At 37.4% G+C, this 65052-nt stretch overlaps 3 protein-coding genes across 7 annotated transcripts; 2 read left to right on the top strand and 1 right to left on the bottom strand.

The window, feature by feature from the left end:
• Nucleotides 1–7318: 7318 nt before the first annotated feature.
• Nucleotides 7319–12289, bottom strand: LOC129093482 (endophilin-A1-like). Of its 3 annotated transcripts, none has more exons than XM_054601516.1 (8): nucleotides 12224–12289; nucleotides 11797–11869; nucleotides 11573–11716; nucleotides 11302–11435; nucleotides 10983–11141; nucleotides 10178–10281; nucleotides 8102–8259; nucleotides 7319–7515 (listed from the first exon to the last, which is right to left on the bottom strand). In XM_054601516.1, exons 1-8 carry the CDS (start codon nucleotides 12230–12232, stop codon nucleotides 7319–7321), a joined length of 978 nt encoding a protein of 325 aa, XP_054457491.1. In that variant the 5' UTR covers nucleotides 12233–12289. The 3 variants fall into 3 exon arrangements, with proteins under 3 accessions (XP_054457491.1, XP_054457492.1, XP_054457490.1); XM_054601517.1 differs by having other exon boundaries at nucleotides 8129–8259; XM_054601515.1 differs by having other exon boundaries at nucleotides 7319–7601; nucleotides 8137–8259; nucleotides 12224–12283.
• A 19259-nt stretch (nucleotides 12290–31548) lies between these two features.
• On the top strand, nucleotides 31549–35199 carry LOC129093652 (uncharacterized). 2 transcript variants are annotated; one of them, XM_054601733.1, is made up of 4 exons: nucleotides 31549–31614; nucleotides 33255–33310; nucleotides 33456–33815; nucleotides 34042–35199. In XM_054601733.1, exons 1-4 carry the CDS (start codon nucleotides 31589–31591, stop codon nucleotides 34380–34382), a joined length of 783 nt encoding a protein of 260 aa, XP_054457708.1. In that variant the 5' UTR covers nucleotides 31549–31588; the 3' UTR covers nucleotides 34383–35199. The 2 variants fall into 2 exon arrangements, with proteins under 2 accessions (XP_054457708.1, XP_054457707.1); XM_054601732.1 differs by having other exon boundaries at nucleotides 34039–35199.
• Nucleotides 35200–37459: 2260 nt separating this feature from the next.
• LOC129093651 (uncharacterized) lies at nucleotides 37460–42671 on the top strand. Of its 2 annotated transcripts, none has more exons than XM_054601731.1 (4): nucleotides 37460–37543; nucleotides 40248–40303; nucleotides 40449–40808; nucleotides 41008–42671. In XM_054601731.1, the coding sequence occupies exons 1-4, from the start codon at nucleotides 37518–37520 to the stop codon at nucleotides 41331–41333; spliced, it is 768 nt and encodes a 255-aa protein (XP_054457706.1). In that variant the 5' UTR covers nucleotides 37460–37517; the 3' UTR covers nucleotides 41334–42671. The 2 variants fall into 2 exon arrangements, with proteins under 2 accessions (XP_054457706.1, XP_054457705.1); XM_054601730.1 differs by having other exon boundaries at nucleotides 41005–42671.
• Nucleotides 42672–65052: the final 22381 nt, after the last annotated feature.

Below are 65052 nucleotides of genomic sequence, written 5' to 3'. Positions count from 1 at the left end.
ATATATTTATTTTATAATTTATAATATTTGTTATTTCAGATTATTTTAAATAAAATAAAATTGAATATATCATACAATTTCCTTTATAGTTATTTTATAATTTATAATATTTGTTATTTCAGATTTTGGGCTATTTTAAATAAAAATAAAATTGAATATATCATACAATTTCCTTTATAGTTATTTTATAATTTATAATATTTGTTATTTCAGATTTTGGGCTATTTTAAATAAAAATAAAATGTAATATATCATACAATTTCCTTTATAGTTATTTTATAATTTATAATATTTGTTATTTCAGATTATTTTGGGCTATTTTAAATAAAATAAAATGTAATATATCATACAATTTCCTTTATAGTTATTTTATAATTTATAATATTTGTTATTTCTGATTTTGGGCTATTTTAAATAAAATTGTTAAATTTTGAATACATCATACAATTTCCTTTCTAGTTATTTTATAATTTATAATATTTTCATTAAAAGTAATTTATTAATTATATTACTTCAGTGGCTGCATGGTGTAATTACTGATATCCTTATTATAAGGCATGTAAACCAAATTACCATATTCTAGTGAAAGGTGGAAGAAGTATTCAAGTTACCACAGTATAAAGATAATGCATTGCAAGTAAAAGTTTTGCAGTCAAAATATCAGTTAATTAAAAGTATTGAAAGTAAAAGTACTCATAAAGCAGAGTGGCTACTGTCATTGTTTTTTTGTATTATTGGATAATTATTATTGATATAATGCCTAAAATGTAAGTGGTGCATTAACTTTAACTATATTTATTTATATATATAAAGCACCTTTAAAAACAGAATTTACAAAGTGCTTTGACAGACGAAGCAGAAAAAACAAGGCAATAAAACAACAGGAAAGTTAACAAAGCAAGAAAAACAGTTTGAATCCTGATAAAACAGTTCAATATTTTATAGGTAAAAAATGAACTCATAAATATAAATAAAATAAATAAAATAAATAAAATAAATAAAATAAATAAAATAAATAAAATAAATAAAATAATTTAGTAAAATCAATAATAAAATAAAGCATTAAATCGACAACATCACATCAAAGCCAGTCTGTAAAAAATGGGTTTTAAGTACTGATTCAATGTAGTTGTTGGTCGAGCAAATTTGAACTACTTCATATACTTTTTGTAGTTAAAACTGTCGCGTTGGATCATATTTTATGAACTGATCACATGTTTTGTTTGTAAAATCTTAATTTGCAAAGTAACTAATAAATGTGGTGAAGTGAAAAGTACATTTGTATAAATTAGTTTAAATTATCACTTCGGTAAATTTGTCATTATCCACAACTAAGTTTTGCTTTGAAGGAGGCAAACGATGGGGAAACTGTATTTGAAAAAATTGCAAATAACATACTTTTTTATCTACCTGATAGTTGACATTAGACTCTACGTCATCATCAGAGATCTTCTTATATTGAGAGGAAAACAATCTTGTAGATCAAATAAACGATTTTTGAAAGAAAGCAGCACTTTTCATGAAAAAAGAACATTATTTCTAAAGTGTAATTTAATATTGAAGGCCCAAATAAAATTTCAAAATAAAAGTCATTACAGAGAAAGTAGGACATGCATTTTTTAAAAAGATGGTGTCTTTCTAAAAAGCACAGACTGAACTCTTGCCGTTTATCATAGTGTTAATTCTTTATTGTCATTACATTGTAGATCATCTTCACGACAAGCAGTTATACATACAGTGGTCTTAGATTATATCATCGTCCAATACGAGGAGAGCAACAGTTAGTTAGTATCACAGCTAGATTTTTCCATTGACCACCCCCCCCCCCCCCCACCACCAAAAATCCCTCCATCCTCCACATCATACACCGATGTATTGACGGGTGCCGAACCAATAAATAGGACGCAGGAATAAATAAATACATACATACATACATACATACAATACATAAATAAATATCAACAAAGTGTGTATATATTCACATACACACACATAGCTCACCAGAAGACACCAGGTTCTAGAGGCATGGGGGCTATTTTATACGGCCACAAGGCATACAGTATAATGTAACAGAGTTCAGACCACGGCCACGTTATCAAAATGCAGACTGTAGTTTGTTTCATTAAAGCAAAGCAGCCCAGAGAGCAGTGGAAACCATATTGGTTCATTCACAATTTGGTGGGAGGGGCGTAAAAAAGTGCAAAAGTTTGCTAAAATTGGCAAATTCAGATGATTAAAAAGGAACAAAATATGAGCAAAACATAAATGACAATCCCTTGTTTTTTTACGTGTTCATAAACCTGCAAAGTTTCGGGTTCTGTACACATGAAACTAATTATTTTAATCTCTTAAATTAATTTAAATTAAATTAAATAACTATTATTAGTCTTGTAGTCCAGCCAACAGACATAAACTCTCGGCGAGAGAGACTAACTGATGCTAAGCTATGCTAATTGGCTTTGTGGTTTCAATCTTCTCACCTACTTCTCACTAAGAAATCTAACAAGAATGGTAATATTTCCCAAAATGTTGGATTATTCTTTCAACCAGTTAATTTCTTTAAGCTTTAGACAGAGCCAAACTAGCTGAATCCTCCTGTTTACACTCCTTATGCTAAGCTAAGCTAACTGGCTTCATATTAAATACAAGAGTGGTTTCAATCTTCTTCATTGAGAAAGCGAATAACAATAATACTCGAACGGTTGATTCAAGGAGGCAAGAGTAGATAGGAGAGACTTTGTTATGCCTTTTGTGTGCGAATTATTAGTTTATTGATTAATGTGAAATAACTCAATTATTTTAGCAAAATTCTTTAATCCCTCTTCTTAACTGATTGCCTTCAATTTGATTTCATTTAACAGTTAAATCTGTACTTTTTTTAACTTTAAATTAACTTCCTTAAAATGAGAAATATGGAGATTTTCCATCACACCAAACATTTAGAACTTATTCAGCCACCGATGAAAATAAAGTCAGCCGGATAATCGGACTCTTCTGAGGTTTAACAGAACCAATGAGACTCTTATCTGCTACCTCTGAGGATAAACTGGGGAAAGTAAGCTTCAGTCTGCAGGTTTGGTTTTGTAGTGCTCTGCTCAATCTCAAAATAAAAACTGAGGCAGGTAACGTGGCCGAGGTGCGACTCTCATTTAGGTGAACGGAGGAAAAATGGAGCTCAACACTGTACAAGTCCCTCATTGAGGTTAGAATACACGTCGCCATAGAGGGCAAATCAGCACAAAATAAACAAAGAATAAAAGAGCAAGTAAATTCCCACAAGAAGTCTTAAAGCACTTTGTAATTTTGGAGACGAGTGCTATAGAAATATAGCATAAGCATGTCAAAAAAAAAAAAAAAGGGGTTAACATAGGCTCCAGCAGGACAAATATCTCCCCATATTTTATTTTTGAAAATCATCCCAAACAGCAGTGAAGTTGTTCAGTTGCATGCAGCTCACAGACTTTCCACAGGCGGACAAACAGAACAAACAGACAGAACAAAGAAAAATCCAAAGAAAATACAGGACACAGTTTTTCTCCAACGCCCCGGCTTTTACAACAACCTGTTAACGTTTACAGAACGAGCAGTTTTGTAGCAGAAAAAGAGTTAAATAGCTTGCTTCTGATTATAATGTTGCTGTCGGATTAATGTGCTTTGGCAATGAAAGAGATGTCCAAGTTCTACAACTCTTTATATCCACAGTTTTTCCTTCAGAGTCACCTCTTCATTCTACTTTTTATTGTTATATCGTCATTTATTGCCTTTGTATTCAGTGATTATTGACTGTAGATAGATTATACTGAATCTCTTGTTAAAAATGCAGTATTTTTATTGTCATTGTTATTACTACTTGTGCTGAAAACAACATTATAGCTTTCCAAGAAGACATACCTTTTCCTATCTTCTCTTTTATTAAAAAAATGCTATGAACATTGTTGACGGAATACTCAGAATACACAAAAATGAAGTAGAAGTACATTTTTTAAACAACAATACCTTCATGTTAAAAATGCAACAAGCTACTCATGAGCTATTTTCAGAAAATGCAACAAGCTTCTCATGAGCTATTTTCAGTTTGCGCACATTTTGTTCCATAAAGCAGTGGTCGACTTTGGGTCAACATGCTGAATATGAATGAGGGAAGTGGAAAAAAGACAAGACTAAAAACAGTCGTTATCATCCACTTAAGTACACATTTGTGAGATTAGTTAGATTTTGGTTAAAACAAAAAAGTTTGGTCCATTTTACGCCTGTAAAGCCAGTGAAGAGGATGGCATCATCAGTAAAGAAAAGACCAAAAATGGGACCAATTTCTTTTGTATGTAAGCCGTCCTTTAAACCATGTTCCCCCAAATTAATTATGATTATGCACCTTTTCTTTGTATTTTAAAAGATAAATGTTACATTTAAAGATTAGGTATTCACTATTCAGGCACTAAATACTTTTAAGTATTCTGATCAACGCTGCAAGTACGGGAATGTGAAGTTTTTAGTTTTACATACACGTTAAATATCCAATATGATATCCATTCAATTTTGGTTTTATTTCTAAAAATGTTACCATGGTAAATAAGAGCAAGAATCAAGCTGACAGACATCCCATCTTTGACTCTATTCAGTTGTTTTATGTACAATGGAGTCAATATGAACCCAGCACCAGACTGAATGCCCAATCCAATGAATGTAACAACAAGTTCAACACATTTGAACAGATGTTTTGACTTTGTTTCAACATTTCCATGGCTGTTTGTGTCGACTCAAACGGAGTCATCTGTGACAGTCAACAGAACAACATGTACTGGCAGTTATAGATCTGTTTCATCTTAAATCAGTTATAAATAGTTGAATTATTAAAGAGTCTTTAACAATAAATAACATCAACCTTTTTTCATTGTCGGAGTAGACTCTGTAACGCTGCACTCTGTAACACTTCTGATACGTACAAACACAAAACTGTGGTGGAGTAACAGTAATATCCTTTGAACAAATCCCACTTTATACTGTATGTGATGTTTACTCCAATCAACTAGCACGGCTAACAGCTACCACCAATACTGACCGCTAGCTAACCAGATACTTTTTGGAATATTCAAATGTGATTTAATGCAATATCATGATATTTAAAAAAGTTCTGAATCCTGTTTTTCTTCAATGTATGGAGGGTTCTAGAAGGTTCTGATTATGTGAGAACACTACAGGATGTTTATGAGGTCCAGAAAAAAGCTTCGACTCTTCAAAATGTCTCCAAGGTTCTACGATGTTTGAGAGTTTCTCAAATGTTTCCACATCATTCCATCAAGGTTCTAGAATGTTCCAGAAACAGACTCTGGCTTGCTTCTGAATTTCCAAGCTAACGTGCTATTTAGTATTTACTATGTCCGAAATGTTAGTACGCAGATTGCAAACTATTTCCTGTGAAATATTACAGTATTCAAACACTGGACACTGCGCCGGCATCAAAATCCCATAATGCAAGGCGGTAGTGACGACAAAGTTCATAACAGACAATGGTGGACAGCTTTGTAACGTCATTAACGCTTCAGTGTAAGTATACGTACAAGACTTCACTTTGCCAAGTGAAACACATATTTTTCAAATTATTTTAGACCTCACAGATCATTGTTTGGTTAAATGAGGTTGACAAGGGTTACCATGGTTACGCGTCTCCAATCGGCAAGGGGGTGACTTAGTGGTAATTACAGTCCAGTGCATCCAAAAAGATGCATAAAAACTGTTTAATATACACAAAAGTACGTTGAATGATGACGCCATTAAGTTTCCGGAATGTGATACGAGAAACATTTATGAAGGTTCAGGAATTCCTGTGAGTTCTAGAAAGTTGAGTGGACTTAAAAGGGACAGTTCACCCTCAAATCCAAAATACATATGGTTCCACTTACATGTAGTGCTTTTTATTAATCTGGATTGTTTCGAGAGAACGCAGACATCTCTACGGTGGATATCTCCAACGCTCAGCAACTCACGCGAAAATATGTATTTTTGATTTTGGGAGTGAACTGTCCCTTTAAGGGCTCTTGGGAAATGATAAAATGCATATAATGCATTAACTTTCCTATATGTAATCTGAGGTCAGAGGACTTCACACAGTCCTGCATGCAACAAAGCCACAAATAAGACGAGTCAACAAGCATCTACTCCACACAGTACACAGAAAACACTGTAAATGGGTAACGCAGAGTAGTACACAGAGGATAATCAAACAACCATCTTTTCCTCTATGGATACTATAATGAACCTTATCTGTTCACAAACCTGGAGAAAAGTTCTGTTCAATACAACTAGGCCTGTGCTGGTGGTGTTCCCATATCGCTGCTTCTTGGTAAATCAAGTTTTTCCTTTATTAATCTCTTGAGCTGACATGTTGAATGAAGTTTCCTGACCCTCAAACCTTTACAACGTCCGCCATTTATAAGATAAATAGGCGACCACGTAAATGTTCTTCTTCATTCTGTAAAAAATGACTTATTGCAGATACGGCTTTGTACCAAAGACGCGCTCTGAAAAAACTTTCCCGCTCCAGTGTCTGATCTGGCTGATTCATGCGTACAGCGACTGATCTGAGACTCTATGAGGACTCTGAGAAAGAAAGGCAGAGGATGTTATATACTCAAACAAAAGCAAGTGATGTACTGGATCGCTTCTGGAATCGTAGAGTTAGAGGCCTACATACAATGTGGAGCCATGCTGAGAGGCAGTGCTAGCCGAGGAGGGAGAAGGAAGAAAGAAAGACAGAAATAGGGTAAAAGACCTTCACGGTTGCTGAGAGATCTAGGTCTGAAGAAAAAGCACAGAGAAAGGCAGGTCAAGGTAGAAAAGACAGAAGAACTCTGAGAGAGAAGAAGAAGAAGAAGACAGCATCACTAAAAAAAAGAAGCTGTCAGGCAGTTTTAACGGACAAGCAGAGCTTTGTGCTGGCTCGGTCGTAGTAGAAGAACGGGTCGAAACGCACATACAGACACATACATGCACGTACATTAACAACGCGGCTTAAGTCTCCGAAGCCTCATCGGTTTCCGTTGGCGTCCCGGCTGAACGGGCGCCGTAAAAGATCATCATCTGCATCTCTTCACGCCGAAATCCTCCCTCCTCCTTTCTTCTTCTACTCCTCTAATTACCGTCCTACCGCCTCGTCTCATCTGTCTCCGACTGTCCCGTTTTTGTGAAAGCAGAATCGCACAGAAGCACAGAAGAAGAAGAAGAAGAAGAAGAAGGGCGCGTTTTTGTGGTTTTATGCAAACACAAAGCTGTTTTTTTTCAGGGGTGTAGTCTGGATCGGACGAGGGGGTTAAGGGATTCCTTAATGAGGCAGCGGCACCAGGATATCCACGTAGTTGATGGGGAAGAAGCCCGACTGGCCGTTGATCATGCCCTCGTACCAGTTGTCGTCGATCTGATTGGTCAGGGTGATGACGTCGCCCTCTTTGAAGCCCAGCTCGCCTTCGTTCTCCGGTTCGAAGTCGTAGAGCGCTCGGCAACAGGGCTGGTCCAACGGGGCTGTGAAGGGACGGACACGGGAAGTTACATTTTCTACAAGACGGCAACCGAAGCCAATGCTGAAGAACATTAAAGCTGCATTCTCTCTCCTGTCCATCAGGGGGCGACTCCTCTGGTTGTATAGAAGTCTATGAGAAAATGACTCTACTTCTCTCTTGATTTATTCCCTCAGTAAACATTGTAAACATGAGTTTATGGTCTCAATCTCTAGTTTCAAGTCTTCTTCAATACAGCATGATGTTCATTTAGTAAATGATGCTCCATTTAGAGTCAAACAGACCATAAAGCAGAGTGCCCAAATAACTATCTAAACTCTTCCACAAACCTCTAACGTCTATCTGAGATGACCATTTGGAGTCAATTCTGGGTCCTTATCCTTGGGATTGTGTTGCTTATTGACAAAATATTAAATACAGAATATCAAATTTATGTGCAGGAGGCTTTTTATATGAACAACAACCATCATTTCAAAGATACTTCCATCATTGTTGATCCCTATGAGAAATCTCAGTTTGTTAAGAAGATAAAGCCCAAAGCCATTGTAGAAACATTAAAACCGTCTTTTGCTTTGGTCTCATTCACCAACCCAGAACAACCCCCCCCCGCTCTGTACCTGGTGACCTTCCGGGCGATTTGGCCGAGTGTATCCCACCGTTGTGGCTCTCGCTGGGGGGCAGCAGCTCCAGGGTCATTCTGGGTTTAGGGGCGTACTCCTTCCTCGGTTTAGTGGACACTTCTTTTATCCTGTAAGGGCCAGAAACACAGAAAAAAAGGGTTTGTCCAAACACACAATCTGTTTCTATTGGTGTAGCCCCACCTTCACCACCATCCAGGTACAGCATCAGCTCTCCAGGCTTCAGATAAGCAAAGCCAGTGGACCTGATGACATCAGCCCTAGGTTGCTGAAAGTGTGTGCTGGACAGCTGGCAGCTCCTCTCAGGCACCTCTTCAATCTCTCCCTGAGGTTGAAGAAGGTGCCCACAATCTGGAAGACGTCCTGCATTGTCCCGGTGCCGAAGAAGAGTCGTCCCAGCGGTCTTAATGACTACAGACCTGTGGCCCTGACATCACATGTCATGAAGACCCTGGAGAGACTGGTTCTGCGGCACCTGAGGACCCAGCTTACAGCTTTCCTGGACCCACTACAGTTCGCCTATCTGCCACACATCGGGGTGGAGGACTCCATCATCTACCTGACACACAAGGCCCTCTCTCACCTGGAGAAGCTGGGAAGCACTGTGAGAGTCATGTTCTTTGACTTCTCCAGTGCTTTCAACACCATCCAGCCCTCCCTACTGAGAGAGAAGCTGCTGGAGATGAACCTGCACCCCGACACCACTTCCTGGATCACAGACTACCTCACAGGCCGGCCACAGTACGTCAGGGTGGATGGCTGTGTCTCTGAGTCTGTGATCAGCAACACCGGCGCACCCCAAGGAACTGTACTGGCACCGTTCCTCTTCACTCTCTACACCTCGGACTTCCGCTTCAACTCTGGTTCCTGCCACCTCCAAAAGTTTTTTCCGATGACTCCTCCATTGTTGGATGTATCACCAGGGACAACGAGGAGGAGTACAGAGGACTGATTGAGAGCTTCATCACATGGTGCAGCAACAACCACCTGAAGCTCAACATCAGCAAGACCAAGGAGCTTGTGGTGGACTACCAGAGGAACAGAAGCCCCCTGTCCCTGTTTTCATTCAGGGAGGGGAAGTGGAGAGGGTTGAGTCCTACAAGCACCTTGGGGTGCAGATAAACAATAAACTGGACTGGACACACAACACTGACGCCCTCTACAGGAAAGGACAGAGCAGGCTGTTCTTCCTGAGGAGGCTGAGGTCCTTCAATGTGTGCAATAAACTGCTCAAGGCATTCTACCAGTCTGTGGTAGCCAGCGCCCTCTTCTTCTACCAGTCTGTGGTAGCCAGCGCCCTCTTCTTCTACCAGTCTGTGGTAGCCAGCGCCCTCTTCTTCTACCAGTCTGTGGTAGCCAGCGCCCTCTTCTTCTACCAGTCTGTGGTAGCCAGCGCCCTCTTCTTCTACCAGTCTGTGGTAGCCAGCGCCCCTTCTTCTTCTACCAGTCTGTGGTAGCCAGCGCCCTCTTCTTCTACCAGTCTGTGGTAGCCAGCGCCTCTTCTTCTACCAGTCTGTGGGGTGGTGGCATCAGGACTGGAGATGCCAACAAACTTAATAAGCTGGTGAGGAAAGCCAGCTCTGTGGTGGGTCTGGAGCTGGACAGTCTGGAGTCAGTGGGTGAGAGGAGGATGAAGGCCAAACTCGGAGCCATCCTGGACAATCCCTCTCACCCTCTCCATGAGGAACTGTGGCAGCTGGGCAGCTCTTTCAGCCATCGGCTGATTCTACCAAAGAGCAGGACGGAGCGCTTCAGACGCTCATTTGTGCCCACTGCCATCAGACTGTACAACAACAGCGGAGACCACAGTCTGTCAACATGCTGACCAGCCCCCCCCCATGTGGATATACTGTACATTTTTATTCCTGTTCTATCTTTATTTTGTTGTATAGTATGTGTATTTATTGTCTGTGTCTGTGTAGTTGAGCTGCTGCAACACTCTGAATTTCCCCCATGGGGATCAATAAAGGAATATAATAATAATAATAAGTATATTTTAATCACATGTGTAGGCACATAGATCTGTACCTGTCATCCATCTTACTGGAGAGCTGTTGGAGGATTTCGGCAGAGCGGCTGTGGTATTCCAACTGGGCTTGAACCAACGCTGCCAGCTGGCTCACCTGCTCTATCTGCAACACACACACACACACACACACACACACACACACACACACACACACACACACACACACACACACACACACACACACACACACACACACACACACACACACACACACACACACACACACACACATTTGTTTTTCTACAGCACAACCTGTTCTGTACCCACGCTGGGCCCGGGTCTGGTGTGGCACAGCACGTTGAATGAAAACACTGATTAATTGTGTGTTAAAAATAGGGTCGCTGCAGTTTCACTCAGGGCAACATGTGATAAGATTTCTGTTTCCATTATTTTTTGGGGATTCTTTTTCTTTCGGTAAATGTCCTTTTTCGGGACATATACTGAACTTTCAACACAGAAGATATACATTAAATTCAATTAATAGAAAAAATAATTTCTGGTGCAATTGCTTCAAAGCAGACTCGAGCTGCAACGACTATTACCTGATCAATCTGCAATTAATTTGGTAATTTGGTTGAATCATTTTTCATGCGAACACAATTGATGATTCCAGCAACTTAAATGTGAGAATTTGTCGCTTTTCCTTCTCTTACATTATATTACGTTAAACATCTTTGTTTTTGGACTGCTTGTCGGACAAAACAAGACATTTGAGGGATTATTATAGATAATAATTGGCACATTTCATTGCCTATGAAAACAGCTGCAGCCCTCTAGAAGACATAAATAAAGAGAAGTCCTCACGTCGCTCTCCAGCAGGTTAAACATGCTCTGCTCTGCGATCTCTTTGCTCTCGTCAAACTTCTCCAGCGCCTGTTTGATTTCATCGTCCTGGACTTTCCCCTGGCGCTTCTTCTTGTAGTCGAAGTCCAGACGGCGGCCCTCCATCTTCTTTAGGTGGTGCTGCATAGAACGTAGTAAAGAAAAATCACCTCAGGAACCATTTATGATTCGTCAATAAGCTCCTACACAGCATCAGAATCATGCAATCTAACTTTCTCCATTAGGATTAAAGGCATCTGTGACCTTTTAACTGTGAACCAATAACAGGTGTTTCCCTCACCTGTATCTCTTTGAGGTCTTTGTCGTGGAGGTTCTGCAGCGGGTCGATGAAGTTCTGTTTGACCTCCATGTCCAGAGCGTCCTTCACCTCCCCGAGCTCCTTCATCGCCTCGCTGGCATCGATCAGCGCCAAACCTGGAGGGACGGACGGCATGAAGGGAAAAAAGAAATGTTATTTCTCTCAACTCGATAAAAAAGCTGAAACACCTCTAAACCAACAGTCCTTTTCCTGATATCGTAGCACTCTAACGTTGTGTAATATTCCCGCTTACCGAAGCTGGATTCCTCTCCTAACTCCCGTCCAAACTTCAACATGGCGTCTCCCAGGACGCTCTCGGCCTGCGGGTACCCGGGTCCCTTGTCCTGCCCGCGGATCTTTGACATGGTGTTGATCATACTCAGCTTGGCTCTGGAAGCTGCAGGGCGGCGAGGGTTAGATCATGAGTGACTGATTTCATGCTACACGTCGTGGCAGTCTTGTTTGTGCGTTTCATACCTGGATTAGGTTGAAGGTACTCTGTAGTTTTGGTCATGATGTCCAACACCGCTCTGCTGGTGACGTCCACCTTCTGCAGAGGAAAACACATCAGGGACAGCATGAGAGATGAGCACATAAATATACTTAACAATCTAGATTTTAAAGTATGTTGCTAGATAAAAAGCAAGTAGCTCTTTACTGGATGAATACACAAATAAATAACTGAGAAATGAAAATAAAGATTTACTCCAAATCTAAAAGTAATAGTTCGACATTTTGGTAATAATAATAATAATAATAGAAAACACTTTAACAGAAATGTGACCGTGGTGCAGAAAGCAAGGTTTGTTTAGATGCATTTATTCGTTTAATGAACTGCAGTGGTTTGATAAATATGAGGTTTGGAGTGTTTTTTTGTGAATAAATAAGATAGATATGTATTTACCTTTTCCATTTCTTTGAAGTCATCATCTAGCTTGGTTCCCTCCGCCCCTCCAACCTTCTCACTGACTTTCTGCAGCAGGAAACACAAAGAAACAAAGGCAGACTTTAATGTTCTGAACCCACACTGAGAGAAGAAAGAGCAGACATGAGAGGAAACTCTGATTGTTGCTGCAGGATGAAATGAGAGTAGAGCAAAGGGGAACGCCGTTAAAGAGGAAGAAAGGAATTAGCTTTATAGACACCAAAAATAATAATCCAACATTAGATGTTTGAGTTAAATCCTCAATATTCTTTTTATAAATTCATGAATATTAAGGTGTTTATTTATGTTGATGTGCCACAACAGTTATTTTTTATATGCATAATATATGTAAAGAGTTGTGGAAGAAGTATTCAGATAATTTACTGCAATAAAAGTACTAGTACCATACTGTGAAAATACTCCACTACAAGTAAAAGTCCTGCTTTCAAAACTTTAATTAAAGTTACTATGAGGAACTGGGAATTGGCCCTGCTGATCTGGGTCTGTCCACGGTGGACTGGTCTCTGCTGGAGTCTGATCTGAGGGAGTTTCTGGTGAACCTGCATGATTTCATCTGGTTTCTCCAGAATCCGACCCGGTGGCTCCGATGACGAGCTTTAAGAATAACTTTATAGAAACAGACGATCTTCTCTCTGATGGTCTCGTTCACTGATGGAGGTCTATAGAGGATCAGGACTAAACTGAGACTGGATCAGGACCAGTTAGAAGTTCATCACAGTAACTTTTAGTAAAAATATTATCAGAAAAATGGCTAAGATGTTTCGCTGTCCTCTGAGAACAAATCTCAATCTTGTGATTGCATTCAGACTTCACAACCATCTGTTCTGCTCGATTTGACCTTGATGACCTTGTGATCGCAGGAATCGAGCAGAGTGACACCTCTCGCTTTCTAATCTCCTCAGGTTGCAGAAGGGGAGGACTCACACCAGCCACCCACGCTTTAGTGGGCTACTCACACACACACACACACACACACACACACACACACACACACACACACACACACACACACACACACACACACACACACACACACACACACACACACACACACACACACACACACACACACATATGCACACGTACCAGTGCAGCATATATATATATATATATATATATGGATTCAGAACCAACCAACAGGAGAGCACTGCAGAGACGGAGAAATTCAGAGGGAAATTTCCACTATGCATGAATAAGATTCACCCTGCAGCTAATATTTATTTATTTATTTATTTTAGGCTAGCTAATTAACATATACAAGCATATCATAATAACATATTTTAATTCCCCTGGCAACCATATAAATCCATAAAAAGCTGCAAAAAGAAAAGGGTTGAGATGTTAGTGCTGTTTAAAATGTTCATTGGACAAATCTGAGGTTGAACTTCACTTGATTATTTTTTTATTTTATGCTACTTTGTATTTCTACTCCACTACAGTTTACTGGAAAATATTAAACTTTTATATTTTAAAGCTTTTACATAAAAAAATAATGAAATAAGCGTACCTAGTATACTTTTAAAAGCTTCAATCAGTTGTTACCAACAACATATGGATGATAATCTTGCAGACAAATCAACATGAATGCAGTTTGTTGACTGGGCTGCTAATTCTCTGTGTGTGTGTGTGTGTTTGTGTGTGTGTGTGTGTGTGTGTGTGTGTGCGTGTGTGTGTGTGTGTGTGTTTGTGTGTGTGTGTGTGTTTCTGGTCTGTGTGGCAGATGTCACAAGTCTTCTTCATCAAACTAACAAACCATGCAAACATAAAGGTAAACATGTGCCTGTTTATGTAACCGCTTACACACCTGTGCGCCTACATGTTGGTGTGTTGTGTGTGTGTGTGTGTGTGTGTGTGTGTGTGTGTGTGTGTGTGTGTGTGTGTGTGTGTGTTGCAGAGGACACGCTCTGATCAAAGAGACACGGACGGATGTTTGTGTGTGAGGACAGTAATGAAGAAAAAAGAGGTGTATTATGAAATATAAAAACAATAGGCCACAAAAACCATAGCAGGGAAGGAAGTGAGAAGGACAGACAGATGAGGAGGAAGATGCAGTTGCCATGGAGACGGGGATCTGACTGGGTGCTCTCATGTTTCCAAGAACCACACACACACACACACACACACACACACACACACACACACACACACACACACACACACACACAGCGGTCCTCCACTTGTCTGTAAAGAACACTCAGACTGGTTGCAGAGAGGTTTACTGACACACTGTTACATAACTGTTTCACCGTCTCTTCACACTGTTTTCAAAACGAGCCAACTTCCACATTCAGAGCATCTATATTGCCTCCACATGGCTCTCAACATGGCGACGGCTGAGTCGTTGGCTAGCAGCTAACGGTGCAAAAAACACTGCAAACAGCTGCAACGGTGACTACGTAATCTAAACATCAGTAGTTTTATTGATGTATTATAAGTCGCTTAGAGCTATAATGTTAAGAAGTTAAGCAGCTTTTTAATAGATTTTTTTCTTTGCTGTGAAAACATCTCCTTCAAACAACCGGATTTATTCACCAAAAATTGTCACCAAAAACTATATTTTACAAGATTTACTTGAAGATTAACCCTTGGCGATCGTGTATCAAACACCCCGGATGTTTACATGCCTAAAAGTTTAAAAAACACTTCTCATTCTGTCCGTCAGAATGGACCTGCATTCACCCTCCGTCGCTGTCTCTTTCAAGAGTTTTACAAAAGCATTAAAGTTCGGCGGCACTAATCACAAAGCTGGAAATGGACCCATGGGTGCTGGCAGTGGAAGTCACTTCACACCCACCGACATGTTTGAAACACACACATGCAGAAAGTAGAACTAACTACCTTTAATCCACTGAGGCATCAACAGAACCCCATCTGTTCTTTTTAGCCACATCTCCTTCTCCAGATATATTTTCTCCAACCTCCTCCATCTCTTGCTCACTTGTCCTCACTCCTTTTTTTATTCCCTTCATTCTCTTTTCTGCATCATATATTAAGGCTAGTTTTCTTTTAGTTACTTCGGCATTTCAAGTGGCTGACGGAGGAGGTCAGAGGTCGCGATGCCCTGACAGCAGATGGAGCAGATATCCTCCTCCTCTCCAGTGGACGTTGATCAGTCGTGGAGGAGAATCAGGGGTTAGAAATAAGAACCGAGGAGGAGAAGTTTTTAGCAGCCGGAGTCGGGTCATCCATCAGTCTGAACGGCTGCCAAAACACTCATTAAAAGGCTGGATTGATGGACCAGCTCAGGCTATTCATCCAAAATGCATCATACAATCTGATTGCACCATTCATATTAATAAACCTCAATTACCCAGAAATCATCATTAAGCGATTATGTTTCCTGCAGTTCGAGGCAGAAATCCAGAGTTTGACGGTTCATAATTTCTACTTTGGTGCTTTCAAGTGCAACAAAAACAGAAACATGGACGCTGCAGCATCAGCAATGTCAAAGCCTGGTTTTAACCACATCAAAATGATTCATGTAAAATACACGCAAAGTTAAACAGAAACTGCAGTGTACATCATGTGGCCAAAAGTATGTGGACACACTTTACACATACTTTAGTGTACTTTTGGTTCTTGTGGTTTTTGCTTGTCCATGCAAAGTCTTCAGCTTCCTCTAAATGTATTCCATCCAACTGTTTTAATTCACATTTAAGCTGTCAGTGATTGCTTGTTGGTTTCATCACCTGTTTCATACGTGGGAGAATCCTGCAGAGAATCACGTGACAGCTGCAGTTTTTCTTAAAAAACGACGTCCCGTGTGGCTTTAACTTGATTTATAAGCTCCAACAATTAAATGATGCTTGAAGCGATGATTTTATAACAACAAGTGTCAAAGTGTTTGTCTTTGAGCCAGGTTTTATCCACACAGTCCATTTATTTTAATAGCAGCGAGGAGGGTTACATCATCAGACACAGAGGATTGGCAAATGTTCAAAGATTATTGCAAGCTTTCGCCGACAGAGAAGCGCAATAAGGAACCCCCAAACATCTATATTCCTCCCAGCTTTATAAATCAGAGGTATTATGGTGTGTTTGGTCTCAAGTTACTCATCGGAGAGGAAATGGGAGATGCAGCAGCTATTTAATTACCACAGAGAGAGAAGAAGAGAGAGAGGGGGAGGTTTAGTCCTGCAGTAAATCACAGTGAAAGGCCGAGAGCCAAAAAAAGAGAAGACAACGATAGATTTCATGACATGTAGGGCTACAAATCAGTTTGAAGAGATAAAAGAACATTAAAAGAGACAGAAAGAAATATAAGTCAGAGGAGAATGAAAAGGTTACTCATTAAACAAACTCTGTAAACTCATTTCCACCTGATATTTAATCTGTATTTAGACGGCATCATAAAGTGTTGTTGTTATCTTGATCGCATTGTGATTCAGTCTCCATATGCAAATTGGCCCTTCACTAAGTCCCGCCCTTGGTTCACAGACTGGCCAATCATAGTGTAGCATCAGTAAAAGGTTGCCTCTTCACATACCCAGCAGTCACAGAACAAGACAGAACTCATCAGGAGTCTTTGTCCAATATTTACTCTTATTTAGCTCCATGTTTGGTCTCCACCAGCAAAAACAAGCAACCAAACCAAAAAATATCTTTCTCTTTGGCTACAAAATGATCCACTTTGTTCACCAGCTAATCTCTTACTTTAAATGTCTGATGTTTAGTGCTGATCAGGGAGTAAATTCTAAGTTTATCAGAGCTTGTTGCTGAAAACAAGCGACACCTTTCGATCCTTTTGATTGATTCCCACCTGCTTTTTTCCTCATCCAAGATTTTCAGATAAAGAATGCATGTTATTACCAGATCGAAATGGGGTCTAACGTTGGGATTTTAGATTCCTTTGAACAGACATGAACCATAGAGCAACTGTTTTGGTCCAGATTTTAAAGGAAGTTGCTGTATTTTAGTTTCTTCTGAACTTCTGCCATTAAAAATATCTAGTTCAAAGAAAGTTTAAAGGGTTGTGTAGTTTTTACTGAAAGACAGTAAAGAATGCATGTAAGCTCGTCTCCTGGTTGTCTCCCAGTGTAAAGTTACTTTTAAAAGCTTGGGCTGGTTTTTACGACACTGACTCATCCTTCTTTTATCGGTCCAGAAGAGGAACCGGAAAGAGCAAAGTGAATCGAGAGAATGCATGGGACAGGAATGAAAAGGATGAAAGAAAAAACGCCAGAAGCATCAGCTATTCTTTTTGAAACCACTAAGCTTTATGTAAGAAAGAGAGAGAGACTCCAATAAGATGTATTTTTAAACACTTTAAGACATGAGGAAGCCAGAGAGACGTAGTTTATACTCGTGTGTGTTTATAGTCTTCTCAGGACGTTAACTCTGGTTGTTTATCTTCTCAAGTTTACAAAATCTGATCCTCAAACCTCTTTGCGATCAGAATCTTCCCGGCCTCTGAAGAGATAACTGGATCAAACAGACAGACGTGATTGATCTGAATTCCCTGAGTTCAGACGAGGAAAGATCTGATCAGGAGTCTGATAGCGAGGAGGACGAGGAGACAGGGAGGAAGAGAAAAGGAAAGGAAAGGAGAGAGAATGAAGTGGTAAAAAAGGGGAGGTGAAGAGTGGAAAATAGAGGAGATAAAGAAGACGCATGATTGAATCAGAAATGAGATGACAGGCGGAGGAAACCAAGAAAGGTCAGAAGAAGAAAAATGGAGATGATAAAACTGCAGTGGAGGATCAGTGTACAGCCTCCATGTGTTGCATTTTAATTCCTGCAGAGTTTCAGAGCTCTGCAGAAGCATATTAACTGACGGTTAGATTCCTGCAGGAAGCCCGGCTGCGAGTGCAGAGCAACACAAACACCAACACTCATGCATTATTAACAACAACAGAGGGAGAAGAAGAGGAAGAGGAGGACGTAGAGGCAGTTATATTCAAAGAGACGGCTCACACTTGAAGTAAATGACTTTCTCAGCCCTTAAAATGCTCCTCTGGGAGTCATAGTGACGCACAATCAATCCCTGATCGATATCTGGTCTATAAGCAATGAGCCACGAGTGCCACAGATCCATAGCTACTCCTGTTTATGAGGACAAATACTCATAATCGATACACAGAAGAAAGTGCAGAAGAAAATAGGACAATGCATTTTTCTATTTTTTAAATTCAAAATGCACTTTTCTAAAGTTCAGGTTTCTGTTTTTTTGGAGCCGTTTTGTTTTATATTCACACAGCTCCATCTTTCAGGCTGCTCGCTGAAGGTTGAAGATGCTGCATGCAGCGTAGAATTACTGTAAAACAAACCAGACAATATGGACGACTGTTTGTTCTTCATCTCACATAACACATGTCCCATAAACCATGTTTCCATCTGTTGCTATATGGATGCTACAAACAACGAACAATACGTCTGTCTCTGAGTGAAAGTTTCAAATTCCATGAAAATCCATGAAAAGTCCCATCAGTAAAGAAGCATGGATCAAAGGTTTTTGTTTTTAATAAAAAATCAAATGATTTTAAAATTATTTTACTTGTCCTTTAAGCAGTTCTTGTGTGTATGAACCACGAGTTGTTTATCTGTTGGAAAGTGCAGAACAAAAAGCCATCTTTTAGTATTTATACTCCGAGGATCTCAAAACATCTGAAAGCATTAATATAATATTTATATATATATATATTGTTTATATATAAACTTTAAGTCTTCTTCTTGAATCTGGTTTTATTAAAATGTTTATGGCTGTTATTTTATTCAATTATTTATTTTATTCTTTCTTGAATCTATTTTTTATTAAAATGTTTTATGGCTGTTATTTTATTCAATTATTTATTTTATTGCTTTATATTTATTTATATTATATATATATATATATATATATATATATATATATACTGATTTCATGTACATGTTTTTATTTCCACTTGTTCTTTCTTTTTTTTTCCTTTTTTTGTATTTTACGTTTTTTTTACTGGCTTTTATCTATTTTATTGCATTTATCTATTTTCAGGCTTTTATCTATTTTATTGTATTGTGTTTGATTCTTTAAATTGTATTCATCAATTTTATTTCATTTTGTGCAATTTATTGGTGTTATTATTTCATTTTTATAGTTTTTTTTCCTCAATCTCAAATGTACTTTTTACTGTTCATATTTGTACTGCCATTTCAATTGCTGTGTGCATGTTAGCATGCTGGTGTTCACAGAGCCCATGCACTACTGTAGGCTCTTTCACAATAAAATGTCTTTCACATTAGGATTTGTTAAGAACATGGCTCATCCTCATCATCATCATCATCATCATCATCATCATGGTAGTGATGTAACAGTGACTCCCGATCTCTGCAGCACACTAGTGAGGAACATTTTGTTAGAACTTTACAGGAATTACAAAAATAAGAATATTTCTTCAAACTGTGATTTTTTATAACTGTTAACAAGCTTCAGTAGCTTTTAGTTGTGTGTGTGTGTGTGTGACAATGAGTTATATATAACAGGGTCACTTGCTAGTACTATTGTGCGTATTGAACAAAAAAGTCTGGAAATTTTAAATTGTATTTAATATGTATTAATAATATTCTGCCAGTGACAATGAGTTATATAACAGGGGTCACGTGCTACTACTGTAACACACTATCAAACACACACACACACACACACACACACACACACACACACACACACACACACACACACACACACACACACACACACACACACACACACACGCACACACAAGGATGTCACATTGCACTCGGTGACTCAGTGGTGGGTGAAAGTGTGACAAAGAAGATTAAAAGCAAAGAAGAGATAAAAACATAAGACATACAGAACCAAGAGATGAGACTTTAAGGCTGACAAAGAGAAGGCAAGAATCCACTTGTCTGAATAAAATATCTATAATATAGAAAGATAATTAAAGTGTCCATTCATTTGTATTCATATCATAAAGGAAACATAAATAATATCATTATCAGCATGGAGCTGCTGGAAGTCAGAGGCTGTGAATTGACTGTGTTTGTGTTTGTTTGGGGGTTTAGGGAATATTCCTGTCAAACTCATGAAGATAACTAATCAGCTGCTTCACAATGAGAAACATAATCCTGTGGTTTATGAACTAAACCTGTAGCCTTCTGGGAAACTTCCTACGGGAGCTGACAGAATGAGGAACAACCACAAATAGCTTCGTTTCTCAAGAGACTCTAGCCTTTTCACAGTTAATCATGTAGATCTTCTAGAGGCGAAAATAACCATGCTATTCACTTTTTGTCACTTTTACCCATTTACAGCTACTAACATACGATACAATACGATACAATACGATACTATACGATATTCTTTATTGTCCCCAAAGGGAAAGTTGACTTGGACTCAAATTCTGCACACATGCTATGACACATGACACATCATCTTATCACCATAGCTGCCTCAATTAAAGTAAATAAAAAAGAAAGCAACATGTACTAAAGCACATTACAACCACAAATTGCACATATTACACAACCAGATGATATTAAGCAAATTACTGCACGACCAGTCTCATCATACCATGAATCTATTTCTAGCATTTTAGAAATACTAATGTCACAACGCCAAAATCTCCCCAAAGAAATATTCCACTCGCCGCCAAACAAACTCCAGACAGTTTTATGTGTATTTAAGGAAAATCGGAAAATCCAAAAGTCATATTTTGGGAAACAATCTTTAGCTTTCTTTACCTCACTTTCTCACCTAGAGTTGCATGCACAGATAGACACAACTCTATTGTCTGTCTTTTAATATGGACCTACAGCAAGAAGCTGGTTAGCTTAGCATAAAATCTGGAAACAGCTATTTGGGACAGCTAGCCTGGCTCTGTCCAAGATGTATACTTATACTAATTGCTAATTAACCAAACGTCCTGTTACATCAATAACATTTAGACATACTAATGTTACATCTTCCAAAAATGTAAGTTATTATCCTGGCGGAGACTTTTTATCTGCCCGCTCATCCCTCAAACACTCCGCTCCGCTTCAACCACATTATAAGATGCCAGGGTTCAGAATCTGTTTGTGCTGCCGGAGCGGTGTTGTGGCTCAGGATTGATGAGGCAATAAAAAAAAACGCCCAGCGAAGAGACACATAGTGGCACAGGAGGCAGATGTAATATACACAATTACTCTGAATCGGGCTTTTAAAGTGTTTGGAAAGAGCAGCAGAGGGAGAGCTGGTGTGGGAGGAATAACTTCAGTATTCATGGGAGCTCAGCAATGTGTTCACTACGTCTTGAAAATGTGACAGAAAACACAAACAAATGAATAAAGAGAGGGGGAAAAACAAAAAACAAAAGAAAGAAATTAAAAATAAAAGAGGAATGGAAGATAGATCGGTGGTTTTATTATCTCCTCTGTTGTGGATCGAAGAAGATTTATAAGCCTGCAACCACACACACACACACACACACACACACACACACACACACCTCTCTGATATCTCTAAAGGACACAGGGCCGTCACCACCAGCATCATTGTGTCACTTTAGCTGCCAAATAGTGCTTTTATTTTGAAGGCTCCAGTATTTATTTTGGTGCTAAATAATAATAAGTGTGTAAAAACATACAAGCACTTATAAATATCCATTGCTGAAGGTGCTCAAACCCTGATTTAATGATGTTATACTTTTAAATAAGAAAGTTATGATGCAACTTTTTGCAATTTGACATTTATACAAAGATCTTTTTTTTTTAAACTTTACTAAATCAGTTCAGCAATGAGCAGATTTCAACAACTGACAATATGATATAAAAGCATTGATTATCATGCTTTTATTCCACATGTCACATCAATATCAGAAAATAGAAAATAACCCTATCTTGTGGCTCCGCCCCTGATGTTCAGACCGACCAATGAGAGTGTTTCACGCTTCAGGGAAACAAAAACTACAATCTTCCAGCTTTCATTGATATTCAAAAAGGAGGATGTGAACTCTCTTAATGCATGACGTAATAATGCATCGCCAGCACAAGAAGGGGCTGACAGCGAGGAGGTCAGAGGTCAAAGGTTAAGGAGGAGCCGAGACGATAACCTTTGATAAATACACCTGAAACTGAAAGGTGGAGGAGGCAGGAAGCTTCCTCTGTTGCTCCGTCACATGTGCTGGCCTCAAGGCTGATCAATTATTGAGAGAGCCAACCAGAGCACAGCGTTGCCCATTTGTGTGTGTGTGTGTGTTTGTGTGTGTGTGTGTGTGTGTGTGTTGGCATCACGCCTCCTTTTCTCTTCACACGTGTTTGTGGTTGCCACGACAACACCGTGTCGAGGGTTTGGTGTGTTTGATAAGGAAGCAACAGAGAGAAAGAGAGACAGAGATGCAGGCTGATTTAGAGTCTTTATCTGTCCTTTCAAAATAAGATCAAACTGAGCTGTACTTATATTCTTTTTCATGCTTTTGTTCAAACTTCGTGTTATTGATAAGTAAAGTGATTAAAGCATTCTTTTAATTCAGTTTTATTATTGTATTCATCCCCTTATCTCTCTGTTTACATGTCTGCATGTTTATATTTTTAGACTTTTTATGCACCTTGTTTTACAATTTATCGTATAAAGATTTTGAGCTGCTCTGTTTTTTATTTAACTTTATTTATTTTCCTTTCATTGCCATGTAAAGAACGTTGTTTTTAAAAAGCTCTAGGACAAGCTTTGTGGACGGACGGGTCAAACAAACACAGGACTCTCACTCAGGTGACCGATGTTAGTGTCCTGGTGAAACCAAACGTCAACGTTGGCTTTCTTTAAAGTTACGCAATTATGTAACCGTCTAGTTTTGTCGCCTAAACGCCAAATCCTCCTGACCAAGCTTCCGTAGTGACAAGACGGGATTGAAAGGGGTTAATATTGTATGTTTTGAATTCATGGTCATTTATATATTTCTAAAAAAGTTCTGTTTACTAAGAGAAAATATGGATTTTTGTGAAAAATCTACAATGTTTCTTCCTAAAAAAGATTAAATTTATTGACAAATATAGATTAAATGACCTTTAGATCAGCCATAGCACATACAAGATTATTGTCTAGGGAGTTGCTTTGATTGACAGTAGATCTAACTGATAAATATATAAACATAAAACATAAATAAATATGCAAAGTAGACGCAATTAGGAAGGAAAACAAAATGACAAAAGAGGTGGACATTCTCGATTTGCATCAACGGCAAATTAAACAAAAGGAGCAGATCAGAAAACAGGAAGTCCTTCTTACTAACATGCCTTAGTTCCTCTTCCCTTCCTTCTCTCCTTTATGCACATCTGATCATTGATCTCTCCCTCGCTCATGTTTTATTCAGACAGGTGAGACCGAGGTGTCTCATTTCCTGCCTGTGCTGGCGGCGGCGGCGGCCATCTTGGTCCGAGGGCGGCTGTGACTTATCTCTGTAGTTTTTTTTTTTCATCATCCATCGGTGAAAACACAACAACCATAACGTATAAAAACACTCATGCTGAGATGTGTCCTACATTCAGGTCTCGGCGGACAGGAAGTCGGCGTTCATATCAAGTTTTAATGTTCCCAAAGCGCCTCAGTCCTCACATCTGATTGGTTGTTGACGTGGTTTCGGCCAATCAGCCCCGATCAGAAAACAAGAGCGCTCACTCACACTGACTTTTATCTTCCAGAAAATACAAAATGAAAAACTATGCCTCGAAAATACACTCTGGATCACTGACACGATTACATGTGTTAAAAAAAAGAATGTTGTCTTAAATAAATAAACATAGAAACAGAAATATGTTATTTGCATGTAGGAAATATTAAGTATATACTTATTTTTATGTACATTTTCCTTAAAGCTAGAATCAGTAAAATTCTATTTTTACTAAAAGTTTCTATTTGCTTCTAATTGTTTACTAAATACAGAAATAAATACATTTGGGGAAATAAATAAAAATAAAATAATAAATAAAAAAGTAGAAAATGCAAAGGGGAAATAATACAAAAATTAACAAATTAATACATTTATTTAAAAATGAATAAATTAATTGGAAAATAAATTTAAAAAGGTATGAAAAATAAATGCAAAAATAAATGAATCAATTTTACAAGTAATTTAAAAAAATTAAAAAATAGAAAATTATATAAATAGGGGCATTAATGAAGAAAAAAAAGAAGAATCAATTCACCTCACATTATATCAATCAATGACTGCCTACAGTTTAAAATAATAATGGTTGGTACATTAACTGGCATATTAACTTAATTATGAGTTATTTATTTATTTATGTATTATTTTGGCAACATTCATCCTCCATATGCTGTCACGTATGTTCTGTGTTTTCAATGTGATGTAAGTTTAATGAAAACGTCCAGGATTTGGAGGGAAATCTGCTGCACAAAACAGAATAAAAGCATTGTCTAGGGGCAAGAAGAGGGTGAGGATGATTGAACAAGTTGTAGCACTTTAGGGAAAATAATAACGGGGCTGATGGGAAATTAAGTCAGAACTTAAACCCGTTTCTTCCACCATGATGTCATTGTTTTGTCGACATTATACCAATTTATTCCACATTAACACACTCCTCAGCGTGTTATTTTTCATCCCTAATTACATCTTTTAACCTGCATTTACTCTAAAATGCTAGAAAGTAGGTATTGGGCCAAGCACTGCACATAATCATCTGTAATTATCCATCACCTCTGCTACAAAACATCCACCCTGTTGCCCCCGGTTACAGTTCCGTTTGCTCTGCATAACCATGAATAACCCTCGATGATGAACTGGATCACGGCGGCCATTCGACTGTTAGTCAACACCGGAGAGAAGAGGTTCAAATCTCACAGATAGATAAGATTAGAAACAGATAGATTCTCTCTCCTCTCTTACGCTCTCTGACGTCTCCTACCCCCCCACCCACATCTCTTTCCATTAATGTCTGCTGTTGATTCACGGATCTATTTCGGGCCTCGCCATCTCACTGTTGACATCTCAGCGCAGAAAGACGCAATCGCTCCATCAACCATGTGACTGCTTTTTTTTTGCATTGCTCCTGTGTGACACAAGTCTACTGGTTTTAATCCTTTATGAACACAGAATCTGGATTTGTGACCCGATCAATATGATATATATATGTATATATATATATATATATATATATATATATATATATATATATATATATATATATATATATATATATATATATATATATATAAAATGAAAAGGCTGCTGATAATCTATATTTTCCCACAATGCACTGGGTGAGATGTTCTTTTAAAGTTTAATAAAGCCAACTACTGTTAGCATGCTAACACGCTAAACTAAGACATTGAACATGAATCTCTGTCAGTGTGTCCTTTGCATAATTCGGGAACCGCTCATCTGATCTACTTCACATTTGGTGGGTGTGTTGCTGGGAACCCGAAGGAATGCAATGTCAAATTTGATGCAATTTGGAAACACGACACGTTCATTATTAATAAACGTTGAATAAACAGGCACACAGCGCTCTGTGCAGAAGCGGGGGCGGAGCTTCAGGGCTCTGTAGTTCAGAATGTCGTCTGCAAAGAGTAGAAGTCTATGAGAAAATGACTCTACTTCTCTCTTGATTTATTCCCTCAGTAAACATTGTAAACATGAGTTTATGGTCTCAATCTCTAGTTTCAAGTCTTCTTCAATACAGCATGATGTTCATTTAGTAAATGATGCTCCATTTAGAGTCAAACAGACCATAAAGCAGGGGATGCTTTAGGGCGGGGCTACACACTGATTGACAGGTCGACACCAGAGACGTTTACGGCGTCTCTATGTCACTCCTCCTCAGTCCAAATATGGTCACTTCCTGTTCACTGGTTGCAAAAACCCAAGATGGTCAAAATGCCGGACTCCACAAACCAACGGGTGACATCATGACAACTACGCCCACTTCTTACAAACAGTCTATGATGTTAACGCTACACGAGTGTATTTCACCGAAGTTGCAGACAGTCCTACTTCCAAAACTTGTTAGTTTTTTTTATCCGTGAATAAATTTCCCTCGCCACATTAATAAAGTACCCACTAGCAACATACCTTAGCTAATCAAATCCAAGCCCAAATTGACACCTAAACAATGTTTGATTAGTCCAAACATCAACATTATTACTAAAACATTAACGTTATTAACATTATCAACAACAAAAAAAGCAGAAAATCACATTTATGATGCTGGAAGCTTGAAATGTTCCCTTCTGAAGTGCATGAAAAGAAAATAGTCAAGTAAATACTTCAGTGTAGCAATTCAGAGTTCCTGTCTGAGCCTTCAGGACTCTCTGTCTGTCTCTGCTGCTTTTTTCCTCCTACTTCCTGTTCTGTTCTGCTGCAGTGACCCAGTTTCCCCCTCAGGGATCAATAAACATCATCTCCTCTCTTTATCAGCATCGCTTCGTCTGACAAACGCAACAAATGCGCAGGAATTTCTTTTACTGTTGACAGTCGGGGAGAGAAAAAAGACATGACAGACATGAAAGGAAACGATCCGCGTTGATCCGGTTTCTTTTTACAGTTTTAATGACGACGGTGAGGCGTTTAGGGTCACGTTACTGAACAGAAGTGTGAAATAAACAACGTTTTCATTGATTTATACTCTCAGACGGCTCAGAGGAGGTTCAATCAGAAAAAAAAAAATGTGTTTATCCATACTAGGCTTTCTGATGCTACTATATTTATCCCAAGAACGATGTTTTATCATAACTAGGCTTTATAACAAGAACTTACAAACCTATAAAACTACTTAATTAAAGAGTTGAGTGAATTTATGTCAGAGTAACAGTTTAGTTTCTGTCTTTAACTGAACTGATGATGAACATGTGACCATTAATCATTCAATCTTTTTACTGATGCCAATTTAAATCCTGAAATTTGGTGTCAACTACCAAAAAAATCTTAATTCCATATATGATGCGTTCAAGCTCCATTTATTAAAAAATAGTATTGCACAAAGGAAATTAGAACTCTATTATGATGTGTTCAATTGTAACTTGTAAAATGTAGTTTTTGGTGAGAATCTTGAATAAATACATTTGTTTAAAGGAGATGTTTTCACAACAATATAAGCATTAATATAAATACAAAACTTCCTATAACATTAGCTCTAAGCATCTTGTAAAACATAATTTGAACTATTAATCAAAGCAAATATTTATAAAAAAATACAATAATTTGTTTCCTAGTCAAATAAAGAATGTTTATATGCCATATGTTTATATTTATGGTTTTGTTTGTTTTGTTTTTAAAGCATCAGATTGGTATCCGAAACAGCCAATATGCAAGTTAATGATCTAAAATATGTTTATATCGGTGTAGCTCAACAAAATAAGTCAAACTTATCAAATCCTTCAGTGTTTGATGGCGTCATAAAAGCAAAACGCTGCACGACAACTTTCAACGTTATGATTATAATATACCCGTTTTAACATACTCTTATTTGTTTACCATAATTTATTGTATATTTTCATATTTTTCTATTTTTAAATGAAATCTTTATTATTGCACTGTGTTTGTTATTTATTCATAATGCACCAAATTCCTTGTGTGTGTAAACGTACTTGGCAATAAACAGCTTCTGATTCTGATTCTGAATAAATGTTTGATCAGAAAAATATATAGTAGGTAAACAAAACCATGTTAGAGGAAGGATGTAAAAGGGACGAGTGGCTGAGGGATGGAGGGATTATAGGAAATATTAAAAAGAGGAGTGTAAAGGAAAAGAAAAGGGATGATGGAGGGATGGAAGGGAAGTTTAAAATGAGGACAGACAGGTTTAAAGATTTGAGGGATGATGGAGGGATGTGAACGGAGGAGTGGAGGGAATTCCCTGGGAATTGGCTCTGAACACACCTCATATTCTGTTACATAATATAACATCCCAACGTGTGTGTGTGTGTGTGTGTGTGTGTGTGTGTGTGTGTGTGTGTGTGTGTGTGTGTGTGTGTGTGTGTGTGACGGGGTATACCCTGTTATTGATACCCAGATTTCATACCCACATCACGTTCATCATCACCCAGATATCTTAATTACAGTAATATATTTAAATATATATATATATATTTTAAAACCTGGATTTTTCAATAATTTCTATATAAATATTCTCAAAATGTGTCAAAAACCAGAATTAAATGTGATTTACTCACGTTTTATAAAGATATTTGTGGTTTTTATTTTAATTTTAGTTTACTTTTAATGTCAGGTATAAATACATAATGTAAGTTTTCTATTATAAACATAAAGAGGTGAACTGTCTGGTTTATTCTCACCTGGGTGGCTTTATGGAACTGCTTCTTCAACCCTGCGACAGACATCACTTCAGTGGAGGAGGACAACTAAATAGGGAATAAATAAGAATTAAAATATAAATATGAATAAAGCCTGTATATGCAGGCTGCAGGGGGTAAATTCAAGGGGAAAAATGGCAATAAATCCTCCAGTTAAGGGTCGCAAAACGTCGATATTGTCCGTTTATTTTGGTGGAATTGGCAGAGGATGCCGATGATTGCCAGACCAAACCCAGCTGGATCTATTTCCAGTCAGAAAGAGGAGAGAGAGAGAGAACCAAAGATCCTCAAATGGTGAAAATGCATCACAGAGACAGTGAACAAGCCACATGTCTGCAGCCTGCAGCTACATGGACTCACAATACTGCATTTAAGTGCAATTTACTTTCAGTATTTTGCATTTTCTGCAGCTTCTTGGTGAAGTCACATTGTATTTGTTTAGCACATTTAAAGTGCTGAGCAAGTGTAGCATGCAAATTAATACAAAGCAAACAAACAGGCAACCAATAAGAACAGAAGAAAACAGTTAACATAATGTGCACATAATAATAATAATAATAATAATAATAATAATAATAATAATAATAATTATTATTATTATAATAATAATTATAATAATAATCATAAGAACAGAAGAAAACAATAAAGATAAGTGCAGTATAATTATTTACATCAAATACTGCAATTTAGTAGTATTTTCAGGTACTTTTCAAGCATAAGATGCAAATTAATACAAAGCAAACAAACAATAAGAACAGAAGAAAACAATAAACATAATGTGCACATAATAATAAATAATAAATAATTTAAAAAATAATAAATAACAATAATAATAATAATAACAATAACAATAAATAATAATAATAATGAAATAAAAAAATAGAAAAATAAAAAAATAAAAAAATAACAAATAATAAATAATAAAAATGAATAAGAAATAATAAATAATAAATAAGAAATAATTAAGAAAAAAATAATAAATAATAATAATAATAATAATAAATAATAACAATAATAATAATAATAATAATACAAATAATAAATAATAATAAATAACAATAACAATAAATGATAACCTCCCATAAATAGTAAATAATTATTAAATTGGATTATTATTATTATTATTATTATAACTCCCGCGGTGTTTCCACGCACCATGTAAACGGAGGAGCATCTCTTCACACAGACGATCTTCGGCAGTGAACGTCACGTCACGTTTCCTGTGACGTCACCACGTCGCCCTCAACCGCCACGCGAGCCTCCCCGCGTCGCACGAGACATTCCAACAAGCTCTCGTGCCTCTTTTTTTATAAATATAATATATATATATATATAAATATATATTTATATTTATATATATATATATATATATATATATATATATATATATATATATATTTATATATATATATATATATATATATATATATATATATATATATATTATATATATATATATATATATATAATATATATATATAATGAATAATAATAATAAAATATTATATATATAATAATATAATAATTATAATTATATATATTATATATAATAATTAATAATAATATCATATATATATATATACTCAGATACTGCAATTTAGTATACAGGTACTTGTACTTTACTTTTCAAACAATAAGATGCAAATTAATACAAAGCAAACAAACAATAAGAACAGAAGAAAACAAATAAAATAATAATAATAATGAATAATAATAATAATTATAATTATTATAATAATTATAATAATAATAATTATAATAATAATAATCATAAGCCCAGTGCAGTACATTTACTCAAATACTGCAATTTAGTAGTATTTTCAGGTACTTGTACTTTACCTTTCAAGCAGAAGATGCAAATAAGTGTTATTTCCTTCAAATAGGAAAACAAATCAATTTAAACAGATAAAACTTGTGTCAAAGTTACATTAAATTGAACAGATAACACATAACACATAACCTTTAAACTTTAATACATGTGTGTAAATTAGTCAATTTAAAACCAAATATTTGCTTTTTGTTTATGGCCTAAGATCCCACTTAAAATACTAATATTCAAATGTAAATATTGGATGTAAATCTGTTCAATATTAAGATGTAACAACCTGAAAAAGCCAAGAGGTGAAGACTGAGATAATTCACTTAAATAAGTTGACAGATAGTGTTTAAATTAGGTTACATACAATTTACTCTATCAGAAATATGCTCAAGCTATATCCTCCTTTATTTTGAAAAACAAAATCGCTGCAGTAGTTTGGCCCCAAAAGGTCAGAGTATCTCATCTTTTGAATTATAACAATTCATCCTGAACCACAAGAGAAATAAACCACATTTCAAGGCAATCCATCCAATAGTTGTTGAGATATTCTTGGTGTTTGTTTCTGTCGCCACCTAGAGGCCAACTCCAGCTATTACAGGAATAACAGATACTATAATTATTCTAATAACTTTATCAATATAAGACTTTTCCAAAACAAGTTTCAAAGTGTTTTACAAAGACATAAAAAAATGAACAGATAATATTTATATTTTTTTTATTTTACTTATAACCTTTGATGGACAAAGCAAAGCAAAAGCAAGGAAACATAACAAGAGAAAACAAAAAAAAAGCAAGACAAACTAAGATAAAATGTAAACACTGATAAAAAAAAGAATTAATTAAATAAATATGAATAGATAAGAAGAAGAATGACATAAGCGAAAAAAAGTAATTATATATATATATATATATATATATATATATTTACATATTTACATATTGTATCTTTAAATTCTATATAAACTAACAGGAGATATTTGTTTGCTGCAGTGAGTAACCTCCTTTTTTACTTTTTACACCTAAGTTTCAGGAACTATGATCGCAGTGGAAGTTGCATTTCCTTCTTCTTCACTTTATTTAAAGTCCCGACACTCTGAACGCCAGCAACTCATTTTATAATCATCCAAACAAATATACACGAGGAAGACTTAAAAGCATTTTCTTTAATATATGTTATTTATGTTGATTTGTTGCGTTTTTTTTTTGCCCCGCCCCCCTGATTGAGTTCAGAAACAAACAGTAGCTCCCTCCACTGGACGGCAGAATGACAAACAGAACTTACAAACAAAGGTAGGACATATATATAAATATATATATATATATATATATTTACATATTGTATCTTTACATACTATATAAACTTACACGAGGTATTTCTTTGCTGCAGTTAGTACCCTCCTTATTTATCTTTCCGACGGCCAGTGAACACATCACGTGTAATGACTGAGCCCATCACAAAAAGTAACCACATGGAAAATTGCTGCAAATAAACCGTTTACTCTAATCAGATTCTGTAAAAAACATAAAATTCTGAGCTTCTCAACGCAACTATGACGCCATGATTGACTTTCGTGAGGCCAACAGTCACGTGACAGTAATTCTGTGAAATTTGAGTGAATTGCAGGCTGTTTACACAGAGCAGAGAGGAGAGGTTGCAGAAATGTAAATAGTTCATTATATGTAAAACGTAGAACCTCAATTCCATTATTCCTACATTAGTAACATTTGTGGACACTTGAAAAAATGTTGAATATTTAGATAACATTGTTTTCCAATTTTTGTAAAAGAAATTATCAAAGAAATTCAAAAATGTTCTTCTTTATTTTATGATTTTTGGCATTCTAACTGTGTTAAACTACACCAAAATACATTTTTGAGTTATCTCAAACTCTTACTATTTGAGTTGGTTTATATATTTTGCAATTGCAAGGTGCTTATGGAATGGTTTGAATATGTATTATCAAGTGGATGCAGCCTGCACTTTATCAGGGGTGTGGAAGACACACAGCAGTGAGATGTTAGTTTCGCTTTTATACGGCAGGTCAAATTTTCTTGAAATATTATGACTTTATTCTCTTAATATAACAACTGTCTTTTCTCAAAATAGGGTTTTCAATGTGCAGAACGTTTTCAACATGAGCGGAAATCTTCGTCCAGAAGTTTACAAATTATTGAAAATGAATCAAGCAGAGATAACATTACACGAAAAACCGTTGATCTACAGGAAAATACGCAGAACGCCTGAAAGCCTTACTGCAATATGTTCAATTATATTTCCATATTTTGAATAGGTGCCTGATTTAAGTGTTTTTCTTCATATAAATAAAATCTTTTCAACCATAAGTTGATGCAGAAAAAATAACCAGAATGCAGAAATGTCAAAGTGTTTCACGCACAAAATTTGTGAGTGAATGGGGCAGGAATGGCTTTGTTTGCCTCACAAGATCCAGTGGTTGTATGAGCTCATATTTAAATAGTTTGACTGTTAAAAAAGGAGCAGTGGAAATAGCCCAATATCCAGTCGTTTAACAAACACTATCATTACCGACCTAAAGGCAAGACCCAATGGTCTGCGTGATGACGTTTGTTAAGACGTTTGTTAAGACAAAAAGCTACCAGAGGGGTATTTACTGGCCTATTTTATATGGTAAAGGACAAATATTTAAATATCTTAAGCTTGTGTCAATCACAGACTTTATTTCAGGCATTTAACCAAAAAAAACAACCACATTGACTTTTAAGACGAGGGAACCGGAAGCTGACCATCAGGCGACTAAAAAGTCAGCGTTCTCTGGTACGAGGGATGATGAACAGGATCAGGTGTTGTAATGACTGAATAAAGCCAGACTGTATAATTCTGCCTCTCTTATACATGTAATGAACTGTGATGTGATGCGTTGATGACTCTTCTCCTCTGTCTCCTCCCTCAGGGAGAAGATGATCTGCAGCATCCTGCTGCTCATCACACTGACCTCCTGTGTCTCTGGTTAGTTCACAGCTTCACTTTGTGATCCACACACACTAAACACACCTTCAGCCTCACTGACACACTTCATGACCTCCACTTTAAAATGTCAGGGAACAAACACTGGAGTTATTGTTACATCATGCTCCTTTTGTCTCCTCAACAGGATCATTTGTAGTGAATGTGAGACAGAGCTCCTATCAGGCAGAGGAGAACCACAACATCACACTGGAATGGACGTTCTCACCCAGAACAGACGGTTCCTCCAAGTCCATTTTTATCTTCTGTGAACTGTTAACTGATCTCGGACCCTTCGCCCTGTTTGACCTACATAAAGATCTCGAGGTTCCACAGTCTCAGCATGAATGGTTTTCAGGACGAGTCCAGTTTGACAAAGACGTCCTCAGAGAAGGACGACTCAGACTCCACATGTCCAGACTCAGGACTGCTGACTCGGGTCTGTACCTGTGTAGAGTTAACATAGGTTATGGGTGGAACTCTGGCCAATGTCGCCTCAATGTCACAGGTGAGTCTATTCAGTAGAACCTTCTCATCAAGCTCAAATCAGCAGATTTTCTGGATTAAAAAGAAGCTGAGAAGAAAATGATTGTGGATTTCCACAATCCAGAATCCTTTCACTTTTATTCTTGCAGGATCTATGAAATCCGTTGTGGATATTCCATTTAATATTTTCAGTGAGATGTTTTCTCTTCACATTAATGACACAGACTTGTTTGTTCTCTTTACAGCAGCGAGGGATCGGCCCAAACCTGAGACACCAAACACAGCAAGTGGAGGAAGAGATGTTTCCAAGACAGGAAGTCCATCAGAACCAGAGAGTCTTCTACTGTGGATCGTCTTCTACTGTGGACTGGGACTGGGACTGTTAGTAGCAGGACTTCTGCTGGGTGTTTGTTACCGTTTATTCAGGCATTCCCGGAGTGAAAGATGTCCGAGCATTGTAGCTCCGTACATTAGAGCTGCCTCTCAGATAGATAACAACTCATGTGCCTCTGAGATAGAATTAGTTAACAGCTCAGCAAATGGATCAAATTCAGGATTTTCACAACCAACCGGGGAAACAGAAAAATAGTAGTTCTCCATTGACTGGCAGCTAATAATAACAACAGGTAACCATAGCAACATCTATGAAGCTGCACTTGACATTAAATTCATTTGGCTAAAACTTTTATCCAAAGTGACTTACAACAAGTGAATTTTATTATATATTTGTTTTTACTGTGTATTGAGTTTTCTTTTATTTTTTTACTATGTTTAGGAGCCAAAAAACTAAACAAGTAACATTTATTATTAAGATAAAATATATTGTTAGACTCTGGCTGACATTTCTCAATGCTGCCAACAATGGCATTACATTTATTAGCCAAAACTTAACTTGAAAAGTCAAATAAACTAAAACCAACTATGCTGAACTGCTTCAAGTTCTACACTAAGAGAAGATAAGAGGAGTGTTTTTACATTTTTTTTTTAACTTAACTTAATGAAGTGTTATGTACACTGACCTCAAATGATAAAGCACAGTTCACAGAAACCTTCTGCACAGAGTTTAGAAACAGTTCTAACTTTTACACAGAGCTTTTTTTTAAATGCATTTAAATCAAAATCTACACTTGCTGTGTTATTTAAAATGTTGTCTGTTAGCTGTCATTCTTTAGTTGTATGTGTGTGTCAAAAAGTCGCATAGAAGCCAGTCTGTAAAAATGTGATTAAGGAAGTGATCTAAAATACGTGATATGTTAATATTATTAACATTATTAATGTGTTTAATGTTATTAATATTTTATTTTATATATGCCCTGTAAACAAGTGGGGACCTTTTTGCAATAAACTCAGTTGAGTTGCTTTTTTTTCTTGCTGGCATGTGACTTTTTGTTACATCTTTTTATAGAATTTCATGTCACGTTTACTTTTTAAGTTTAACAAAGTAGCTTTGCTGTAGTACAACTTCTTCCAGTGTGAAGTAAACTTGCAAAGTTTCGGCTCACAGCAGGAGGCACGACTACGGTCCAGGTACCACAACGATTCATGGAAACCTGCAGAGCGAGAAAGCAAAAAGGGCTTCAGGGTGGAAGTAAAGCTAAAATGCTTAATGGTACAGGTAATAGTAATAGTAATGTGACTAGTAATAATAATGGTGGTAGCAGTCGGTGTCAGCAGGGCCGTAGCAGGATGCACGACCACGGTCCAGGTACAGCCACGATTTATAGAAGCCTGCGAAGCGAGAAAGCACAAAGACTCCAGGGTAGAAGCAAGTCAATAAGCGTAATAGTACAGGCAATAATAATAGTAATGTGACTAATAATGATAGTGGTAGTAGTAGTGGGTGTCAGCAGGGCCTCAGCAGGTGGCACGATGACAGTCCAAATATAACCCCGATTCCTGGGAACCTTCGAGGCGAGAAAGCACAAGAACTCCGGGGAAGAGGCAAAATCAGTAATGTGCATAAATAGGAGATTAATACATAAAGAGGGAGTGAGTTTTATTTAAAATTTTGTCTGTTAGCTGTCATTCTTTAGTTGTATGTGTGCTTGAAAGAAAAGCATCATACAATGATTCATAACAGGGATTATAATTCATTAGAAAAAGATAATATTATACAATTTATGTATATGATAGATAGATAGATAGATAGATATTTTTTTATTTTAGTGTCATGTACAGAACGTGCCCAACCCTCATGGGTTTACAAGACACCAACAATACAGCTGCAGTGGATCCACATCTCATCAAGTCACATTTGATTACAAAAACAACCGGTTGCTTCATCGCTCCATCTTAAACAAAACATTCTGCCTTCTCTCCCAGGCCTGGCAAATAAAATCTGCTACATAGAAGGTTCCTTTCCTAAAACACAACTCGAGTTTTACATAATCATCCAGCCAAAAGAAATCAACATAAATGGATGTCATTTTACTAAAGAGGACATCCCTTATGTCCTCGTAGACAGGACAGTAAAACAAAAAGTGCTCCTCATTTTCAATTTCACCCAGCTCACACAACAAACAGGTTCTGTCCTCTTGAGTGGAATGAAACCTACCGGACTCTAGGGCTAGTGCTAATGTTCCTGAGTGTAACTGTGCACATAGGGATCTCTGTCTTTTGTTTAAGTTGTACTTAGCATAAAGTTCTGCATTATAGTTATTCTTTATGAGACAATAAGTTCGTAACTTTGGTTTACACCATATGTCAACTGGCCATTTTTCTTTATGCATAAGAAACAGGTCCTAATATCCTGAATATTACAAAATAACCTGTTCTGAAAAATGTATATATAATGTATATATAAATGTATATATGGGCTGCACGGTGGTGTAGTGGTGATTATTATTATTAGTCACATTACTAATACTATTCCCTTTATCATTATTTCAATTCTACTATAGTCATTGCTGCTTTTATTATAAGTAGTCTTCATTTTTTCCTTCGTTACTCTACTTACTACTCTGATTATATGAATCACTTATGTCATATACATTGAATGTGTTGTAACTCTGTTATGCTGTTCATTCTGTACACATGACCCAGAGGTTTCTTCCTTTTTTCTCCCTGTTAAAGGGTTTTTTTAGGGGAGTTTTTCCTGTGCCGATGTGAGGGAAGGACAGAGGATGTCTCATGTGTACAGATTGTAAAGCCCTCTGAGGCAAATTTGTAATTTGTGATTCTGGGCTATACAAAATAAACTGAATTGAATTGAATACTTTACCGAATAGTAAACGTCCTTTCTGACACTTGAAAGCAGGCTGCACGCTCTAACACGCAAGTTACTAAAATATAAAGAACCACTTGTGTTTATTGTAGATTTCCTGTTGTTAGAATGTCTCCCTCTCACAGTGTCATTGTAGTTACTAGTGCATTCTTTTAAAGCAGTGTTTGGGGAATCTACTAGCTTTGCAAGTTTACTTCACACTGGAAGAAGTTGTACGACAGCAAAGCTACTTTGTTAAACTTAAAAAGTAAACGTGACATGAAATTCTATAAAAAGATGTAACAAAAAGTCACATGCCAGCAAGAAAAATTTGTAATTTGTGATTCTGGGCAATACAAAATAAACTGAATTGAATTAACTAGAATGACACTGTGAGAGGAAGACATTCCTTTAAAGTCATGTCTTTACTAGTATTGCTCACAAAAACGAAAGTAAATTTGTGGCCCCGCCCCCCTGATTGAGCTCAGAAACAAACAATAGCTCTCTCCACTGGACGGCAGAATGACAAACAGAACCTACAAACAAAGGTAGAATATATATATATATATATATATATATATTTACATATTTACATACTGTATCTTTAAATTCTATATAAACTAACAGGAGATATTTGTTTGCTGCAGTGAGTAACCTCCTTTTTTTACTTTTTACACCTAAGTTTCAGGAACTATGATCGCAGTGGAAGTTGCATTTCCTTCTTCTTCACTTTATTTAAAGTCCCGACACTCTGAACGCCAGCAACTCATTTTATAATCATCCAAACAAATATACACGAGGAAGACTTAAAAGCATTTTCTTTAATATATGTTATTTATGTTGATTTGTTCCGTCGTTTATCAACTAAGAGTCATAAGAAGTCCGGAGATCGAGTCCCGGTCACTAAAAACAGGAAATCTACAATAAACAGAAGTGGTTCTTTATATTTGAGTAATTTTCGTGTTCTATTCCATAAAGTAGGAAATAATAAGCGAAAAAAAGTATTTAAATAAATACATATAAAAAGAATCACATTAAAAATAAAAATAAATGTCAAAAAAGTCGCATAGAAGCCAGTCTGTAAAAATGTGATTAAGGAAGTGATCTAAAATACGTGATATGTTAATATTATTAACATTATTAATGTGTTTAATGTTATTAATATTTTATTTTATATATGCCCTGTAAACAAGTGGGAACCTTTTTGCAATAAACTCAGTTGAGTTGCTTTTTTTTCTTGCTGGCATGTGACTTTTTGTTACATCTTTTTATAGAATTTCATGTCACGTTTACTTTTTAAGTTTAACAAAGTAGCTTTGCTGTAGTACAACTTCTTCCAGTGTGAAGTAAACTTGCAAAGCTAGTAGATTCCCCAAACACTGCTTTAAAAGAATGCATTAGTAACTACAATGACACTGTGAGAGGAAGACATTCTAACAACAGGAAATCTACAATAAACACAAGTGGTTCTTTATATTTTAGTAACTTGCGTGTTAGAGCGTGCAGCCTGCTTTCAAGTGTCAGAAAGGACGTTTACTATTCGGTAAAGTATTCAATTCAATTCAGTTTATTTTGTATAGCGCAGAATTACAAATTTGCCTCAGAGGGCTTTACAATCTGTACACATGCGACATCCTCACATCGGCACAGGAAAAACTCCACTAAAAAAACCCTTTAACAGGGAGAAAAAGGGAAGAAACCTCTGGGAGAACGACAGAGGAGGGATCCTTCTCCCAGGATGGACAGAATGCAATAGATGTCATGTGTACAGAATGAGCAGCATAACAGAGATACAACACATTCAATGTATATGATTCATATAATAAGACTACTTATAATAACAGCAGCAATTATTATAGTAGAATTATAATTATGAAAATAGGGATAGTAATGTGACTAATAATAATAATGGAAGTAGCAGTGGGTGTCAGTCGGCTCACAGCAGGAGGCACGACTACGGTCCAGGTACCACAACGATTCATGGAAACCTGCAGAGCGAGAAAGCAAAAAGGGCTTCAGGGTGGAAGTAAAGCTAAAATGCTTAATGGTACAGGTAATAGTAATAGTAATGTGACTAGTAATAATAATAATGGTGGTAGCAGTCGGTGTCAGCAGGGCCGTAGCAGGATGCACGACCACGGTCCAGGTACAGCCACGATTTATAGAAGCCTGCGAAGCGAGAAAGCACAAAGACTCCAGGGTACAAGCAAGTCAATAAGCGTAATAGTACAGGCAATAATAATAGTAATGTGACTAATAATGATAGTGGTAGTAGTAGTGGGTGTCAGCAGGGCCTCAGCAGGTGGCACGATGACAGTCCAAATATAACCCCGATTCCTGGGAACCTGCGAGGCGAGAAAGCACAAGAACTCTGGGGAAGAGGCAAAATCAGTAATGACAACCTGCATGTCTTTGGACTGTGGGAGGAAGCCGGAGAGAACCCACGCTGACACGGGGAGAACATGCAAACTCCACACAGAAGGTTGTCTAGCCTGGGAATTGAACCCAGGACCCTCTTGCTGTGAGGCAACAGTGCTAACCACTACACCACCGTGCAGCCCCTTACTGCAATATGTTCAATTAATATTTCCATATTTTGAATAGGTGCCTGATTTAAGTGTTTTTCTTCATATAAATAAAAACTTTTCAACCATAAGTTGATGCAGAAAAAATAACCAGAATGCAGAAATGTCAAAGTGTTTCATGCACAAAATTTGTGAGTGAATGGGGCAGGAATGGCTTTGTTTGCCTCACAAGATCCAGTGGTTGTATGAGCTCATATTTAAATAGTTTGACTGTTAAAAAAGGAGCAGTGGAAATAGCCCAATATCCAGTCGTTTAACAAACACTATCATTACCGACCTAAAGGCAAGACCCAATGGTCTGCGTGATGACGTTTGTTAAGTCGTTTGTTAAGACAAAAAGCTACCAGAGGGGTATTTACTGGCGTATTTTATATGGTAAAGGACAAATATTTAAATAGCTTAAGCTTGTGTCAATCACAGACTTTATTTCAGGCATTTAACCAAAAAAAGCATTAAAAAAAACCACATTGACTTTTAAGACGAGGGAACCGGAAGCTGACCATCAGGCGACTAAAAAGTCAGCGTTCTCTGGTACGAGGGATGATGAACAGGATCAGGTGTTGTAATGACTGAATAAAGCCAGACTGTATAATTCTGCCTCTCTTATACATGTAATGAACTGTGATGTGATGCGTTGATGACTCTTCTCCTCTGTCTCCTCTCTCAGGGAGAAGATGATCTGCAGCATCCTGCTGCTCATCACACTGACCTCCTGTGTCTCTGGTTAGTTCACAGCTTCACTTTGTGATCCACACACACTAAACACACCTTCAGCCTCACTGACACACTTCATGACCTCCACTTTAAAATGTCAGGGAACAAACACTGGAGTTATTGTTACATCATGCTCCTTTTGTCTCCTCAACAGGATCATTTGTAGTGAATGTGAGACAGAGATCCTATCAGGCAGAGGAGAACCACAACATCACACTGGAATGGACGTTCTCACCCAGAACAGACGGTTCCTCCAAGTCCATTTTTATCTTCTGTGAACTGTTAACTGATCTCGGACCCTTCGCCCTGTTTGACCTACATAAAGATCTCGAGGTTCCAGAGTCTCAGCATGAATGGTTTTCAGGACGAGTCCAGTTTGACAAAGACGTCCTCAGAGAAGGACGACTCAGACTCCACATGTCCAGACTCAGGACTGCTGACTCGGGTCTGTACCTGTGTAGAGTTAACATAGGTTATGGGTGGAACTCTGGCCAATGTCGCCTCAATGTCACAGGTGAGTCTATTCAGTAGAACCTTCTCATCAAGCTCAAATCAGCAGACCCATGGACTTCCACAATCAAGAATCTTTGAAATTCCGTCTTGCAGAATCTGGGAAATATGTTAATCCATTGTGGATATTCCATTTTATTTTTTTAGTGAGATGTTTTTTCTTCACATTAATGACACGGACTTGTTTGTTCTCTTTACAGCAGCGAGGGATCGGCCCAAACCTGAGACACCAAACACAGCAAGTGGAGGAAGAGATGCTTCCAAGACAGGAAGTCCATCAGAACCAGAGAGTCCGGGATGGATCGTCCTCTACTGTGGACTGGGACTGTTAGTAGCAGGACTTCTGCTGGGTGTTTGTTACCGTTTATACAATGGTAAAATAGGTACGAGCATTGTAGTTTGGTGCAATGAACAACAGAGCGGCTCAGATGCCAATGCTGCTCCCGGCTCAGAAAATGGTTCCATTTTAAAAAATTTAACCATTAATGCCAGAAAAGTGCTAGAATCAAAATTTAAACAGAAAGAATAGTAGTTCTCCTGTGACTGGCAGCTAATTATAACAACAGGTAACCATAGCAACATCTAAGAATCATCACTTGACATTACATTCGTTTGGCTGAAACTTTTATCCAAAGTGACTTACAACAAGTGCATTTTTATTTACTAAACTAAATGCACTCACTCAGTATGATCATTTTACATGAAACCATCAAATGAAAATGTTATAGTATACGTACACTTTTTAGACAAGGAGATGGCGAGGGTGGGCGACAATGTCATAAAGAATAAGAACAACAACGACGAGAACAATAACAGTTTTAAAGATTTCCATGACCGTATCAACATTCAGTGTATTGGATAATAAAATCGCAATGGACTCTTTGTATAAAAAAGAAGCTTTTTCAAGTCAGCATGGAACAAGTAACTAAAAAAAGATATCTGGAAGGGGGGGGGTTCCATAGATTTCGGAGGAAGGGAGGTGTTAGAGGTTTGTGTGAATTTTTTTCTTTATTTTTACTAACTAACGAACCAAAAAAAAACAACATTTCTTCTTGAGATAAAATATATTGTTATACTGTCTTTTTTTTTGTTGTTGTTTAATTTGCTCCATTTTTATTTGGTTGAATTGTCACGTTCTGCACTTTGAACAATTAATAGCCCAAAAGGACAAGTTACATTTCTTACTGAGACAAAGTATATTGTTTGACTGTGGTTGGTATTTCTCCATGTGGCCAACAGTGGCATTCAGTTGTTAATAAATTACCAACGGTTTATGGTGTCATTGTCTTTTTAGTTACAGCTGTTTTGAAAGGACATGAAGCTTCAAGACGCCATGATACGAAATAGTTTTCATCTTTTTATTTTGGTTAAGTGACTTGTTTACTTGACAAAGCAAAAGTTGATGTTATCTTATTTCTTTACTTTTGGTTGCTGCGGCATCCTTTTTTTGTGTTGTTTTTGTGTTTCTGCTGTATCTGAACAATGTGCTTTATTGTCAAGCATTACAAAAACACTCTGCACAGAGTTTATAAGCAGCTTTTACACAGACCTTTTAAAAAAACAAAACATTTAAATTCAAATGTACTGTTGCTGTTTTATTAAAATTTTGTCTGTTAGCTGTAATTTGTTCGTTGTATGTGTACTTGAAAGAAAGCATCATACAGTGCATCAAAACAGGGATTATAATTCATAATAAAAAGATAAGAATGTATTACATTTTAAGTATTATACACTTTGCAAAAAGAACAAATGGCAGTGAGCGACCAAGATGTATGTATTATACTTGACCTTTTAAGTCTTTGTAAAGTGAGTTATAATTATTGTTTGAATATGTATGATGATGAAACTATAATAATAAAGTGCTATAAGCAGATTATAAAGCATTCTAGTTATGTTTATGTTTTAGACATTATATATATATATATATATATATATATATATATATATATATATACATAAGTTGTCGAGTTTTTGACACAAAGAGGATAGAATGTGCAAAAGTACACAGTATGGAGGGTAAACACTGTTTTAATGAAGGGGTGTAAATATAGACAGTACATTATGTTTTAAATGTTGGGGGGGAAAAGAGTCAGAAGCAATCTATTACATATTACATGCTTATTTTACATAATCTTTAAAAATTATGAATGAGTTATGAAAAATTATTAAATTTAATGAAAAACTTGATTATTTTCTTTCTTACTTTTGTCATGTACAGATGTGAAATTATGTTTTCCAATGTCAAGTCTTTCTTTGATCATGTGACGAGACCAGCCGTCAATCTTACGGTTCTGAAAAGTGAAGCCAATACTGAAGTATCTTAAAGCTGCATTCTCTCTCCTGTCCATCAGGGGGCGACTCCTCTGGTTGTATAGAAGTCTATGAGAAAATGACTCTACTTCTCTCTTGATTTATTCCCTCAGTAAACATTGTAAACATGAGTTTATGGTCTCAATCTCTAGTTTCAAGACTCCCTAAAACAGGACTATGTCAACTTCTTTTTTACAGTATATGATACTTTGTCATTATTCTGAGAAACTAAGGCAGTTAAACTTAGTCTTGACTATGACTGAGTTAGAAAAAAACAAGATAAACTTATCTCAAACAAATATTTATTAAAGCAACATAAGATAAACTCAACCAAATAAATATTCCTAATAACAAGATAAGATAAACTTAACTGGAACAAATCTTCATCATAACAACTTAAGATGAACTTAACACAAAAAGACAATAATTGGTATTTCAGATAAAAAAAACAACTGAATAAATTATGTGTTTGGTGTGTTGCATGTGCATTGTGAAATTAAACATACATAAGGTCAAAGGTCAACAAACTAAATGAGGAGAAAATGAACTATTAAGTGCAACTATGAAGAAAACTATATAAAACCAATATCATAGTGAACACAAACTTATTTACATAAGATATATCCATAATATTGTTGAAGAAGATTTTTTTTTACAAGATATGATGTATAATATCAACAACAACACTACATTATCAACACCAAAAAAAAAGAGAAAATGTGATTTTGTCGATATGTGATTGAGTGTGTGTCTGTTTTCATTAATGGATCATTGGTTTATACTACATTGACTACTACATACATACAACATTTTTTGCAGAGGAATGTAGGAAAAAGTACTATGTTACAATATGAAAAATAGGTATAAATGTATACTGTAATAAAGAATAAGGAGACAGTTTGAAGATATAAGATGGCTAACACTCCTTAATATTCCAGTAGATGTATTTATTTTTCTAGACTTTTCAGAACTGGAGGTTGCCACATGGCTAGAATGTGGGGTTCATAATAACTCCCCCAAAACCGCTGTCGCCAGCATGGAAGCATAAAAAAAAGGTAATGCATCACAGAACTTTCATTCTTTTTAAAAGTCTGAAGGTGTGTTTAGTGTGTGTGGATCACAAAGTGAAGCTGTGAACTAACCAGAGACACAGGAGGTCAGTGTGATGAGCAGCAGGATGCTGTACTCCTCATGGCGAGTAAACTAAACCTGTGTTTACATAGGTGTGATATTAAAAGTGACTTTAATTTATATTTTACAGATATTTCAAGAAAGTTGGGATGGATTGTTAGACTTTGTGAAGCTGATCAGAAAGTTGAGATGCACTCAGAGATTAATGCTGACATCTAGTGGCCTTTATGAACTACTACAAGTTTAATGGTGGGAAACTCTTTTCCTCAGAATATTTGTAAAATCCTTAAACGTGTATAATAAAGCAGCTAAATAAACAAATAAAAATCAGACATAGATGGTTTTATCAGTATCATGTTATTATCAGGTTTCTCTGTTTCAGTAGTTACATTTTTTTTATTTAAACCCATTAACCCTGCTGTTATTCTGGTTATTTGCATGATGGATTATCTGCAGGATGGAGTCACACAGACGGGACCTCCTATTTGATTTGAATACACACCAATCATTGAATACATAGAATAGATTTGAATCCATTAAAATGTTCATTTTAATGGATAAATACAATGAGAAACATTTGCATCTGTACATTATGAAATTGGAAATTGGCACGAAGGTCAGCGCAAATAAATCATTAGTGATTTTTTGGGATTTCAGGTTTATAGTAAGACTTTAACAATAAATTAATTTGTTAAAGTTGTTTCTAATTGAAGCAGATGTTATTACTTTGTGTCTCTATAAAAAGCATGTGTAGTTGATATATGCACTCTGTTGATCAACCAATAGGTGAAAAGTTGACCCAAAAAGTTGACCCCCTCATTTGCATAATGAAGCAGAAATGCATTAACAATTGAATAAAAAAAAGAATTCAGAAATAACTAAACCTGAGTAAATAAAAAAGGGCAAAAATGCAAGAGGAAAAAAATGCACAAATAAATAAATTAATAAATAAATACACAACATAAATAATAAATGAATAAACTTAAATTCAATATAAATAAAAAACGAATTCAAAAGTAAATAAATGACTGATTTCAAAGACATTTATTTTGTTATTTAATTAACTTAATTGGCCTTAATGGCTAATTTAATTGTAATTTGTATGTTTTACTTATCACCAAATTTGGAGATACATGGTTGGGGAGGTAAACATCGATGTTTCATCCTCTCCATCGTTTCCCTGCACTGATCCGACCCCGCTGGAACAGAACATGGAAAGAACATTTCCCTACAGCTCGAGGGAAACTGAAGAAGAAGTGATTATCACTGGTTTTGTGACATGCAAATACACACTTGTCCTGTGCATTTGACTTGTTATACACATCATACACAGTCACGCTACACATCAATCTCTCTTCTGACGGACACCTGTGAGCAGCAACTCAGAAACAAGTCCTACTGTCGAGGTTCGTCTCTTTAAATGCACATAAATACATTTAATTACTAGTATACGAATTTAAAAAGTCACCTGACACTTAAAGTGTATGACTAATTGATTTATATGTGTTTATCAAGCTAATTAATACCTCTTATAAGACATAACAAAAAGTATTATATGATGCAGTATATGTTGTTTTAATTTAAACTTTAAAATGTACTTTTTTCCTTGTGACCTTAATACTCTTGGCAGTTTAAGGAATGTTCTTTTTTAATAATAGCAGAAATGTGTTTTTTACTTGTTTCTTACTCCAGTAATAATCTTACAAACCCATTGATTGATCTGCAAGTTGTGGGGGTACAGTCGTGTTGCACCTTATTTAAGGCCGCTAACCAAAAACACATAAAAAAATAACATTAACTAAGAAACAAGGGATCCGGAAGTGTAAAAATGCTGAGTTATTTTCTGGTTTTAGGACTCATGCTTTTATAACAAAATGATCATAAGCCAAATAGTCATGATTCTTTTGGCCATTAAAGGGCTTTGTCACTTGGACATGGACATACATGGTTTTTGAGGACTTTGTGAAGTCTTTCAAGGCCTTTTCAAATCTTCTGTTCTGGTCCGAATTGACGTATGTCGTACTTCTCGTGTTTTCACTTTGTTTCGGTTACTTTTCACATAGGAAAAGATTGAAGCAAACCAAAATTGACATCAAAGAAACAACATCATTTTTTTCATTGAGATAACATCGAGATGATGAACATGTCTTTCACTTATCTTTCATTAATCTCAGATGTGCAAATTAAAATAGGAGACATCCACTTTTTTTTTTACTGACGTGTCAAGCGTTGGAATGTTTCTAAATGTCTTCAGAATTTGTTGGATTGTTTTTACATTTGAAGCTTTAATTAATGTTTTGGAATGAAGCCTTGAATGTGTGTCATCATAACTTCTGATGTTATCGCCCTAAATATGGGGAAAATATGATGTGTTAATGAGCTTATCTAGACGTGAGTAATGGTGCTGTTAGATTGCTGCTAGACCATTCTGCTTATACAGGTGTGTGCAGGAGAGCTAACAGTTTTGGATTTCAATGAAAGTGTTGTTTTTGAAAGGCTAAACAACAACACATATAGAAAAGAATTTCGTTCGCAACGTTGAACAACGGTTCAAATAAATACATTGTGGTGCAAATTCATTGTGTAAAGGCCTTTAAAGATCTTTCTCTCTGTTAATTTTTCTCTCATGTCAGATGTTTTATCTTCTTCCTTCAGACGTGTTCAGCGATCACACATGTCTGTCAACTCGACCTCCTCCGTCAATGCCTCCCAACCATTTCCTCTCCTCCAATCGAACGCCTCTTCCGAATATTTTTGCTCCGACTCCCCAACTGGCTTCCACATCTTTTCGGCGTTTGCTGCCACCAACGCCCTCCTCCTCCTCCCTCTCTCCTCCCTGGTCCTCTACGTAGGATTCCAGAGACTAAGGCGGCAGCGCACCACCTCCACGACCTCGGTGACGAGCCACGCCGACATCTTTACCTACCACATGGTTGCCATGGAGATTGTCTCCATGATGGGAACTGGCTTTTACTGCAGTGGCAGATATATAAGTAATTTGCATGTAATGGTGTTTGGTTTTTTTGTTTTCTCCGTCATCTTACCTGGACAGGCCCTGTTTCACTGCCTGACCTGCGCAGAGCGCTACCTGGCTGTTGTTCACCCCATCACCTACCTGGGCCTAAAGAAGACCGGCGGAGTGAGGATCAGAAATATCACCGTTGGGTGTGTTTGGCTGCTGTGTGTTGGCTGGATGGGTGTTGCATATGTGTACTCACCTGATATCCCCGTCATCCCGCTTTTCTACCTATTTACTTTTTCCTTGTTGGTCAGCTCCTTCTGCAGCCTCTCCGTCCTCCGCGCTCTCACTCGTCCATCGCCGGGAGAGAGGGCCGGGGTCAGGGAGAGGGCGGGCCAATCAAAGCAGAGGGTGATTCACACCCTCATGGTCATACTGGGAGTGCTGCTGTTGAGGTTTTCTGGACTTACAGTTTGCATGCTCATCTACAATTTCGTCCTGAAGGCGAGTGGAGATGTTTGCGTGTTGCTCAGCAGTGCATTCTGGTTCTGTCTGCCCAGCAGTGTGGTGTTACCTCTGCTGTTTCTACACAGGGCAGGAAAGCAGGACAAGGATCAGAGTAGAGCATCCTAATTCATTTAATTTGTTGACCTTAAATGGAAAGTTTGCTTGTCTTTAAATTCTTACTGTATGGTTTTATCCTCTTACCATTGCGGTAAAATGTGCCTAAAACGCTCATCCATGGCATGCCCAGAGTAAATTGAAAGCTGTTCTTCAACCATGTAAAAGAAATGCATGGTTTGTGTCTCTTATGAAACGTAAGACACTCTCCAACAGTCAGAATGCTACTGGAATTGAGTACTTGAGGTTTGAACCCACAGAAGTATAGGGTTTGTATTTCATTTTGAAAACAAATGCTTGTGGATGACTGTGAATTATTCGTCGGAAACACAATGGGACCCAAGCATATAGCCTTACCCAGTCCAAGTTAAATTTTGATAACAATACCACAGAAAACGGTGAAGGGTATTGGAGGCATTTTCCAAGATAGGCCATTTAGAGACCCTTGGTTACCAAAGTCACATTGGTCCAAGGGTCCTAGCTTTGGCTTAAAGCAACATATCGGTGTTTCTTTTGTGTTGCTTGGCACAACCTCTTTTTCGGGAGGACATTACCCTACAAAACCAAAGTTGGGTTTTAGGCAACAAACCATTAAGCTAGGTTTACAAAAAACATTGTGGCTTGGCTTCAAATAACTACAGTAAGTAACTACTACTACGGTTAGGATACAAGGAACAAATGTTAGGTTTAGGAAACCCGTCACAAACGTTTCGCTCCAGAACAACACTTTCAGAAACAAACTATGGCCTCGTGATTGAAAGTCCTCTGTTTGTTGGAATCCATCCACCTCCTCACCCACCCACTACAACTGGTCTTTGTCGACAATGGAAAGTCAATTAAGATTATTTTAACATTATTTTAGAGAGCTAAAACAGAGCATTTCAGACAGAGGTTGATTGTAGGTATATAAAGAAAGACGGTATGAGGAAAATAACATGTTTTTGAACATAAGAAAATGTAAACAGTTTTGAACCTGAAAATGAGCGTGATATATCCCCTTTAAATGATTTTGTTTGTAGAAACACTAAACAAAATTGAAGAGTTGCTGATGAAGACTGATAGTGTTTGTTAATGTTATAGAGAAGAACTTTTTCCATAAAATTGTCTGATTTCATTAAAAAAGAAGAATATCTTTAAAGCTTTATTGTGTCTCTGTGTGTTGTCAACGTCTATGATGAAGTCTCTACTTTTGAATGTCATAGAGTCACTCTGGGAGGAAAAGCGGGAGGGGATATTTGCTTACTGAGATATAGAGTATAAAGTTTCAATACATAAATACGATACTTTTATGAGACATGCAAAAGAAAGTCCATTATTACACACGTAAACACAATAAAAAAAAAACGCAGATGCACTCGCACTCGCACGCAAGCATTCATATATATATAGAGTGGCGGTAGCAGCTCTGCAGTCCAGTCTGGAGACCCAGAAGACAGAAGGTCAAGAAGAAATTCTACTGAAAAGTGAGTGCCCGTTTTTAAACTCAGCATTTCGTCCTCTCTCCTCGTCCACTGTCTAATTTTCTGTCATCGTATCCTCCTCTCCTCCTCATCACACCTTCGCATCAACAGCTATGTCTTCCAACTCCTCGTCCTCCTTTAACGCCTCCCTTCTTCCCCCTCACCTCTCCTCCTCCAATGTCTACTTCTATTTCGACGTGAACACGTGCTTCGACTACAGATCTGCCTTTGTCATCTTCAACGTCTTTACCGCCACCTACATCCTCCTCCTCCTCCCTCTCTGCACCTTCGTCCTCTACCTGGGCGTGGAACGATGGCGGCGGCAGCGCTCCAAGGCGGCGAGTCACTCAGACATGTTCACCTACCACATGGTCGCCATGGAGCTGATCGGCACCATTGGGTGTTGCTTCTGGAGTTGGGGCATCTGGGTCGATGAGCCAGGGTTTGCGTTGGTGGGCACGGCCATTCTCAACGTCGCCACAAACGGACAGATTCCCTTTCACATCCTCACCTGTGTGGAGCGCCACATGGCTGTTGTGTTTCCAATCACCTACCTGAGGCTGAGGGAAACGGGCGGGGTCAGAATCAGGAACATCGCCATCGGGTGCGCTTGGCTGTTTTTTCTTGGATTGACTGGCGTCAACATTAGGGATAACAGCTCCGTCCTATTTTTTTTAATCTCTATTGTCTCCATAACCGTCGTCTCTTTCTGCAGCCTCTCCGTTCTCTGGGCTCTGATTCGTCCGGGGCCGGGGGAAGGGGGCGGGGACAGGGAGAGGGTCGACCGGTCCAAGATGAGGGCGTTTCACATCATCACGGCCATAATGGGAGTTCTTTTGTTCCGGTTTGGGGGACACATACTTGCTGTTTCACTTTATGACTCCCCAGCGTTGAGTAAGCATGTCAGGTGCGATGTGTTGGTGTCAGGAGTGTGGTTCGGTCTCCCCAGCAGTCTGATTTTACCTCTGCTGTTTCTACAACGGGTAGGAAAACTACGGTGTTGTAAGAACAGCAACCAATCAGGACAAGGATCAGAGTAGAGCATCCTAAGTTTGGATACAATCATTTGAATTTTAAGTCTGATTTTGGCGGTCCCTGTGGAAAAAAAGTTCTATTGTTTTGGAGCACCAGACTCCCTTTAGAAAACCTCTCATTTTACTGCAGCAGGGACAGTCGGCCCCTCTCAGTCCTGGTTCTGGTTCTCCGGTCCAGCCAACAGCCTGTTTCAAAACCAGTTCAAAGATCCTCACAGTAACTTTTACTCTCATTAAACTTGTACACACACAGTGTGACAAGGTTTTATCTCATATGAATGTCGGTTTTTGTCTTTTGAACAAGACAATCAAGATAGCAAAATTAGCAAAAATAATCAAACAGTAACGGTGATTGACAAATTGTGGTATAAAATATAAAATACCAATATGTATTAGTAATAGACTAGGCTAAAGTCTGATATACAGACTGTTTGGGTATCAAAACAACAAGTGACACGCAGAGACAGACAGGTGTTTGATTTGAATAAGCACCAGTTTTAAATTACAGCTCTTTTGAATCCTGTCAAACAACCACTTAGTGAATGATGAGGTGAATAAGCACATTTCTCAAACCAGAATTATTTATTACAAAGAAATACACAATGTACATCTGTTTTTAATGCACTGTAGCCTGTTATTGTCATCTGTTTAAGACATTTAAAACATAAAAGCATGTAACACTTCAGCTTATCTGAATATGTAAAAAACAGCAAACCTGGAGATTCTTTGTCACCTATGGGAGAGCGACAGAGGAGGAATCCTTCTCCCAGGATGGACATGAATGCAATAGATGTCATGTGTACAGAATGAACAACATAACAGAGTTACAACACATTCAATGTATATGACATAAATTATTCATATAATCAGAGTAGTAAGTAGAGTAATGGAGGAAAAATGAAGAGTACTTATAATAAAAGCAGCAATGACTATAGTGGAATTGAAATAATGATAAAGTGAATAGCAATAGTAATGTGACTAATAATAATAATCGAAGTAGCAGTGGGTGTCAGCAGGGCCACAGCAGGAGGCACGATCCAGTCCAGATATAACCCCGATTCATGGAAACCTTCAAGGCGAGAAAGCACAAGGACTCCAGGGAAGAAGCAAAGTCAGTAATGTGCATGAATAGGAAATTAATACATAAAAATGGAGGGAGAGAAGAGGAGAGAGGAGATCAGTGTATCTTAGGTAGTCCCCCCGGCAGTCTAGGCAGGTCTAAAGCCTGCTCTTAAAAGTGGTGAGTGTGTCTGCCCCCCGCACTGACACTGGAACCTGGTTCCACAGAAGAGGAGCCTGATAACTGAAGGCTCTGGCTCCCATCCTACTTTTATATGCTCTAAGAAGCACAAGTAACCCTGCATTGAGAGAGCGCAGCTCTTTAGTTGGGTAATATGGAACTATAAGTTGCTTTAGATAAGACGGTGCCTGGCCAGTTAGAGCTTTGTAGGTAAGGAGAAGAATTTTAAATTCTATTCTTGATTTAACAGGGAGCCAGTGCAGAGAAGCTAATACCAGAGTAATATGATCTCTTTTCTTAGTTTTTGTTAGAACACGTGCTGCAGCATTCTGGATCAACTGTAAAGATCTAAGAGACCTATTAGAGCAGCCTGATAATAAGGAGTTACAGTAATCTAGTCTAGAGGTAACAAATGCATGAACTAGTTTTTCTGCATCGCTTTGAGACAGGATTTGCCTGATTTTCAAAATGTTACGTAAATGAAAAAAGGCTGTCCTTGAAATATGTTTTATATAAGAGTTAAAAGACAGATCCTGATCAAAGATAACTCTGAGGTTCTTAAAGGTAGTGCTGGATGCCAGAGCAATGCCATATAGAGAAACTATATCATTTGATAATTGATTTCGAAGGTGATCTGGGCCTAGTAGAATAAATTCAGTTTTGTAGGAGTTTAACATCAAAAAGTTGCAGGTCATCCAGGTTTTTATGTCCTTAAGCCATGCTTGAAGTTTAAAGAACTGGTTAGTTTCGTCTGGCTTAATCGATAGATATAACTGGGTATCATCTGCATAACAATGAACATTTATTGAATGTTCTCTGTGTTACATAAAGGCATGTAACACTTCAGTTGATCTGAAAATGTAAAAAACAGCAAACCTGGTGATTCTTTGTCACGACCATACATCATAATTCAAAGTTATTTATTTATTTATTTACCATGTCGGTTTGTTTGCTTGCATTTTTGGCTTTCTGTTGGCAGAAAAGTTCAACATGAGAAATGTATAATCGAAAAATGATCTGATTACAGTTTTCATGTGCACTAATGAAAACATTCCCAGTTTAAAAATGTATGTTTATAAATGAGAAAATAAATGTAATCAATAATGACTCTAAAATGTGTTTGTGTGCAGTCTGTGTTTCTGGGATTTATGATCATGGTGATTCATACCTACTGAGGACCTAAAGTTCCTGTTTCATTAAGAGCCAGTTTTGAGGTGTCTTTGAGCAAAGCAGTGGTTTGGTGCTATTCTGCGTCTGTGTAGGAGATGAAATGCAAATAAAAAAAATACATCAAAGCGAATGAGCGACGCTTACTGGTTATGAAACATGCAAAACACACACACACACACACACACACACACACACACACACACACACACACACACACACACACACACACACACACACACACACACACACACACACACAGATTAAAAGGTATACCGTGATTATGCAGTATTTATGGACAACACACCAGTTCACAGTCCAGACACAAAACGGACAGAAGATCAGAAAGTTTGCGATCTAAAAGCTGCCATCAAAGTGAGTGTATTTTAATGTAGTTCAATATTTTTTGTCAACTCACAACCGTAAAATGACATTTGATAAAGTAATGCAGATTACCAAACACTGTTCACTTGGCAGGGAACTTTATTGTGTTTTTCAGTTGTTTTGTTTTTAAAAATGCTGCTTCATTTCTTTCTGAATCTTATAGAGACTAGATTTGTCACATAATATTGTAGTTGGATGTTAAAAGGATAATGTTAAAGAAACAGGTTGCACAGACTTAATGCCAGATGCACCAATGGTGACAATATGTGCGTTTGGGGGTTTTAATCTTTGTGCTATCATTTCATGTTTATAATTCCATTTTTTATGAATGAACCCACTTTATCTTAAATGATGTACCCATGGACAGATTATTAGACAAAGGGACCCAGTTTTTTGGTCATTTTGCATCTATTTATAGTACTTTTTTAGCTCTTTGCTATTGTTTTGCATCTATTTTTTGTTTATTCTGTGTCTCTTTGTGGTCATTTTGGGTCCTTTGTAGCCGTTATGTGAAGGTTTGTGGGTCGTTTTGTGTCATTATTATGTCCTCTTTTAGGGTTGTTTGTAGTTGTTTCACATCTATTAGTACTTTTGCATCATCCTTTTAGTAATTTTGCATCTATTTTTATTTATTTAATATGTGATCGTTTGTGTTTTTTAAAGTGCCATTTTGTAGAGTTAGGCCCCTGACCCCTTGGGCCCCTGGGCCAGTGCCAGTACTAAACTATCCATAGATGTACCTGACATGTTGATGTATTTCATTGTCAAATGAAGCTGGTTGGCTGTTGTAAGACTGCTATGGTGGCACGTAAAAACTCAACACTAAATTTAGTCTTTATGTTGAAGATTTGAAAAAAAAATTGGTTTTAGAGGAAACGTACTGCCAAATGTTGCATCTGTTTTGGGCAAGTTGCATCATGTTCTTTAGTACTTTAGTTATCAGTCAAATGTGTACTGACAATGTATTTCATTCATTTTCTACCAAAATGTCATATTCTGCAGAACAATATATATAAAAATACATGTCTTAAACAAAACATACATGAAGGTGAGTGCAACAAAAGTATCTGAAAAATACAAGAAACAAGAAGGGGAAAACAGACACAAAACGAGATCAGGTCAATCGTACATGTTCACGAGGGATACGAACATAGCAGATGAACCCTGAAACGTTGAACCCTATGAGTTCATTTTAAACCACACTCAGCATAACTCTATTGTTGGCCGTGTAAGTCCATCCCGCTTTGGATGGAAATGAACATGAAATGAATGATGAATTGTACTGACATTGGTGATCATCTGACTTTTCATCTTGAAGGCCCCTCAGGTCAAAAGTTTGAAATTGTACCTTCTTTGTATTTCGTTCTAATTAGCAGACGTCAGCTCCTGGGACAGATGGCTAGCTAGTTAGCTTGATAGCTTGTCCTTCTGCACAGTGAAATGAAGAGTGAGGCAGAGCCACCAGCCTGCTGTTCTGCTCATTTTCTGTAACCGCTGTAGCATTAAAGCATGGTGTAATTAGCAAGCTACCTATCTAGCTAGCTTGTTAATAACAGTTAGCCCACTTGCTAATGCCACCATGCTTCAATGCTAGCAATGTTCTTTCCAATTATGTGACAAAAATCTGTGGATGAATTATTGAATGGTAAAAATGTACTCATTTACTTTTGCTCTATACAATAGTCATGATCTACATAATTTCACTATTTCCACTTGTTTTTCGCCCTCTCATCTTTCTCTCTGATTCACTCTATTCCTGCCCCTTGCCCAAAGTCATGACTGACATGACTTTGGACAAGACTTCCAACTCTTCCTCCACCAACGTCTATGATATCCTGCAAAGCTGCTTCAGCAAACCATCTGGCACCCTCAACATCATCGCTTTCACCGTCACCAGCATCCTCCTCGTCCTCCCTCTCTGCATCTACGTCATCTACCTGGGTCTCCAACAATGGCGGCAACAGCGCTCCGGCGTGACGATGAGCCACGCTGACATCTTTACCTACCACATGGTCGCCATTGAGCTGATGAATATCGTAGGTTCCACTTTATGCTGTTGTGGTGTCCTCATTCGTCTCCCAGAAATGATGATGGTGGGTATGATTTTTTTCACCATCAACATAACTGGACAGGAGTTCTTTCACATTCTGACCTGCGTGGAGCGCTACCTGGCTGTCGTTCACCCCATCACCTACCTGGGCCTGAGGAAGGCGAAGGGGATCAGAATCAGAAATATCTCCATCGGATGTGTTTGGCTGCTGTGCTTTGCAAACACAGGTTTCCTATTTATTGAGGACATAAACTTAATCAACATCATCTCTTATTGTCTTATAACCCTCATTTTGTCTGTCATCTCTTTCTGCAGCCTTTCTGTTCTCTATGTTCTGATTCGTCCAGGGCCAGGGGCAGGGGTGGGGCCAAACAACGGGTTGACCGATCAAAGATGAGAGCGTTCTACACCATCATGGTCATACTGGGAGTGTTGTTGTATAGGTTTGGGGGGGGTGTAGTGGCCACTGCCCATTATACCTCAACACATGTGGGGGTGATTGACAGGTGTTTCGTGTGGATGTCAGTATTGTGGTTTGCTTTGCCCAGCAGTCTGGTGTTACCTCTTCTCTTTCTAAACAGGGAAGGAAAACTGGTTTGTTTTAAGAAAAGCAACATATCAGGACAAGGATCGGATTAGATTATTATGCTTGGAAAATGCATTTTCTATAGATTTAATCTCTTTGTGGTGAATTGTTTTGGTAGTTTTGGATCTATCTGTAGATGTTTTTAATCTCTTGTAAATTGTTTTGTCCCTTTGTACAGTAGTTTATCATATTTTGTTGTTATTGTTTTCTCTTTGTGGTGGTTTTGCTGCTTTTTTAATAGCTTTGCATCTCTTTGTAGTTGTTTTGTGTCCTCTGGAAAATGGTGCATGACTCTTTGTGCTTGTTAAGGCCCTTTTTCTAGTAGTTTTGCGTCTCTTTTTAGTTTTTTGTGTCACTGTGTAATTGTTTTGTCTCTTTTGTAGCTATTTTTGCCTGTGGTTGTTTTGCCCATTTTTACAGTCGTTTGAATCTCTTTGGAATTATTTTCTCTCCTTGTAATCATTTTGTATCTTTTTGTGCTAGTTTTGCCACTTTTTGTTGTAATTTTGCATTTCATGTTAGCTGCATTCTGTCTCTTTGTAGTCATTTTGTGACTCTTTTGAGCCATTTTGTTTCTTTGTGGAAATTTGAGTCTTCAGGTTGATGTCTTAATCCAGTCTAGCCAAATAAGCAATGTTGACCAAACTGTGATTGACCCCCCCAAAAAAGACTGGACTGAAGTCTTGTTTACATACTGTTTAGGTATCAAAACAACAAGTGACACGCAGAGACAGACAGGTGTTTGATTTGAATAATCACCGGTTTTAAATTACAGCTCTTTTGAATCCTGTCAAACAACCACTTAGTGAATGATGAGGTGAATAAGCACATTTCTCAAAACCAGAATTATTTATTACAAAGAAATACACAATGTACATCTATTTTTAATGCACTGTAGCCTGTTATTGTCATCTGTTTAAGACATTTAAAACATAAAAGCATGTAACACTTCAGCTTATCTGAATATGTAAAAAACAGCAAACCTGGAGATTCTTTGTCACCTATGGGAGAGCGACAGAGGAGGAATCCTTCTCCCAGGATGGACATGAATGCAATTGATGTCATGTGTACAGAATGAACAACATAACAGAGTTACAACACATTCAATGTATATGACATAAATTATTCATATAATCAGAGTAGTAAGTAGAGTAATGGAGGAAAAATGAAGACTACTTATAATAAAAGCAGCAATGACTATAGTGGAATTGAAATAATGATGTAGGGAATAGCAATAGTAATGTGACTAATACTAATAATCGAAGTAGCAGTGGGTGTCAGCAGGGCCACAGCAGGAGGCACGATCCAGTCCAGATATAACCCCGATTCATGGAAACCTTCAAGGCGAGAAAGCACAAGGACTCCAGGGAAGAAGCAAAGTCAGTAATGTGCATGAATAGGAACTTAATACATAAAAATGGAGGGAGAGAAGAGGAGAGAGGAGCTCAGCGTATCCTAGGTAGTCCCCCGGCAGTCTAGGCAGGTCTTAAGCCTGCTCTTAAAAGTGGTGAGTGTGTCTGCCCTCCGCACTGACACTGGAACCTGGTTCCACAGAAGAGGAGCCTGATAACTGAAGGCTCTGGCTCCCATCCTACTTTTATATGCTCTAAGAAGCACAAGTAACCCTGCATTGAGGGAGCGCAGCTCTCTAGTTGGGTAATATGGAACTATAAGTTCCTTTAGATAAGACGGTGCCTGACCAGTTAGAGCTTTGTAGGTGAGTAGAAGAATTTTAAATTCTATTCTTGATTTAACAGGGAGCCAGTGCAGAGAAGCTAATACCGGAGTAATATGATCTCTTTTCTTAGTTTTTGTTAGAACACGTGCTGCAGCATTCTGGATCAACTGTAAAGATCTGAGAGACTTATTAGAGCAGCCTGATAATAAGGAGTTACATAATCTAGTCTAGAGGTAACAAATGCATGAACTAGTTTTTCTGCATCGCTTTGAGACAGGATTTGCCTGATTTTCAAAATGTTACGTAAATGAAAAAAGGCTGTCCTTGAAATATGTTTTATAAAAGAGTTAAAAGACAGATCCTGATCAAAGATAACTCCGAGGTTCTTAAAGGTAGTGCTGGATGCCAGAGCAATGCCATCTAGAGAAACTATATCATATGATAATTGATTTCGAAGGTGATCTGGGCCTAGTAGAATAAATTCAAGTGAAGTTTAAAGAACTGGTTAGTTTTGTCTGGCTTAATCGATAGATATAACTGGGTATCATCTGCATAACAATGAACATTCATTGAGTGTTCTCTGTGTTACATAAAGGCATGTAACACTTCAGTTGATCTGAAAATGTAAAAAACAGCAAACCTGGTGATTCTTTGTCACGACCATACATCATAATTCAAAGTTATTTATTTATTTACTATGTCGGTTTGTTTGCTTGCATTTTTGGCTTTCTGTTGGCAGAAAAGTTCAACATGAGAAATGTATAATCGAAAAATGATCTGATTACAGTTTTCATGTGCACTAATGAAAACATTCCCAGTTTAAAAATGTATGTTTATAAATGAGAAAATAAATGTAATCAATAATGACTCTAAAATGTGTTTGTGTGCAGTCTGTGTTTCTGGGATTTATGATTATGGTGATTCATACCTACTGAGGACCTAAAGTTCCTGTTTCATTAAGAGCCAGGTTTGAGGTGTCTTTGAGCAAAGCAGTGGTTTGGTGCTATTTCCATCTGTGAAGGAGATCAAATGCAAATAAAACAAATGAATCAAAGCGAATGAGCGACGCTTACTGGTTATAAAACATGCAAAACACACACACACACACACACACACACACACACACACACACACACACACACACACACACACACACACACACACACACACACACACACACACACACAGATTAAAAGGTATACTGTGATTATGCAGTATTTATGGACAACACACCAGTTCACAGTCCAGACACAAAACGGACAGAAGATCAGAAAGTTTGCGATCTAAAAGCTGCCATCAAAGTGAGTGTATTTTAATGTAGTTCAATATTTTTTGTCAACTCACAACCGTAAAATGACATTTGATAAAGTAATGCAGATTACCAAACACTGTTCACTTGGCAGGGAACTTTATTGTGTTTTTCAGTTGTTTTGTTTTTAAAAATGCTGCTTCATTTCTTTCTGAATCTTATAGAGACTAGATTTGTCACATAATATTGTAGTTGGATGTTAAAAGGATAATGTTAAAGAAATAGGTTGCACAGACTTAATGCCAGATGCACCAATGGTGACAATATGTGCGTTTGGGGGTTTTAATCTTTGTGCTATCATTTCATGTTTATAATTCCATTTTTTATGAATGAACCCACTTTATCTTAAATGATGTACCCATGGACAGATTATTAGACAAATGGACCCAGTTTTTTGGTCATTTTGCATCTATTTTTAGTACTTTTTTAGCTCTTTGCTATTGTTTTGCATCTATTTTTTGTTTATTCTGTGTCTCTTTGTGGTCATTTTGGGTCCTTTGTAGCCGTTATGTGAAGGTTTGTGGGTCGTTTTGTGTCATTATTATGTCCTCTTTTAGGGTTGTTTGTAGTTGTTTCACATCTATTAGTACTTTTGCATCATACTTTTAGTAATTTTGCATCTATCTTTATTTATTTAATATGTGATCGTTTGTGTTTTTTAAAGTGCCATTTTGTAGAGTTAGGCCCCTGACCCCTTGGGCCCCTGGGCCAGTGCCAGTACTAAACCATCCATAGATGTACCTGACATGTTGATGTATTTCATTGTCAAATGAAGCTAGTTGGCTGTTGTAAGACTGCTATGGTGGCACGTAAAAACTCAACACTAAATTTAGTCTTTATGTTGAAGATTTGAAAAAAAAATTGGTTTTAGAGGAAACGTACTGCCAAATGTTGCATCTGTTTTGGGCAAGTTGCATCATGTTCTTTAGTACTTTAGTTATCAGTCAAATGTGTACTGACAATGTATTTCATTCATTTTCTACCAAAATGTCATATTCTGCAGAACAATATATATAAAAATACATGTCTTAAACAAAACATACATGAAGGTGAGTGCAACAAAAGTATCTGAAAAATACAAGAAACAAGAAGGGGAAAACAGACACAAAACGAGATCAGGTCAATCGTACATGTTCACGAGGGATACGAACATAGCAGATGAACCCTGAAACGTTGAACCCTATGAGTTCATTTTAAACCACACTCAGCATAACTCTATTGTTGGCCGTGTAAGTCCATCCCGCTTTGGATGGAAATGAACATGAAATGAATGATGAATTGTACTGACATTGGTGATCATCTGACTTTTCATCTTGAAGGCCCCTCAGGTCAAAAGTTTGAAATTGTACCTTCTTTGTATTTCGTTCTAATTAGCAGACGTCAGCTCCTGGGACAGATGGCTAGCTAGTTAGCTTGATAGCTTGTCCTTCTGCACAGTGAAATGAAGAGTGAGGCAGAGCCACCAGCCTGCTGTTCTGCTCATTTTCTGTAACCGCTGTAGCATTAAAGCATGGTGTAATTAGCAAGCTACCTATCTAGCTAGCTTGTTAATAACAGTTAGCCCACTTGCTAATGCCACCATGCTTCAATGCTAGCAATGTTCTTTCCAATTATGTGACAAAAATCTGTGGATGAATTATTGAATGGTAAAAATGTACTCATTTACTTTTGCTCTATACAATAGTCATGATCTACATAATTTCACTATTTCCACTTGTTTTTCGCCCTCTCATCTTTCTCTCTGATTCACTCTATTCCTGCCCCTTGCCCAAAGTCATGACTGACATGACTTTGGACAAGACTTCCAACTCTTCCTCCACCAACGTCTATGATATCCCGCAAAGCTGCTTCAGCAAACCATCTGGCACCCTCAACATCATCGCTTTCACCGTCACCAGCATCCTCTTCATCCTCCCTCTCTGCATCTACGTCATCTACCTGGGTCTCCAACAATGGCGGCAACAGCGCTCCGGCGTGACGATGAGCCACGCTGACATCTTTACCTACCACATGGTCGCCATTGAGCTGATGAATATCGTAGGTTCCACTTTATGCTGTTGTGGTGTCCTCATTCGTCTCCCAGAAATGATGATGGTGGGTATGATTTTTTTCACCATCAACATAACTGGACAGCAGTTCTTTCACATTCTGACCTGCGTGGAGCGCTACCTGGCTGTCGTTCACCCCATCACCTACCTGGGCCTGAGGAAGGCGAAGGGGATCAGAATCAGAAATATCTCCATCGGATGTGTTTGGCTGCTGTGCTTTGCAAACACAGGTTTCCTATTTGTTGAGGACATAAACTTAATTAACATCATCTCTTATTGTCTTATAACCCTCATTTTGTCTGTCATCTCTTTCTGCAGCCTTTCTGTTCTCTATGTTCTGATTCGTCCAGGGCCAGGGGCAGGGGGTGGGGCCAAACAACGGGTTGACCGATCAAAGATGAGAGCGTTCTACACCATCATGGCCATACTGGGACTGTTGTTGTATAGGTTTGGGGGGAATGTAGTGGCCACTGCCCATTATACCTCAACACATGTGGGGGAGACTGACAGGTGTTTCGTGTGGATGTCAGTATTGTGGTTTGCTTTGCCCAGCAGTCTGGTGTTACCTCTTCTCTTTCTAAACAGGGCAGGAAAACTGGTTTGTTTTAAGAAAAGCAACATATCAGGACAAGGATCGGATTAGATTATTATGCTTGGAAAATGCATTTTCTATAGATTTAATCTCTTTGTGGTGAATTGTTTTGGTAGTTTTGGATCTATCTGTAGATGTTTTTAATCTCTTGTAAATTGTTTTGTCCCTTTGTACAGTAGTTTATCATATTTTGTTGTTATTGTTTTCTCTTTGTGGTGGTTTTGCCGCTTTTTTAATAGCTTTGCATCTCTTTGTAGTTGTTTTGTGTCCTCTGGAAAATGGTGCATGACTCTTTGTGCTTGTTAAGGCCCTTTTTCTAGTAGTTTTGCGTCTCTTTTTAGTTTTTTGTGTCACTGTGTAATTGTTTTGTCTCTTTTGTAGCTATTTTTGCCTGTGGTTGTTTTGCCCATTTTTATCATTCATCGTTTGAATCTCTTTGGAATTATTTTCTCTCCTTGTAATCATTTTGTATCTTTTTGTGCTAGTTTTGCCACTTTTTGTTGTAATTTTGCATTTCATGTTAGCTGCATTCTGTCTCTTTGTAGTCATTTTGTGACTCTTTTGAGCCATTTTGTTTCTTTGTGGAAATTTGAGTCTTCAGGTTGATGTCTTAATCCAGTCTAGCCAAATAAGCAATATTGACCAAACAGTCACTGTGATTGACCCCCCAAAAAAAGACTGGACTGAAGTCTTGTTTACATACTGTTTAGGTATCAAAACAACAAGTGACACGCAGAGACAGACAGGTGTTTGATTTGAATAATCACCGGTTTTAAATTACAGCTCTTTTGAATCCTGTCAAACAACCACTTAGTGAATGATGAGGTGAATAAGCACATTTCTCAAAACCAGAATTATTTATTACAAAGAAATACACAATGTACATCTGTTTTTAATGCACTGTAGCCTGTTATTGTCATCTGTTTAAGACATTTAAAACATAAAAGCATGTAACACTTCAGCTTATCTGAATATGTAAAAAACAGCAAACCTGGAGATTCTTTGTCACCTATGGGAGAGCGACAGAGGAGGAATCCTTCTCCCAGGATGGACATGAATGCAATTGATGTCATGTGTACAGAATGAACAACATAACAGAGTTACAACACATTCAATGTATATGACATAAATGATTCATATAATCAGAGTAGTAAGTAGAGTAATGGAGGAAAAATGAAGACTACTTATAATAAAAGCAGCAATGACTATAGTGGAATTGAAATAATGATGTAGGGAATAGCAATAGTAATGTGACTAATACTAATAATCGAAGTAGCAGTGGGTGTCAGCAGGGCCACAGCAGGAGGCACGATCCAGTCCACATATAACCCCAATTCATGGAAACCTTCAAGGCGAGAAAGCACAAGGACTCCAGGGAAGAAGCAAAGTCAGTAATGTGCATGAATAGGAACTTAATACATAAAAATGGAGGGAGAGAAGAGGAGAGAGGAGATCAGTGTATCTTAGGTAGTCCCCCGGCAGTCTAGGCAGGTCTAAAGCCTGCTCTTAAAAGTGGTGAGTGTGTCTGCCCCCCGCACTGACACTGGAACCTGGTTCCACAGAAGAGGAGCCTGATAACTGAAGGCTCTGGCTCCCATCCTACTTTTATATGCTCTAAGAAGCACAAGTAACCCTGCATTGAGGGAGCGCAGCTCTCTAGTTGGGTAATATGGAACTATAAGTTCCTTTAGATAAGACGGTGCCTGGCCAGTTAGAGCTTTGTAGGTGAGGAGAAGAATTTTAAATTCTATTCTTGATTTAACAGGGAGCCAGTGCAGAGAAGCTAATACCGGAGTAATATGATCTCTTTTCTTAGTTTTTGTTAGAACACGTGCTGCAGCATTCTGGATCAATTGTAGAGATTTAAGAGACCTATTAGAGCAGCCTGATAATAAGGAGTTACAGTAATCTAGTCTAGAGGTAACAAATGCATGAACTAGTTTTTCTGCATCGCTTTGAGACAGGATTTGCCTGATTTTCAAAATGTTACGTAAATGAAAAAAGGCTGTCCTTGAGATCTGTTTTATATAAGAGTTAAAAGACAGATCCTGATCAAAGATAACTCCGAGGTTCTTAAAGGTAGTGCTGGATGCTAGAGCAATGCCATCTAGAGAAACTATATCATTTGATAATTGATTTCGAAGGTGATCTGGGCCTAGTAGAATAAATTCAGTTTTGTAGGAGTTTACCATCAAAAAGTTGCAGGTCATCCAGGTTTTTATGTCCTTAAGCCATGCTTGAAGTTTAAAGAACTGGTTAGTTTCGTCTGGCTTAATCGATAGATATAACTGGGTATCATCTGCATAACAATGAAAGTTTATTGAGTGTTTTCTGTGTTACATAAAGGCATGTAACACTTCAGTTGATCAGAAAATGTAAAAAAACAGCAAACCTGGTGATTCTTTGTCACGACCATACATCATAATTCAAAGTTATTTATTTATTTATTTACCATGTCGGTTTGTTTGCTTGCATTTTTGGCTTTCTGTTGGCAGAAAAGTTCAACATGAGAAATGTATAATCGAAAAATGATCTGATTACAGTTTTCATGTGCACTAATGAAAACATTCCCAGTTTAAAAATGTATGTTTATAAATGAGAAAATAAATGTAATCAATAATGACTCTAAAATGTGTTTGTGTGCAGTCTGTGTTTCTGGGATTTATGATTATGGTGATTCATACCTACTGAGGACCTAAAGTTCCTGTTTCATTAAGAGCCAGTTTTGAGGTGTCTTTGAGCAAAGCAGTGGTTTGGTGCTATTCTGCGTCTGTGTAGGAGATGAAATGCAAATAAAACAAATGAATCAAAGCGAATGAGCGACGCTTACTTGTTATGAAACATGCAAAACACACACACACACACACACACACACACACACACACACACACACACACACACACACACACACACACACAGATTAAAAGGTATACCGTGATTATGCAGTATTTATGGACAACACACCAGTTCACAGTCCAGACACAAAACGGACAGAAGATCAGAAAGTTTGCGATCTAAAAGCTGCCATCAAAGTGAGTGTATTTTAATGTAGTTCAATATTTTTTGTCAACTCACAACCGTAAAATGACATTTGATAAAGTAATGCAGATTACCAAACACTGTTCACTTGGCAGGGAACTTTATTGTGTTTTTCAGTTGTTTTGTTTTTAAAAATGCTTATAGAGACTAGATTTGTCACATAATATTGTAGTTGGATGTTAAAAGGATAATGTTAAAGAAATAGGTTGCACAGACTTAATGCCAGATGCACCAATGGTGACAATATGTGCGTTTGGGGGTTTTAATCTTTGTGCTATCATTTCATGTTTATAATTCCATTTTTTATGAATAAACCCACTTTATCTTAAATGATGTACCCATGGACAGATTATTAGACAAAGGGACCCAGTTTTTTGGTCATTTTGCATCTATTTATAGTACTTTTTTAGCTCTTTGCTATTGTTTTGCATCTATTTTTTGTTTATTCTGTGTCTCTTTGTGGTCATTTTGGGTCCTTTGTAGCCGTTATGTGAAGGTTTGTGGGTCGTTTTGTGTCATTATTATGTCCTCTTTTAGGGTTGTTTGTAGTTGTTTCACATCTATTAGTACTTTTGCATCATCCTTTTAGTAATTTTGCATCTATTTTTATTTATTTAATATGTGATCGTTTGTGTTTTTT

Source organism: Anoplopoma fimbria, chromosome 7 (assembly GCF_027596085.1).
Source record: "Anoplopoma fimbria isolate UVic2021 breed Golden Eagle Sablefish chromosome 7, Afim_UVic_2022, whole genome shotgun sequence".
Lineage (NCBI taxonomy): Eukaryota > Metazoa > Chordata > Actinopteri > Perciformes > Anoplopomatidae > Anoplopoma > Anoplopoma fimbria.
Note: the sequence above shows the minus strand (reverse complement) of the source record. Positions and strands in the feature narration are given on the sequence as shown.

Coding starts and splice junctions, on each gene's coding strand:
- LOC129093651 (XM_054601730.1), top strand. CDS start 37,518: ATGACAAACAGAACCTACAAACAAAG. Junction 37,544..40,247: donor AACAGAACCTACAAACAAAG/GTAGAATATATA, acceptor CTCCTCTCTCAG/GGAGAAGATGATCTGCAGCA. Junction 40,809..41,004: donor ATGTCGCCTCAATGTCACAG/GTGAGTCTATTC, acceptor TTCTCTTTACAG/CAGCGAGGGATCGGCCCAAA.
- LOC129093482 (XM_054601515.1), bottom strand. Junction 10,282..10,982: donor TTAACCTGCTGGAGAGCGAC/GTGAGGACTTCT, acceptor TGTGTGTTGCAG/ATAGAGCAGGTGAGCCAGCT. Junction 7,602..8,136: donor TCGGCCAAATCGCCCGGAAG/GTCACCAGGTAC, acceptor GATGGACAGGAG/AGAGAATGCAGCTTTAATGT.
- LOC129093652 (XM_054601732.1), top strand. CDS start 31,589: ATGACAAACAGAACTTACAAACAAAG. Junction 31,615..33,254: donor AACAGAACTTACAAACAAAG/GTAGGACATATA, acceptor CTCCTCCCTCAG/GGAGAAGATGATCTGCAGCA. Junction 33,311..33,455: donor ACTGACCTCCTGTGTCTCTG/GTTAGTTCACAG, acceptor TCTCCTCAACAG/GATCATTTGTAGTGAATGTG.